At 43.1% G+C, this 72,089-nt stretch overlaps 1 protein-coding gene across 6 annotated transcripts; it reads right to left on the reverse strand.

Moving 5' to 3' along the window:
- Nucleotides 1–2,685: 2,685 nt before the first annotated feature.
- soga1 (suppressor of glucose, autophagy associated 1) lies at nt 2,686–60,006 on the reverse strand. 6 transcript variants are annotated; one of them, XM_020051825.2, is made up of 14 exons: nt 58,844–60,006; nt 52,781–53,005; nt 45,934–46,092; nt 19,807–19,866; nt 17,499–18,818; nt 16,366–16,464; nt 13,987–14,100; nt 12,854–13,084; nt 12,556–12,711; nt 12,300–12,467; nt 8,676–8,930; nt 7,214–7,287; nt 5,584–7,117; nt 2,686–5,473 (listed from the first exon to the last, which is right to left on the reverse strand). In XM_020051825.2, exons 1-14 carry the CDS (start codon nt 59,744–59,746, stop codon nt 5,321–5,323), a joined length of 5,451 nt encoding a protein of 1,816 aa, XP_019907384.2. In that variant the 5' UTR covers nt 59,747–60,006; the 3' UTR covers nt 2,686–5,320. The 6 variants fall into 6 exon arrangements, with proteins under 6 accessions (XP_019907384.2, XP_010901863.2, XP_019907383.2 ...); XM_010903561.3 differs by having other exon boundaries at nt 17,499–18,815; nt 19,798–19,866; XM_020051824.2 differs by having other exon boundaries at nt 16,366–16,461; nt 19,798–19,866.
- Between the last annotated feature and the right edge of the window lie 12,083 nt (nt 60,007–72,089).

The raw sequence follows: 72,089 nt of genomic DNA on the forward strand, positions 1-72,089 counted from the left end.
CCTATTCTAAAAAATTAGAACGCTAGAGGACACGTGACCCTGTGTGAACAACACATCCAAGAACTAAGTTGCAGATTTCCTTTAAAATAATAATTCAAAACTACAACTGTAATAAAAACTCCTCTCTTTATCTATTCGCTCACTTCTAACCCCCACTGTATACCCCCACCTTTCTTCTACACCAGCCTCTCTTTTTTCTCCCTCAATCTCTGCCTGTATGTGTTGCTCAGTGTTTCATCATTTCTCTCTGCAGCTGTCCAGTCAGCCCAGAGTGTGTATTTGGAGACAGCTGTGCTACAGAAACGAACTAGCGAATAAAATAAATGAAGAGAAATAATTATTATATGGAACACACGTTTATTTGTGAACTATATGACAAACAGGAGGCAATGACATTGCAGCTGAACAGGCTACATGGTTGGAATACCCCCCAACAACCCCTCACCCCTCCTAAAAATTATTTCTCCCCTTTCATTTCCTTTTTCAAAATTGGTCTATATACAAATGAATGTTCATGTGTTTCTAGAAAGGGAGAAAGCTACATACTTCAACAGTCAGCTGTAAGCTACTGTAGACATTCAGCTTTATTCTCTATGCAATGATAGAAATAGTACAAATAACACGCTCATGTATTCTTTTCAAGTTACAATACATGTGAAATTTTTTTCCTCATAATTTTCAGTCATTGCATTCAAAATGTCACAATGTTTTAAAAAAAGAAAGGAAATATATAAAGCAAATATACAAGCAATATTTTCAGTAATAATTTAGCTAATATTATTAACAGAGTAAGCTAAGACTTCATGTACATATTGCTAGGCATTGTGATGGGCCAAGTGAGGATAAGGAGGTGAAGGAATACAGTTTGCTTCAGTACAAAAAAAAAAGTGGTGTGGAACAGTGCCATTGCCCTCTATAGCCTAGCAGAAAATGTCCTTCTCTGATTGGACTGTTGCTTTAGACTAAACCAAGGCTATCTGCTGTCCCTGGCTACCTGCTGTCTATCCTGCTACTTTTACCTGAGGGGGAATAGCCTGACAGCCTTACCTAACAGACAGATAGATAGAAGGTATATATTAGACCAGAATGACATAAAAAACTGAAGGTGAAAGATCTTTACATTAAACTTTAAAACCTGATGTTATTAGGAATAATATTATCAGTTCCCTTTAATAAATCTAGACTTCCATGGACAAGAGCAAAGTGGTTTTGGATACTCTGTACCACGTAACTGTGTAAAAGGTAGATTCAGTGTTGTTGGATACTTCATATCATTTTAGTTTGCTTTAAAGGGATAGTTCTCCAAAATGTTGTATTTGATTGAAATTCCCCTTACCTTGAGTTGTGTCCTATTGTGTTATAATCCAAAATAAGCAACTACATTCTTCTTCCCCAGCCCAAAGTTATCTTACTTTTTAATGAATTGAAACGTGGGAGTGTTTTTGCAAAAGCTACATTGCAGCCAAAAACATTGAAAACACTATGAATTTACGTTGGTACTGTCTCTTACCTCAAAGAACCTTTTGATAGAATTTGTATTTTCAACTGCACTGGTACTTCCTATGTTCACCTGTCAGATTTGTTCACTAATGGTATAAATCTGTGTCGATTCCTTGCCCCAAGGGAAAGTGTCTACTTGCTTCATTTTGTAAACACCAGCCCAGCTGGAGGCCTAAGTTAGGGAAATATTGCCAGTTCTAAAAAGTCTAATTCCAGTGTCAATTCTTTTGTAAATTACTATACTTAATTTAAAGTGTTTACGAGATAGCTTCCATTTTCAATGCAGCTTTTTCGATAGTGGTCACATGGTTCACAATGTAAATGAAATGTTCACATTGTTAATTAAGTTAGCTCCGGGCTATGATAGAAAACAAGCGAACAATAGCATATTGTGGATTATGACACCATGAACCTTCAGACACAACTCAAGTTAAGGGGATATACACCCCAAAAATTTTTTTCTCTGCGAGCTGTCACTTTAAAGTTAGTTGTGGAAATTGACCCATTATACTGTTTACTTTATGCCATGTACGTCAGTTCACTGAGTCAACCTTTAATGACGAGATGGCAGAGCCTTCAAGATGAAGTAACACTAACTTATCTCTACACTGTAAGTATCTCTCTGGACTGTGGACTGTAGTTAAACAGTAGGTAAAGGCAGTTGTCTTGGGAGCTGCTGCTCACCAATACATCTTTATTTGACAAAGGCACTCCAGTAACCTAACTGACAACACAATAAAATGGATGAACCTCAGGTAGGTAGGGATGTAGGTATTTACAAGAGACAGCTTTGCATTTTGTTTGTTTTTTCCAGGTCTAGAGGCTTCCTGAGTGGAGGCCAGGGAGGTAGCGGAGGATGGGTATGGCAACAGCTTCTATCAAAGGCATGAGGAACCAGACCAGTTACTCTGTCTGTGTGGACTGGAATCCTCCTCATCGCTGGTAGGAGGGCTGGGCCAGGGAGAGGCCTGTGGGTTTGAACCACAAGGTCATTTACAGATGCATCACTAAAGCCTAGTACTGTAATCTGCTATTTAAAGAGGAGTCATCCCTTTTTGCAACAAGAAGGGAAGAACACACAAAAGCCTGCTAAGTCAGCTTCTGTAGAGAAAATGAGAGATGCTGTGTGTGTGTATCGACATGCTACATGTTCATTGAGGCTCTAAGAGGTGGTGGCCAAATTTGTTTTTTTGTAGGACATTGACATGCTTATCATTAAGGCACCTGCCAGGGACTGACCACAACAGCAATTTGTAGAATTCTATATGTATGCCACAGCTAATACAGCAACAGCTGAACCCATTCTCATAACGAAAAGCCTTGTAAAAAGCACTTTTTAAAATGGGGCAGAATATGCACCAGTGCATCAGTCCAGCACCATGGCAATCTGAGAGAAAAACAAATACAAACATTTATTTTAAAAAAAAGGAAAACAAATAAAAATGATTTTAAAAAAAGGTCCTTGGTATCAAAAGAACATAAAGCATTTGATCATTCTCCATGCTATTAAGATGATGTTTTACTTTTGAGTGATGTTCATAATATACTGTGCATCCCTTATAGACAGAATGTAGCATTCTATTTCAGTCCTACCGTAATCGTGTTTAAAAGAACAATTCATTGTTTCCATTGAAGAGGCCTGGGGTTTCAGTTGGGACATGCGGTTTGGTGCAAGCTGATCTAATCTAACAGGCACTTCAAAGTCAACGCTACCACTGTCCCCATAGTAACAGACTGATTGACAGCTGTCAAACCTTAAAGGTACAATTCAAATTGGAAGGAGTCAATTAAATCTACTAGGGGTAGGCAACCTTTATGACTAGAAGAACACATTTTCCACCCCACAAAATTACAATTCATTTTAATGAAGAGGCACAAGAAAGTAGACCCCGGCACCATATTATATGCAGCACCAATGATAGCAGTCAGAAATCACCACAAATCGGACATTCAGGTTCACAGAGCAGGGACCTGGATGTAGCGGCTGTCTGATGAAATAGGAGGGACAGTCTTACTTTTTTTATATACCTATCCACAAAGGAAATATTTTTCTCCTGTCATTAATTAAAACTACCCATATGAAGTCCCACAAGTAATTGAGTAATTATTAAGCATTAGCCTTTGTAATCAATGCTGTTTTACTGAAACAAAGTGATCTTTCTTTCTTGACTTGATGTTTACAATAAAGAAAAAAAAGATATTGATAATTCTGGCCATTATCTTGGCTGCTATAACAATAGACCCCAGTCAATAGCTATATGCTTCCAAAACCAGTCTTATGGGGTTAATTCATTGGGGCCAGTACATCAAGTAAGCATACTGCTGTAAGTTACTTTGGATAAAAACATTTGCTACATGTCTTAAATGTAAATGTATAGCAATGGGACTCTAGTAAAGTTTAATGTAAAATGAAAATCTCACATTAACTCACTATCTTCCAGCTCTAAACGGAGTTGTGCTGTTCACTTACTGCAGTGGCCTTAATGATGTACATATCCATCAGCAAGCCAGACAATCAGACTTTGGTCCTGCTCTAAGGCGTGTACATGGTCCTGCCTTCCAATTAGTACTGAGAAACAGCATATATTTGCCTTTTGTTATGGTTTTAGTTGGTTTTGAGCAAGATGAATATTCCTAACAAAAGGTTTGTTTGTGTTTTGGAACAGATTGTTGTATTTGATCTACTATTATTTCTGATTGAACATTTTATATTTAAATATAAAAATCCATAAATTGTTGGGAGCTGAAGGTTGGATGGTTAAAGAGCTGGGGGTTGCCCTGAACTAGACAATTCCTCAGTCTCTTTCATCTTGGGTACAAATAACTTTCTTCATAACTGCTTTATTTGTTTATCCCATTGTTAAGATAATGGTGTTGTTTTTATAAAATATAATACACATACAGTATCTCAAAAAAGTAAGGAGCTAACTGTCTGTAGAGGACATTGTGCCTACATTTAAAGCAGGAGAAGAGAGGTCATGAAACAGTCCTGACAGTCATCAATGAAGTAGAAACACAGTGCAACAACTACCTTTGTTACATAGGAATGCAGGAAACACACTCTAGATTTTTCTCATTCGCACATACACGCACATAACCACACACACACACATTTACACACGCATCAACAACTTAACCAGTGTGTCATTGGAATTGTAACTTAACAAAGGAATGTACTGTGTCTCAAAATGGGACAAGACGTTGTTGTTATTTCTTCGGGCAGGAGGTTATCTTTCCAGCTGGGTTTAGGTTATATGTAAATCCTTCTATACATACAGTACACATGACTGACATCATGAGTCCTGACCACCATACTAGCAACTGCAGGTAGATTACAAGCCTTTAACCACCTTTAGCAAATACAGGATTGTGTCATACATAAATGACATGTCACATAGGGTTAAGTAGGGAATGGAAATATTCCCAAGAGGTCATTATCCAAGAATGTGTGAAGTGGGGGTGTTCTCCTGGCAGTGGTTTTGGTGGACAAATCCTAGGTGATGCTGCTCTTCCTCCATGACATTATAAAATGTGCTGCTTGGGTTGACTTCCAATTCTAGAAACCTGTGTATGTGTGTGTATGAGAGACACAATGGTCCTGTGTTGAAGTCTGTGAGGGACTGCGAGAACACACAGTATCTATGTAACAGTGCATTATGTGGCAGTTTTCAGGCGTGTATGCACATGAGTGTGTGGCCAAGATGTTTGTTTGTACATTTCATGACAGTACTGTAGACCACGTGGCAGTGGGTTGATGAGGCAGTATGCTTGTGTGTTTGTATGTGTGTGTGTGTTGCAGCTCCAGGTCCTAACTGATCCATCAGTCATTGCCTGCTTCTACTCTCTCATCCATGTTGTTGGGAGATTCCTGGGGGCGGTGCATGCAGTTGCCCAGCGAATGGCGCGTAGTTGAGCGGGAAGGTCGGGCGAAGCAGGAGGTCAGAGCCTGTGAGGTGCAATCGCATGCTGAGTCCTGGGACAGGGAATGAGACGTAAAGAGTTATGTTCTTAAATGACAGAGCTGCTAGAATAAGACACTAGTCTGGATAAGATGTCCTGTATGTGTGTTTATATGTTATCTACCTCTATGCCGGAATTCATGGTCCCAAGATCCCTGGCGGTGGGATCCCTGATGGCGGGGTCTCTGGAGGTGGGGTCTCTGGAGGTGGGGTCCCTGGTGGTAGGGTCTCTGGAGGTGGACCCAAGCTCCTCCTTGGGCATCTGTCTCATGAACCTCTTGTTGACGATCTTGGTGACGCTGTCGTTCCCCACCAGTGAGGGAATGACTGACAGGCATTCAGGCTTGGGCTCATCAATAGCCGCCACCTCTCTCTGTCCTCCAGATAAAGGTGTCCCTGTCCGGCTGCACACATTTCTGAAGAACTCCTGGAAGGGGCCATATTTCTGGGCTCCGGTATCTGGTCCAGGCCCAGAAGGCTTCCCTGCGGCCTGTCGGGCAGGGCTGGCCCCTGGCTCACTCTTCCACAGGGACTCCACGCTGCCTGAGTGCTCCACAACGCTGAACAGGCTGGACAGTCCGTCGTTGAGGCCGCTGAGCACGGGGCTGTCTCTGGTGGTAGTGGAACGGGCCCAGGCCGAACCGCTAGAGGTCGAGGAGCGCTGGTGCAGATTCCACAAGCTGCGGTCCCGGGAGGAGGCCGAGGAAGACCCGCCTCCGTCCAGCTTGGAGGAGGAGGCCGAGACGCGGCGCTGCAGCTTGGGGGAGCCATACTTGGGCGAGCAGCAGGGCCTGTCGATGCGGCCGTGCACCTTGTCCAGCGATGAAGAGATGTGGCGTGAACGGGCGGACGCCAGCGAGGACGAGGCCCGGGGGGACCAGGAAGACTTGGTGTGGAGACCCCGGTGACCGTCTGTCTGCAGCCCCACGCTCACGAACTGGGCCGTCTGGGTGGAGCGGCTGGATGACCCGGCCGTCTGGCTGCCCACGTCCCTGCTGCACTTCCTCTCCAGAGAGCTGGAGCGGATGGCCTGGCGGACGCAGTTGGTCATCTCCTTCATGTCGTCTGAGAGGTTGGCCGATATCTCAAGGCCGTGGAAGGGGACCACTCCGGCTCCCCCACTGCCGTTCTCCAGGAGGCCCCTATGCCGCTTGGACAGAGAGCTCAGCCACTGGTCGTAGGACAAAGGTGAGGATGCGGAGGAGGAGGGAGGCTGCCCCTCCCTGGGCCCAGCGTCTGACGGGGTTGAGTCCCAGGAAAGGTGACCTTGCTGGGCTTGAGGTTTGTCCTGATTCTCCTTGGCAAGCCTGCTCTCCAAGCGGCGCATGGTTGGGGGGCTGTAGTAGATACGGATGCCAGTCTTATCGGGGGCCGTATAGCTCCTCTGGATGCTCTCAAGGCCCAAGAAACTATTGGGGGTATTGGGACAGTCCCACGTCTTGAAAGGGGTGTCAGCCTGCTCCGTTAGAGCCATCTCATTGGTCAAGTACTTCCAGTTCTTCCTGGTTAGATCACCCAAGTCTGTATGGGCAAGAAGGGGAAAGGCCTGGGTGTTGGTCTGGTTCTCATTGGCTGAACCATTGACTTCCTGACCCGGAAGGAAAGGACAGGCCTCCATCAGACCCTCCAACTCTGACATGGATTGGATAGATTTGGTCCTGGGAGAATAACAATTATATCAGTAAACCTACAGCAATTGTTTTATTTTTCAGATGCAACTATAAAAACATTTAAATGGTTCACACATCTGTTACCTTGGTAAATTAGTTCCATTTGTCATTTGTAACGTTGAGGTTTCCCTTTCTGAGGCGGTTATGTCATGTAGAGACTGTAAGAGAGGGTAAAACAATGAGATGATGTCTTCTAGTTGGCTACCCAAGCAGGTCGGTAGGTTTTATAGGCTGTGTTTAATGGAAGGCATGATGAGGATGTGGACATTATGACAGACAGACATTATCCCTCCCTGACAGAGACCTCGCTGTCCCTGTAATGACATTGACTCAGGACCAGCTCTTAGAGGGATTACACATTCCCATATAAACTACACACACACCACCAAAACCACTTCCTGTTAGAGGAAGGAACGAGGACAAGGGAGGAGAAGGAAAGGAGAGTAAGGATGGGGAGATTCATTAACATTTTACAGTACATGACTATTGCCTACATTATCAGGAAAAGGAAACAACTTGTTTTAATTGTTTTTGTTTTTAAGAGCAATAATACAATGCAAAAGAACCAGAATTTGTGCTACAACACTAAAAAACCAGTGACACAAGACAAATAGAACCAACAGCCATGATAGAAAACTAACAGGACCAACATCCGTGACTGAACATGAACAGAACCAAAGTCAGAGATACAACACTAACAGAACCAACATCGGTGATTCAACATTACCAGAACCAACAGCGCCAATACAACCCTAACAGAACCAACTGCAGTCATGCGACAATAACAGAATCAACAGTAATGACACAACCCACTGGAGAAAATAGTACAGAGACAGAGACGTCTGCCTGAAATAATGACATCCTCATGTGTGCTATGGGCCATGTTTGCTGTGCAGTTTTCTGCCAAAGACAAGAGAGTAAGACTGTAATTTGGGACAGACTGGATGACAGCCAGATAGACACAGGTAACGAAGATACGTTGGTTAAAGGGCCTGACAAATTCTAACACACACACACACACATACCCACACATTTAAATACACACACACAAACCCACACATTTAAATACACACACACAAACACAGCCACAGTCTCCAGTGTGGTTAGACATGTTCAGCTGTATGGATTCTCTCCATGCATTCCTCTATTGGCCAGTAATTCTTTGTACAGTGAAAGCTCTATGGAAAATACTAAACTAGTCACTGAGAACAGTAATGCATACAAGCCCACAATGTTCCACCAGTGACACTCCCATTCCAAAACGGCCCACAGAGGACGAACAGAAGCCACTGGCGTGAAGGAAACAGAGGATAATGACAAGATACGAGGAAAGTCAGTGTCACCCTCAATCCTCATGTTTAAACCAGAGTAGAACATGCAGATCAGGACAGGATAGTGTCATAGAGTTTATTGGAGTATATTAGGGTAGATTCGAATAGTGTAGACTAGAGAGATACATTGTAGTAGTGTGTAGAGAACCATAGAGTATAGTGGTGTACAGTACAATGAAACCTTATCAGTTGTGAGGTGTAAATAATTAAGTTACCATTTTGCTCTCTAGTCTCTGCTCCCACTGTCCCCTCTCCTGACTGAAGTGGTCCAGGAGCTCCATCTTCTCACGACTCCAGTTCCTCTCTCCCATCTGCAGCTGCTTGGTCAGGTCCATGACGGCGGCGTACGATTCAGCCAGGAGGTGCTGGTGCTCCTCACACTCCCTCTTCATTGCCACCTTCAGGTCAGGAGGTCCTTGGAGGTCCTTCTCCCCCCCGGCCAGCACAGCCTTGCCCAACTTACTTTCCAGCTGGAAGGTGAGGGAGACAGGAGGGGACAGGGAGCGGGAGGTAGGTGAAGTCAGTATTCCCGTTCTTGTTCCATGCGTTTCTGGACAGCAAAACTAGTGTGACATTTTTAATAAATCAGGTTTCGGAGAATAAACGAATCAGGCATCAAAAAATAAAACAGAATCAGGAAAGGTACATTAAATGAAAAGAAATGAAGACAGCCCACAACATTTTCTGCCCCTTTCTCAGCCCCCCCCCACACTCCTCATTAGGCCCCTCTTTCCTCTCTCAGCCCCCCCACTCCCCTCTCTGCCCTCAGCCTGCCATTGAAATGAATCAAGCAGTGCTTCAAGGAGGCAATTGTTCTTTCTTTCTTTTTTTATGAGTCTGTCTCTTTTCTTCTCCGCATTAAAACTCACAGCGCCATCAATCGCTATGGGGCCTGAACAGGGTGCTAATGGAGGTGTCTGGACGTCCTACTGGACGACAACATCGTTTGTCTCCCATGGTGACAGAGCGTTGATCTCATCTGATGATGAATATCCCTAATGAGTTTTATTGGTGAGGCATTGCGGGGAGGTGACTTAATGGTTGTCTGGAGGTTTATAGCTAAGAAAAAATAACAATGTTGCTTTGAATGCACCAAATTCAGGCCAAATTCCAACCGAAACCACTGTAGACAGACTTCCTTAGAGGGCGGCCTGGCATCTGTAAGCATTAGGCCCTAAACTTGGTTCCAAAGCGCAACAGCTGCTGGTACCAAGCCACAATGCCAGTATGAGTCTTACTGATGTGGTTGGCAGAGCACATCACGGAGAGAATTGCTCCAGCTGTGCCATCCAGTTCCTGGACACCAGCCCAGTAGGTCTACACAAGACAAGGGCACCACAACGTTATCGTTTGTAGGGTGAAGGTGAAACTGCATTAGGTGTGGGAAACCATGTGTGTATGTGGGTATGTGTGCTTACAAGCATGCATAACTCAAAGGGTGGGGCAACAGATGATGAAAGAAATAGGAGAGAAACAAAATCATTCAAGCTCTGATGGTGCCATAAAGGTTAGTCAATAAATGTAATCTAATAAATTCACTGCACTGCACATTTGGGGAAAGGGCAAGCTGTAATCTTTGGTGGCGGTGGAGGTTTTCATTTCCTATTTGGTGAAGTTACCTGTCAGCCCTTTCAGATTAAACATTTTACCAGTCAGGAAGGAGAGCCAATGCTTTGATTAGGGATGCTTGATTTACAGAGAAGTGGGCCTTTTGGTGTTTCAGCTGAAATATAATGTTCTCATCTAGCTCTTGTGGTGGTTTATAAACAGAAAACATATATAGCATAATACTGGCTTCACCCAAGTCTACAGACTAGGCCGGGCATTCTCCTAGAGTCAATGTATAGAGCTGTGTTTCATCAGGAAATACCCATAAAAACCTGCCAGTTGTATGGGGGGAAAAGTCACAGAGTGAAACGAAGACGCAGATTTTCCAAGTGATTTTTCTAATGTGTTTTCTCAAATGTTAAATGGACATTCTGAAAGGTAGTCCTTGTTCAGAGTGTTGCATGATTCAATCGTTTTATTTTGTTTGGCATTCATTTTAAAGTGTCTGTTTTTATAAACCGTGGAAGAGCCCTGGCAGTAATGGTCTAGAAACATAGTAGAATAAGTCCCTTTCCCTGTCCCTGTCAGCAACAAAACCCACCACTACTGCCAGGAGGACAGAGACAAGAGTTAGAAGGAAGGAGCGAGGTGGGAGGAAGGAAAAGGCCTGGCCAACTCCATGGTTGTAAATTGTGACCCAGTTGTGAGTGGTTGTGGTGGTGCCGCCAGGGCAGAGATCCCCACTGCACAGTGCTGCTTCCAGGGCATGAAACTATTCCACCATCCCCCTGTTGGACCATGACTGACGGAGTGCAGAGGGAGGGATCCGTCTCACAAAACGGAACAATGTCTAACTCTCTCACGGTCTGCTGTATTGTACCTAGCTTTCTACTCACAAGCGCTCAAGCCCCACTTCTCTCTCCCTTCCTCTGTTTACACGCACCCTGTCTCTTCCTCTATTTATTTACTCTCTCTCCATCCCTCCCTGTTAATATGCATTGTCTTGCAGCAATGCAGGGACCAGTTCTAAAACGTGTTCATTTAAGTCTCGGCGGAGGCTGTTGTTATGAGAACGTCTCAGGCTGGTAGTCGCCTGGATATTAAACAATATCTCACTACCAGTTACCCACTTCTTCATCACATTTCAACACCAGTCAGATGGACTGACACAAATACATCACATTTGAACACCAGTCAGATGGACTGACACAAATACATCACATTTCCACACCAGTCAGATGGACTGACACAAATACATCACATTTCAATACCAGTCAGATGGACTGACACAAATACATCACATTTGAACACCAGTCAGATGGACTGACACAAATACATCACATTTCAATACCAGTCAGATGGACTGACACAAATACATCACATTTGAACACCAGTCAGATGGACTGACACAAATACACCACATTTCAATACCAGTCAGATGGACTGACACAAATACATCACATTTCAATACCAGTCAGATGGACTGACACAAATACATCACATTTGAACACCAGTCAGATGGACTGACACAAATACATCACATTTGAACACCAGTCAGATGGACTGACACAAATACATCACATTTCAATACCAGTCAGATGGACTGACACAAATACATCACATTTGTCACTGGTGATGAAATGAAGACCCAGTGACAGATTCTGAACTTCTGGAACATACTGGTTCACAGCTCAGCAGGGTTTTTCACTTTTAAATTGTAAAGAATGTCAGGGCATGTCAGCCTTTATAAATCGATAAATTGATCTTCATACAGCTCCAGGGTTTGCTCTCCTGCATTCTATATTGGATTAGGGATCCAATATAGCTACAAAATCGCTCTTAATGGCCATATAATCAATAACTTTGCCCGAGACAGCTAGCTAGCCAAAAACCAAAACTACAGGTACCCATAAATCTACACTAAAGTAATTACTCAACCTCCAAACTGGGAGATATTGTAATTACTCAACCTCTAAGAAGAGAGATATTTTAACGCTGGTGGTTAGAGTCCTATTGCCTATCTTCTCTCATGCTAAGCCTGCTTGATAATGTCTGTAAGCTACAAATTAAGCCTCTAAACTATCAAAACAGCAATAGATTTTGAGAGTTTTTAGTTGTTTTAAGTTACACTATAGGTCAAAAATGTATATAACGGCCCAGCAGAGCATCTTTACTGCCTGGTTAGCACCAAGCCAAGTCAGCCATGTTGAGTTTACGATTGAGGACGCATTCAAATTCATGACCGAATCATTATATTTCTCAGTTGCTTCAAGTAGGAGGCCTGGTTTTACCTGGATTATGAGGCCCTTGAGTTCGGTCCTCTCCATCTCCCAGGAGGCCTTGGCGCGGGCAAACTGCTGGGTGAGTTCCTGGGAGCTCTGACGCTCCTCTCGTAGCTCCCCGCTCAGGTCCTGAAGTGCTCCCTTCAGGTCTGCCAGGGTGCTGCTCACGCAACCCGTCTAGGCCACAGACAGAATTTAATATTGGTGAATGGTGAAAATTGAATATATGCCACACTCACTCTTCTCCTGTGTGAATAGCCCGTACCTGTTTGTAGTTTTTCTCCAGCATGCAGAGCTCCTTGGAGATGCTAGGGCTAATGGGATGCTCCTCTGCGGCAGCCATCTTGTTATCTCCCTGATGGGGGTGGGACGCCAGACTCTCCTCTTCCAACAGCAGGTACAGGTCCTTCAGACTGTTCACCTTTAGGGACCCGCAGTCAGCCAGTCAGTAGATCAGTCGGTAGATCAAACAGACATCCATTCAGTCTGTTTGTCTGTCAGACAACCAGCCAATGAAAATATTCTGCTAAACAGCATTTTAATCATAAGGTGTGGTCACGTACCTCCAGGACATCCTTGGCCTCAGTGTCCAGCTTGCGTCCCAGTCGCCACTGTTTCAGGAAGCAGCGTAGCTTGAGGCTGAGCAGCAGCAGGGTCTGCTTGAGCTGCTGGGACTCCTGCACCATCAGGTTCCTCTCCTGGCTCCAGAACTTCTGCTGCAGCCGTGTCTGCAGACTTAGGCTCTGCAGTTGGAAGTCCTTCCGCGTTAGGGCCTTCTGGTGCTCTTCCTGCAGCTGGAGAAACAAGGAGACACGTGTGTGCACTCACATTAACACACACAAACAAACACACACGACAGATAGTAAAGGGCTACCGACGGTGTTGTTGTGATAAGGGATTAGCTACAGAGCAGTTAGTCATTTAACATGTTTGCTTTGTCTGTTTGCTTTGCTCAATGCTTGCATGTTGAACATATAATAGTTCAAAGCATTGACACAGTTTTACAGTAACAACGCTCTGTGCCTAGGAGGGTTTGGCTGCTGGGCTGTTGTCCATGTTGGTGTTGGGCTGTAGTCAGTGTTGTTGTTGGGCTGTAGTCAGTGTTGCTGGTCTGTAGTCAGTGTAGCTGAGCTGTAGTCAGTGTTGTTGTAGGGCTGTAGTCAGTGTTGTTGTAGGGCTGTAGTCAGTGTTGTTGTAGGGCTGTAGTCAGTGTTGCTGAGCTGTAGTCAGTGTTGTTGTTGGGCTGCAGTCAGTGTTGTTGTTGGGCTGCAGTCAGTGTTGTTGTAGGGCTGTAGTCATGGTTGTTGTTGGGCTGTAGTCAGTGTTGCTGGGCTGTAGTCAGTGTTGCTGGGCTGTAGTCAGGTTTGTTGGGCTGTAGTCAGGTTTGTTGGGCTGTAGTCAGGTTTGTTGGGCAGTAGTCATGGTTGTTGTTGGGCTGTAGTCAGTGTTGCTGGGCTGTAGTCAGTGTAGCTGAGCTGTAGTCAGTGTTGTTGTTGGGCTGTAGTCAGTGTTGTTGGGCTGTAGTCAGTGTTGTTGGGCTGTAGTCATGGTTGTTGTTGGGCTGTAGTCAGGTTTGTTGGGCTGTAGTCATGGTTGTTGGGCTGTAGTCAGGTTTGTTGGGCTGTAGTCATGGTTGTTGGGCTATAGTCAGGGTTGTGTATTCAGATATAGAACAGTGTTATCCCTGGAAGTGTACCTGTGTTATGATCTGAGAGTTGTTGTGGGTGTGGTCTCTGTGGGCCTGTCTCTCCATAGTCAGTTCCTCTTCTGTCCCGCATACAGTCTCCTGTGCCTGCATCTCGCTGATCTGCTGAAGTAGTGAGACAGGGAGGCAGACAGAAGTTCAAATACAAGGATGGTCCTCTGTACTGAGGGGTAGCAGGATAGTTTAGTAGTCAAGAGGGTTAAACAAAAGATATCTGGTTTTAATCAATAAGCCAACAAGGTGAAAAGCCCCAGGTTATTTTTAATAAGATTCGGTTTTTGAGATACTTAGCTGGATAAATAACGATTCAAATATAAAAATGTGTGATACTATCATGGTTCTTCCCCATGTTAAATGTGGCCACACCAGATGACCACAAGCTGACTGTATAACACAACAAACACCTCTGATTTGCTGATTATAATTCCAAACAAGAATAACCCCAGCATGTCCCACAAGCTGACTGTAAAAGACATTCCGCACACACCCACAGCGGTCCCTGTTGTGGAACATCTCATCTTAAATACCATCTCACGCTTCATTTGACCTCTGAGTTAAAGGACTGAGAGGCATCGACCATTACCCCTTAATGTTCTTCTTCTTCACCCTCTGCTAACCCGGGGTGTGGGCCACCTTACTGCTAACTTAAATGGCCTCCTTTATTACAACAGACACAAGAGCTTTTCATTATCACTCTGTGCTTTTTTCCTCATCAATTACAAGAAGTGTGTAGAATTTGATAGGCTAGGACATTAGCGATTGGATGTTCCAATGAAGACTGAAATATTCTGACAGCATTCCATTAGTCGAAAAACCTGTGAGGTTTCAAAATGAAAATATCCAATAGCCACCGAGTACATAATATTCCATGGATACATGTTTTAAATGGTGCTAAGCCACTAGTTGCTGCTGTGTTTGGAAGTAGAAAGGCAACGACCAGTATCCTTTGTCTTCCGATTCTCTGAGGGCTTTGACAGGTAAGTGAAAATACTGTCATTCATTTTATGTTATCTTGACGCTGCATCTCTGGAATCGTTTTTGGTTGTTGATGCAGAATGTCACAAACCATTGTGTATCCATTGTGATTTAAACCTTCATGTCCCCACAGTGCTAAAAGCATTGTAGTTCACTGTTGCTCAGCTAGTTACATAATTGATTTTCAGCTGATTTACAAATTCAGTTAAACCATTACCAGCGTCTTTGTGTTTTTCCCTTACTCCATCTTTTCTGCAGCCTTTGCCACCCTCCATTTCTCAAAGGAATCGGGAAGTGAGAATGAGGGGAGCTGATTTTCATTTTCAGACAATTAAAAAATCCTAACAGCTCTAGAAGGCAGTTGCGCGTTGGCTCACAAACCGATCAATTACTCCCAATGCAAAATTATTTGCCCAATAAGAAAGACTCGCATTCATTTCCCATTGCACAATATTCCCCCTAATGAACAGGACAGTCACCCTGACAGAACCCAGCGACACTTTCACGTCCATACATCAGCCCTGTCAGGCTGCTATCGACCGACCCCAGTCTCTACCGACAGACAGAGCACTCAGGCAGCCTGCGTGATGATAACAGCGCCTGGCATGCGACCAAGGTGTGACTGGCTGTCTGTTCTGTCCCCTGTCCTTCCCTCCCCGGTCCTGGAATTCCCCGTCCCGGCAGCCTAATCACTTTGAGAGAGAGAGAGGACTAGGGCTGATGAATGAGGTGTAGAAACCAACAGAAGTCTGAGGGAGACACAGGGAAAATGAATTGGCCTACTGGTCTCCAAAACAATGTATTGGGGCCCGCTAAATGTTGTCATATTTAATCGCCTAAAATGCTTCAAAATTTGATTTCAGGGACATTTAATACATTCCGCAGACTCAGAGGAATCAGCTGAGTTATGGCTATTTTAAAAAACAGCCCACTGACATCAACAACGACGTGATCCGAGTATATACTGAGGTATATGGTGTGTTTAGATTACTTACTGATTATTTGTACTAGAACAGTATAGCCCGGGGGGCAAATTACTTCCACATAAAAACCAATACTGTAATATCCTGTAACGGGAGAACAGGCTGGGGCACCATTGTGTTTCTCTCTGGCCTATTCATCACTTCTGCTGATTCCCCCTCACAGCCCAGTTTCCAGGGAGACCTGATATGGAAAGGTCAAAAACCAAGTAGCAGGCACTTCCTCTTTGCACTTCAAGAGTTGATGTTGTTGTGTTTACAGTGGCAGCAGAGTGATTCCAGTCTGATTCACTTACATCACATGGAAGAATGACGGAAGCGAGCCTAAAGAACCACCTTAACCATATGTTGGAGTCATCAAAGTGCACAATTTGTGTGTGTGTGTACATTGACTGTAGTGAAGAAGCCAACCTACCGTTGTTTCGTGGTTCTTGTTGCAGTCAGTGTGGCAGTTTCCCTCCTCCTCCTCCTGACCTTTCACATCACGCTCTGATTGGTCCCTAAATTCGGGCTGCTGCATGCATGCATGGGCAAGTTAATGAAAAAATAAAATAAAAACATAAAGAAGGGAAAAGGAACAGAGGAGGGGGGAGGAAGAGGATGATGGGAGACAGTGGCAGTGGACAATAAAACCAAAATGGACGATCCGTAAGACGAAAAAAAACACCCTCACAGGACAAAAAAAAGTATGTAAAGGAAAAACAGCTTTGTCAGAGTGGCGTAGGACAGAGTGGAGAACAGAACCAAAACAATGGTGAGAAGTGCCAGCGACGGCTGAAGGGTTGTGGGAGGGGAGTAAGAGGAGACGCGTAGGAGAGGGGATTAAAATAATCAAAAAGGAGAGAGAAGAGAGAGGAAAAAGAAGAAAGGGAAACAAGTGCAGAAAGCAGCGGTCATGGTGCCCATGCAGAGATGGGGGAGGGTGGTGAGGGAGGTATGGGGGAGAGGGGGCACTCAGTAGGCCTCTAATGGAGCTTAACTCTAAGCATAGAACCAACTTCTCCAGACTGACAAAACTACATACGAACATTAGACATTACTTAGGCCTGGGTCCTTTCTTAAGCTATATGATGCCACGTGGAGCGCTACTGAATGCTGACCAATGAGCTGCTGACACTGTTTGCTTCTCTGTTTATTACAGCTTGCCTCACCCTTCAAAACACTCACTATCGTAAGATGAGGGTACTCGAGAAGTCAAATTCAATGTGCTGTTTTCCCGGATGTCACGTATAGTCAACAACTGCCCTTTGATTATGTTTCTTTATGACTTCTTCGTCACTAGATGTGTGCAGCACAGCGGTGGCTCCATTCGAGGCCCGAGCTCTACGTAGCATCTATAACAGGTTATAACAGGTTGTAGGGCGTCAAAGCCGGCAGCATTTTCTGTGGCAGTAGGAAACTATAGCGGGAGCTGGGATGGTGAGGAGAGTAGTAAGCCGTACAATGGTTAAAGAGCAAACGGAACAGAAAAATAGACTTGCTAAAAATAAGGAGGGTATAAGATAATAGCAGAGGGATGATGAGGAGGACGAGGGTGTTCCTTCTTACCTTCTGCTCGTCAGTGATCTCCCACGCCTGGTCCTCTGGAGGGCACGGATGAGAGGCTGAGTCTGCATCCACCACAGAATTCTTAGCCTCGGACAGTAGAGGCAGCGGTGATGCACCCTCCACCTGAGCCCTCCGTGGGGGGGTGGTTCCGAGGCTCTCAACCCGCTCAACAAAGTCCTGGAGCTGGGTGTGCAATGCCCGCAGCCTGCCCGTCAAAGCCTCCACCAGGGGCAGGTCCTGGAGCTCAGAGGGCTGGGCCTGCTGGCTCTTCTCTGGGACACAGGGATCCGCAGCCTCTCCAGAGGAGGAAGAGATCTTACGGTAGAGAAAGAGGGAGGGGCAGTTGGAGTCAGAAGCGGTCAGCAACTGGATGGCCGTAGAGATGAGACGGGCCTGGTCCCTCATGGCCAGCAGGGCTTTCAGCCCCAGAGGGACGTCAACATCCAAGGGGATGGACGTCTTCTTCTCCCTCTCCTCTAGGGGCTCGTTCTCCCCTCCGATGGGTCCCTCACGGTGTGCCTGGCTGGGAAGGCACTCAGCTGAGTCCCCTGCCTCCGCGTCGGTCTCCAGGGTGGGCCTGGTGGAGCCATGGTAGGAGGCCAGGTCACAGCGCTGAAGGTTGGACAGCAACACACGGTTCTCGTACTGGAGCTTCTTCACTTTGCCACTCAGCTCCCCGATCTGCATCCTGGCAGCCTGGAGCATATCCTCCTGGGAGGCTTCAGTGCTGATCAGAACCCCACCGCCAGTAACGTCCTCCAGGAGAGAGATGGAGGAGGCATCGTCCTGGTCTGGATCTGACGACAGCGGCAGCTCTGACTTGTAGCGGTTAATCTCATTCATCAGCAGTTTGTTCTGCTCCTCCATCTCCAGCAGCGAGCGACGCAGGAGCTCTGCCTCCTCCTCCACAAACTGCAGGTGCCTCTGGAGCTCCGTCACGTTTTCCAGACCTCCTCCTCCAAGACCAACAGCACCAACCCCCAGGCCTTGAGGCAGTTCCTGGCCTTTCATGTCGTCCATCTCGGCCCGCAGGCCGCGGTTCTCCACCTCCAGCTCCACAATGCGCCGGCTCAGCAGGTTGGCCTCCTCTTCCACCAGCTTCAGGTGAACTCTGACTTCAGCCTCACGGGTGTGGGGTGAGTCATTGACTTCCTCCACTGTAAGCGAGGCATCAACGTCGCCATATACTGACCGGTACTTGGCCAGTTCCTCCCGCATGGCCTCACTGTCCTTGGCCATCTTGGTCAATTTCTTGCACATGAGTGCTGACTCCTCCTTGGCAAAGTGGAGCTGGCACTTCAGATCAGAGCTGTCCTCCTGCTGGCCACAGTGACAGTTTGTTAGAGATAATTATAAAACACATAATAATTCAAAACACAGGTATAGCATATAAAAGGGACAGAGAAAGAGCATTAATGTAAAAAGTGAGTTTATTTCTGTGATCCAATCTGTCCTATGCTGTGGCCTAGGGTGGGCCAGCGGTGCCTCTGATGTATGTGTACTGTTGCAGTGTGGGTTTAAAACACCAGTTTCCTGAAAAAACACAGAAACGCCAGAAATATATTCCTAAAAAAACAGCAGATAGCTAAGCAGTTAGTGTTGGGCCAGTAACTGAAAGGTGAAGAATCTGTCGTCGTGCCTTTTGAACACAGCACTTATCCCTAATTGCTTTTGTAAGTTGCCACGGGTAAGGGTGTCTGCGAAATGACGTAAATGTTATAATAGCTTGAAACTATATCATCTGACATTGTCATGGTAACCCCATCAAAGAGTTACAACAATTAAAATGTACAGATATTTTGAGGGCCAAGCGGAATAGCTGGATACAGCCCTGCATGGTCGCACACTATATGAATGCACACTGTAACATTGGAGTATTCATAACTGACAGAACCCATTTTGAATATTAAACTCACAATTATTTTGCAGAGGGTATTACTCAGATTCCATTTCCTTTATTATTTTACCACGTAACTCTAAAAATCCCAGTCCAATTCCATACCGCCTTATGTGGTGTTCTTGGTAATGAAATGTCCCAAACATTAACCACAGTAAGGAGAAAGTCTACAGTCAATCATTTTTTATATGTGGCACACCAATAGCTTAAAGTTAAACATTAACCTTATCTACACTAGAATATATGAGGGGAGACTGAAGAAAATGCAGATATTCAATTGAATGCACAAGTGTGTGCATACTTTAGACTGATACTGTATGCAGTGGGCTGATTCATTGGGAAGTCTCTAGGAGGTTATCATTGCTTTAATGTAGAATCAATCACATGGAAAGCCTTGGTTACCTGTGTTACCTGGGCCGACGGCTTCTTCTCTGGCTTGTTTGGCCGAGTAGCTCTCTTCTTCAGAGAGTTCTGGAAATAGTGGGAAACACAATAACATTAATTAGGATCAACCTATCAGTCCAATCTACAAGTCATACCAGGATATCATAGCCACAATCAACCACGTGTTCTTGGTCCTTCAACCACACAGTGCAAAGCAGAGTTATCCTTAGCTCTGTGGAATGGCATCTCTGAAGTGGCATCAAATTTGAGAAGTACAATATTCTCAATATGCAGAATGCAGAAAATACATACAGTCATACAGTTGACATGAATAAAATCAGTTTCTCACATTTTTTAAGTTAAGTAAAAACATAAAAATAACCCAACATGTTTTAAAAAAATATATATAAGGTTATCTTCCCAAGGACACACTTCTATAGCTCTGTGGACCTCCAGTTGAATACCCCTGGCCTGGAAATCCCCAAAGGGAAAGGAGCAGAACGTTAGCTAAGGTGTTACACAACATTATAGTAATACACAATAATGAAACTGCAGATTCTCTCCTCTAACACCCCCTTATCTAACTCCCCACTGTCCTCTTCCTCATCTGTCTTCTCCTTCACCATTGTCATCTCCCTCACCCCCTGTCATCTCCCTCACCCCTGTCATCTTCGTAACCACCAACTTCTCCCTCACCACTGTCTTCTCCCTCACCCCCATCTTCTCCTTCACAACTCACCAATGTCTTCTCCCTCATCACCATCTTCTCATTCACCACCATCTTCTCCCTCACCACCATCTTCCCCCTCACCAACGTCTTCTCCCTCACCACCATCTTCTCCTTCACCACTCACCAATGTCTTCTCCCTCACCACCATCTTTCCCCTCACCACCATCTTCCCCGTCACCATTGTTTTCTCCCTCACCACCGTCTTCCCCCTCACCACCATCTTCCCCATCACCACCATCTTCCCCATCACCACCATCTTCCCCCTCACCACCATCTTCCCCATCACCACCATCTTCCCCATCACCACCATCTTCCCCCTCACCACCGTCTTCCCCCTAACCACCATCTTCCCCGTCACCATTGTTTTCTCCCTCACCACCATCTTCTCCCTCACCACCATCTTCTCCCTCACCACCATCTTCTCCCTCACCACCATCTTCTCCCTCACCACCGTCTTCTCCCTCACCACCATCTTCTCCTTCACCACTCACCAATGTCTTCTCCCTCACCACCATCTTCCCCATCACCACCATCTTCCCCGTCGCCATTGTTTTCTCCCTCACTACCATCTTCTCCCTCACCACCGTCTTCCCCCTCACCACCGTCTTCCCCCTCACCACCGTCTTCCCCGTCACCACCATCTTCCCCGTCACCATTGTTTTCTCCCTCACCACCGTCTTCCCCGTCACCACCATCTTCCCCGTCACCATTGTTTTCTCCCTCACCACCGTCTTCCCCGTCACCACCACCTTCCCCGTCACCATTGTTTTCCCCCTCACCACCGTCTTCCCCGTCACCTCCATCTTCCCCGTCACCATTGTTTTCTCCCTCACCACCATCTTCTCCCTCACCTCCGTCTTCTCCTTGACCACCATCTTCTCCCTCACCACCATCTTCTCCCTCACCACCGTCTTCTCCCTCACCACCGTCTTCTCCCTCACCACCATCATCCCCATCACCACCATCTTCCCCGTCACCATTGTTTTCTCCCTCACCACCGTCTTCCCCCTCACCATCGTCTTCCCCCTCACCACCATCTTCCCCGTCACCATTGTTTTCCCCCTCACCACCGTCTTCCCCGTCACCACCATCTTCCCCGTCACCATTGTTTTCTCCCTCACCACCATCTTCTCCCTCACCACCATCTTCTCCCTCACCACCGTCTTCTCCCTGACCACCGTCTTCTCCCTCACCACTGTCTTCTCCCCCACCACCGTCTTCTCCCTCACCACCGTGGTTGTATTGATTATACTTGTATTTGTTGTATTGTATTCTGAAACATTTTATGTTACGACTTACGGCTGCCTATTCTTGGCCAGGACACTCTTAGAAAATTGATTTTTAATCTCAATGAGCCTATCCTGGTTAAATAAAGGTTTAATAATGATAATTGTAACTTCTCCCTCACCATTGTTTTCTCCCTCACCACTGTTTTCTCTCAAACGCCTCCCCCTTTACCAGGTTACCATTAGTTTTTTTCTTATCTCCACAGTGACATCAATAGGGTGGTAGAGTCACAGTTGACTGTATTTATACTATGTAAACAGAGAGTAAGGGAGAGATGTGGAGGGGCGGAGATAGAGCGAAAGAAAGAAAAAAAATTGTGTAAACAGATGAGACAAGCAAGACAGAACATGAGCAGCGCTGCTAATGACAGACAGCCCCTCCCCCAGGTCACATGGGCTTCAGTAGACTGACTTAGATCCTAATAAATCATAATTCCAACCAGTCTAGAGAGATAACACACACACAATCGTGTTGCAGTACAAGCTTATCTTGCCAAGGCGTTTCCATGGGAACTGACTACTTCCTCTGCACAGCACTGGCTGGTGTAAAAAAAGAGGATATCCAGCCTCTGCTGTGTTTTATTCAATAAAAATAAAAACAAACAAGACCCCGCAAGCACAGGACAGCTATACAGTCTTTAACACAACGCACACACATACACAGACCAATTCAACCAATCTATAAGGGATTAAAACTATTAGAATTAAAGCAGTGCTAGTACAACATAAAGAACTGCATCCAATCCCGACCACCCATTTTGTGTTTGCGGATGTCATGGCGTTTAGCTGGTGACTGGGAACATTTTAATGGTCCTAAACTTCATAATGGAATCAATGGGCTTGTGCCAATAGATTGTGGAACTATTGATCCTTGACACATTAGGACAGGGGCAGTAACAGCATTGGGACACCACTGGAACATTACCAGCATTGCAAAACATTTTTCCTATTGTTGCAAGAAAACAAAACATTAAATTAAAAGGGGATTTAACTCCTTCAGAAACACAGCCCCAATATTAAAAACATACATCTTTATGCTGTCATCCAGAATCACATTTACTTTAGTCAACCTATAGAATACCTTCTAATGGCCTCAGACAAAGGCTCCGCATCCGTCCTGTTGCTTCTCGATCTTACTGCTGCCTTTGACACTATTGATCACTTCTCTTAGAGAGACTGGAAACCCATATTGGGCTACGTGGACATGTTCTAGCCTTATTTATCTGAAAACTATCAGTTCGTATGTGTGGATGGCATATTCTCTGACAAACCTTGTTCCTCAAGGTTCAGTTTTGGGCCCATTATTGTTTTCATTATATATGCTGCCTCTGGGTTATTTCAATGAAGCTACTTTGGAAGCAAGCGTTTCAGATATTAGGAAGTGGATCACAGAGAACTTCTTGCTTTTAAACTCAAGAAAAACAGAAATGCTCATTTTAGGACCTAAGAAACAAAGAGCGTTGTTAGCAGATCTCACTGTGAACCTCGACGGCTGCATGGTCGTATTCCAAAAAACTGTAAGAAACCTCTGCGTTACCCTCGATCCTGACCTCTCCTTTGATGACAGCTGGAGGCAGAGCTTTCTCTCATAGAGCTCCACTACTGTGGCATGATCTGCCAACTAAGGTTCAATGTGCAGGCTCGGTGAAAACTTTCAAGTGTCTACTAAAGCCTCATCTCTTCAGCATGGTCTACGAGTAAGTGAAGTCTGGCCCAAGAGTGTGAAGGTGACCGGAGTGGCTTGATACTGTCCACCCTTGCTGTCTTTCCAGGTGGGCTCTCATCGCCACTGGGATGCCCTCCTTCCAATGCCATTCGGGGGCAGAGTCACTCTCCATTGCGCCCATCGTGCAATTGGTATGAACTCTGCTGGCAATACTTGGCCCTCATTCAGGGTGGTTGCGGTTGGTGGGTGTCCCTTTGGTTGATGCTTGGCAATGTGTGTGTATTGACTTCACAACAGGTTGTTTAATTACATCATATTTTACTCTGCTTCACGTTTCAATTTTTTGCTACTGGTATCGCCAGAGCCCTACTGGATATTGGCCTGCATTGGAAATCGTTTGTGTTTTGTTTCCCAATTTAGTTTTGACAAGCCATCTGTTACAGGCACTAAGACTCATCCCCCCATCGTACAGTAAAGGAGTACGCTTATGGGCTTTCATTAAAAGGAGTGTTCTAGGCAGAGGTTAGGGTTCCATTCGGGCCGCAGCCTCTCTGGTCAATGATCTCACGCCCCCTCCCCCCCAAACAGAACCAGACAACGTTCCACCAGCTCTGCCAAGTTGATGTAATCGCCTGGCCGCCTCTGTGCAACAGCCCTGTATCATCCAGGAGACAGCATCACCCACACAATACAGCACTGAATCAACGTCAGTGAAACCTCAAAGGGGCGATTCTAAAACAACATTAGGGAGATGAGGTTCCTGTATGTAAGAAGAAGCGCCACAGGCCTACACTCTCATACCCAGACACGCCTGCGACATGCACAGTGAAGCCTGACATACCCTGTTCCCGCTTTAAGACGCAGAGCATTCAAAGGTGCCTGCCATCGGATAGCATGTTCCCGTGGCTGTTTGTCGACAGGCTGTAATTCAAGGATTGCATCAATGATAACCTGAGGCCTGGAGGGGGTAGGTAACAGGGTAAGATGATCCCAGGCTGGAGGTTTCCCTCCTGGGAGAGGGAGGTAGAGATGTGAGGGCCTGTCCGTCAAGCCTGAACGCTTGGCTTAAAATCTGGCCTCATCCAGATTATGTGGAAATACTGTAATGCCTACTGCACAGGAAGTTGTAATTTCTTAGTCACAGATGAGGAATGATGATGAACCATGCCATCATTCTGTCCTGCACAGCCTCCGAGTCCAGGCCTGGGATGGAGGAACTCGCCTTGTGATGGGCTCCACATGTAAGAACAAGAACAGACATCAGGACAACACTCTGGGGTGCTGAATGTGGTTCACCTGGGGTGTTTTTTTGTGGGAAGGCAGGATTGAGATGTACACAAACACACTGAAAGAGGAAGATGCTCTGAAGAGCCAAACCCCACATCTATAGACCTGATACTGTGTGTGTTTTCTGTATACCTGTTTCACTAAAAGGAATACAGAAAATATAAATCAAATGTAAAATACTACTGCTACCAGTATGAGTGGCTCTGGATAAGTGTGTATGCTACATTACAATAAATGAATGTATACTTGTCGAGACCAAAAATCTCCTAAATGAAACTAAAAACTATTTGGGTTAGAATTAAGATTAAGGGTTAGGATAAATGGATTTAAATGTAAATAATGTTTAGGGTCTCCAGGCCTGGCACTAGAACAAATGTGTTGGACGGGCATTTGATTTCCATGGGCGGGCGCGTTTATCCTACTTACCAATGTAGGAACTTCAGTACGAGGACAGAAAGCAAATAATTTTTGCATGCATGAATTACTGAAGATATGTAATAGCACAATATACAGCTGACAATCAAATTCGAAAGTTTTTAGTCACTACAGTACATAGTAACATAGTTACACATTCTTTGTAGCTTAGTGAACACATCACTTAATAAAGCACATCTTCCATCACATTGGCAGATGAAGACAAGAGAGCTACATTCCTGACTGTAATTAGTTAGCCAGTAACAGTATTGGGAAGCATCTTACCCTAACTATTTTTGCGGGGCAATGCATTCTTGCTGCGTTGCTCCCCAATGTTCCCCCGTGCCGCCACGTCTGGTCCTCACAAGGATAAAACACGTGTGTGTGTCTTTTCTGTGTCTCTATGTGTGTGTGTGGTAGATAACTGACCATAGTGGGACACGTGTCTGAGCAAAGCAACTCCACCATCCTCCCAACTAACTTACCAATGTCCAAATACAGCAACTTCACAATCCACTTAACTGATGAGACACAGCAACTCCATAAATCCCCTCAGTTATCTGACCTAACATAGCAACTCCACTATCACCTCAGCAAACTGACCAAACAGCAGAAGCACAGCAATTTCGCTCTAACAGTCAATGTTATTCTAGTCTAAACATATATCATTATAGCAGTAGTGGCTGATGTGCTTTCTATAATTAATTATGTCTGCATACAATCTGCATTCCAAAGGGGAAGTATAGAATAGCCTATTTGCATGATGCTCTACAGACAGCCACTTGCAGAGCTGCAGGTGTTATGTGAGTGGAAATGACAACAAGAAAATACACTTCCCCAATCAATTCGCTTTCAGTCTAATCCACAGAACAATGAATGGTTCTTGGATCAACCCAACATTGACGTCCAGGGTGTGGATATACTGGTCTCTGGTTACTAAACTCTGCTGCTTAACTTCAGCACGAGTAGGAAGGCTGAGGGGAAAAGGCTGTGCAAGGTTGGTCTGACCCTGAGCATCAATTGGTTAATGTCTCTGAAAGGATTTTTATTGATTTGACGTGACAATTTCAAACAGAGCAGACATAAGACATAAATGTTAGTTTGAATTAGAGTGTGTGTGTGTGTGTTTTGAATGTGCTTATATAATTGTGTCAAAGTTTTAAAGTGAAAGGAAGAGGGATTCAAGAGAGGGAGGTGGAAGCCAGGGTGATAAAGTAGAAGGGATAAAGCCAACCGGCATAGTAAAGGAGAGAGACAAAGGGAAGGGAGACGTATAAGGAAAAAATACTTAATTGCTCAAAACAGAGATTTGGGGGGATGGATGTGTTATCTACTATCCCCCAACAGCCACCACAGACCATAATGACATACTGGTTCCCATGACAACCCCTTGTGCACTCCCTTATGCAGTTTCTGACAGTGGAAAGTAGGAAATGCAGACCCTTGAAATCCCTATTGACATTAGACAGCTCCGCTCACCAATAATCTATGGAAAATAACGACAAACGCAAGAGCGCCAACATCCGTCCCTCCTCTCTGCTTGACATCCTTACATGGATACATCCAACTGAAAACAGACACACACTCTTATTCCGGGTTTTATTTACAGGACACTGCACACACTGGCTGGATAATGTAGAGAATTACAGATTATAAATTATTTCAATATCCAAGAAAAATGCATTGAGGCAAGACCCGGGCATTCTTTAACCTGCCCTTCACCCTCCCCAACCTCCTACCCCCAACCGTCTATTCAGCCCATCTTGACTCTACTGTACATTTCCCTTTGTCTTCAAAGTAAGCTAGCTGATTGGCTAGCTCTTGAAAGCCTGACCATCTCTGCTGCAGGCTGCTCTCCCACACTGCCTCCCTTTCCCCCTCTCCACACCCCCAACCCCCCCCCCCCCACCCACCGGAGGACACCTGAGCTGATAGCAACTGTTACCATGGCACAGAGAGAGAGCCCATGTGTTAATGAGAAAACACGCTTTCCCCAGCATCCAGACCAGACCACAGCCCTTCCCACACGACCAGGCTCCGACCATCTGTGCACGGGTGATTCGCAGAGGGTGACCCTGTTGCAACCCTAAAAATAGCCCCCTGACTTTGACAACAAAGCCCCCACCACGACCCCATCCCCCCACACACCAGAGAGGAATAGGATCAGTCACACCTCCCACCACAGGCCTCTGTGACTGGGAGACTGGGAGGGAGAGAGCGAGAGGGAGGGGGGATCCTGGGTGTATGGGGGTTGGGTGACCAGAGTGGGGGGTGGGTCGTTTCAGAGCCTGAGGTTCTGCAGCATTTTAACTGGTTACATCAGTTTAGATAATGAGTCAACTCTGGACTTGACTTCTGGGAATGCAGAGGAGATGGCAACGACAGGGGTCAACCCTAGGTCGTTACGGAGGGATGTTTGGCGGCGGTCTGGACTCGGTCTCTTTTGTTCTCAGTTACCTGCTTATGCCCAAAATAACAACGCCCCATTAATTGGCCCATTACCACTCAAGCACCATGGAACACAGGTGGGGTAAAAGAAAGGGATGAAATGAAGACATTATCCCTCCATCTGACTGGCCTTAAGAGGAGTTTCACTGTTCAAATAGCCACACAAAGACTGAGATCAAACCCAGCTGAGCTCCCACTCTTGATCCTTTCATCTCTCCCTTTAATGTCTCTCCCCCAACGTCACTTCTAGACAACATCCTAAATCACACCCTATTTCCTATGGGCTGTTGTAAAGTGGTGCAATATAGTGAACAGCTTACCTTTTAGGATAAACCCCTAGGACTGAGCTGCCTGGGCTGTTCCCACTGTCATTTAACTAGCAGCACCTGCTCACACACCTACTTAAATGGAACCGTACAAAGTAGGCATTCAAATAAAAAAGATCCCCCACGTAACGGTTTTGCAGAGGAGGGAAAAATATCCCTGGGAGGTTCTCTTCTGCACTGTTCAACCAATCCAGTTCATTTGGAGGAGTTAAGATCTATGAAAAAGAGAATTTCCTGTTGTGGGCATGTTGTAGAACATGTTTGTCATTAGACATCAAGCAAATATCTGAAATCTCTTTTCATCAAACAGCTTCTCAGGGACATGACCAGGCAATGTCTCCATTCTGACAGGACGTTACTGTGGAAATGGGGAATTGAAACATAACGCAAGTGTGTCCCTGAGGGCACATTTCTGTAATGACCTTGTAATGGTGATCTAGTCTACACTGGCCTTTAATATGAGAGGTTTATATTATTGCCACATTAGAGTAGTCTGAGGGATGGACAGAGACAAGGACACACACACCCATACATAGGGAAGGAGACAGAAACAAAAGGAAAGTGCTAAAGATATTGAATGATTGAAACAATGCGTCATAAATAAGTTGGCCTAACAAAAGAAAAAGACCATTCGCATATGCTTTACCCAAGACACACCGGCCCCACCTGCAGTGAGCACATGCTTAATTACTCACAGGCGTGGGCCAATCATGTTTAATTACTACAACATGTTCCACATTATGCTAACCAAAATGGCCAAAATGATCTGTCCCACTGAATTTGAACTATGGAGAAATGGGGAAATCTGACACCAAGGTGAGGATGAGGTGGGTGCCAGGCCCAACATTACACAACCTCATTCTAGCAGAATATTAAGACAGAATTAATAATATCATCCCTTAACAACATTTAAATTGAATTGAAACAGTTTTATCAGCGTGATGTAAAGAATATACTTGCCAAAACGTACTCTGAGAATAATTAATAATTTATATTATATTAAAGTAATCAAAATGTTCAACAGAATAATAGGTAGAAATATATCAAGAAAAAAAACACTATACAATAAAAAATAAATAAACTATGGCATGAGGCAGGTTCTCTTGGTTTCTCTCTCTCTCTGTTTCTCTCAACTGGGATGAGAGGTCAAATAAGGCATTAAAGTCAAATCAGTGCTGGGAGGCCAGTTTGACCCAGTTAACAGCCCTCCTTCCCTTTTCACCTGGCATGCTTGGTGATGTGTGTTTTCATCGAGTTTCTGTCCACCTTAACTGTTTATTAAAGTAGTGGTGGGTCTTGGGCTGGAGGTTTTGAAGGGGTTGTGGGATTCTAAATACAAATGACAAATATATTTCTTATGTAAAAATAATTACTACAGTAAATAATGAACATACCTTTTTACAAATGTAAATTTTTTTGTGATAACTATTTTTCTTAGCATGAGGTTTTACTAAACAAAGTAACAACGCTGTCTAAACATTGTTACTTAGTAATCACAATCATCTTAACTATAATTAAAAATGAATTTATGTAAAATTAATTTTGTAACTGGTTAGATAGTTGGTTTTATATAGGTTCTTTCTAAAATGTTGGTTATCTTCTTGCTTAATTAGCTATTGAGGCTTGAAATTAGCAAGCTAGCTAGCTGTGTTCATAGCTACAGATTGAGTGATGCATTGCTAATGTAACTGGCATAGCAGGCTAGTTGGGTAGCAACCTTCCAAACTGATTTGTAACATTATATTCAAGGAGTATTTGCCAATACATTGACTGAAAATTTTAATAAAGATGGTACTTATGAGTACACATGATTCAGTTTAACACTGAAAATTTGGCATTTCTGACACATATACTTTTGCAAATTGGTAACATTAAGTTCTTGACCGAGGTTGCCATAAGTTGCTGCAAAAAAGTTCATAAGTGCAAATTGGATTCCATGAAAAAGGGAGGGGAGTAGGCAACTGGATTCAGCCATGGCTAATTTAATATTGAGAAACGATCACATAATGTTATTCATTGTAGCACTTGGGAACAGATTTACAGAATTATATTTTTTTTAGCTGAATCCCTAGTGATTTTAGTCAAGACAGTATACACTTCTCTCATTTCCTTTCCTCTTCTCCATTCTCCTCAACCTTTAACGGAATTAAGTCAAGGAGAATGTGCCTCCTTCTCTCCCTCTTTTGCTCGTTTGGAGAATCTGGAGCACCTGACGCTCATTAAGCAGTCAGTTAGCTCATCACTTATGAAGACAGACGCTCAGCCGAAGAAGAGGGGCACGGTCCCTTGAATTCCAGCCATAGCTTTAATTAGACCTGTCTACACAAACACAACAAGGACAACACTAAAATGAAAAACAACACTGGGACCAGTTTCAAATGATAGCATATCTCATTGCATCTCTGGGATGCTGTGCAAGAAGAGATTTTAGTTTTTCTTTTTTGGTCGAGTGGGTAGATGCACACTTCACACATGAAAACATGGAGGCGGACACACACACACACACACACACACACACACCAATCGTCATCTTTTGACTAAACCCTCACACCCTTAGCAGAGAGTGCCTGGCAGCCAATTTATTTTCCTTTCTCCCACAAAATGAGTTTGGAGAGCTCTCCACCCCCATGAGCTTAACTAACAAACCCCCCAAAAATTCCCCATAAGACCAAACGCTACACATCAAATTGCTGAGAGGAGATAAAAATACACATTTGGTATACACTGCGTCCAGTGTGATAGCTAGTAAGCTATCTACGTGCTCTCGTGACCCTGCAGGACACAGATAACCACAGAACTGACACTCCTTAGGCCACCAGAGCTGTAGAGCAGGTGATGGAGGAGAAAGAGTAGGATGAGGAGGATGGAGGAAAATTCTGCTGCTCAACGGAGGAATGAGATGAATAAACAGCTGATATGGACACACTTACAGACATCACAATCCAGAGCACTGATCCATTCATATGTACTGATGCTACAGAATAAAGAATTACCTAACATATACACAAATGTCACTAAAAACACTGTGCAAGAGCACGGCACTTGTAATTCAAGGGTTGCCGGTTCAATACCCAGGGGGGAAGGGGGATCAGTGTACAGAAATGTATGGATGCACTGTGAGTCGCGCTGGATAAGGGTGTCTGATGAATACAAAAAATAAAAATGGTTTTACAACTGTGCTTGATAATATACTTCATTCTGATGAGGCCACTGTAAACAGGGCTGATAGAGAATGTGTAATTATAACGTATTTAATGGCGGTCTTACTGCGCTGCTGTAAGCAGAGTCAGACATAGTCATCAATACGGAGTTGACGAAGGCTTTATTTCACCATGTGCATCCAGGCTCTCCTGTCTTGATAATAGTGTCTGCAGCTGCCTGGGAGTTAACTGATAATTGAAGAGGAGAGAGATGAGAGGAAAGTGTGTCACAGCACGGAGCGGGGCTGGGCTTTAGGAGAGAGGGTGCCGGGCTGGGTGTGGAAGTTATATCACGCCACTGCAGCTTGCCACTTCTGCACACACACACACACACACACACACACACACGATGCAAGGAAACATGCTTAGTTGGTCAAACCCAGCTTATACCTTGTTGTAACGATGAACGGTTTAGTGGTTTTGATCATTTTACCACATTGTCTAAACAACAGTTTTTCTGCCTGGTGATTTCTTTTGAATGTGGTACCTTCCGTCATGCAGCCCCCTCTTCACTCACCCTTCTCCACCACCTCTCTCTCCCTCTATCTTGCTCCCTCCAACTCTATCTTCACTCCCCCTTCTCCACCACCTCTCTCTCCCTCTATCTTGCTCCCTCCAACTCCCTCTTCACTCACCCTTCTCCACCACCTCTCTCTCCCTCTATCTTGCTCCCTCCAACTCCCTCTTCACTCACCCTTCTCCACCACCTCTCTCTCCCTCTATCTTGCTCCCTCCAACTCCCTCTAACCCTTATCTCTTTCTCTCATCCCCCTCCAACGCTCAGGGACTGACAGGACAGTGTACGGACAACTAGTAATGTAATCCCCCACGCGGGGACCAATGAAGACCCCATCTTCCTCATCCAACTGAGCAATCAATCTCACTTTTCATTCACCCCACGCAGTCCCATGATTGCCACTGTGATCTGGGAGACTGTGCCTTGGGCACCTATCCCTGGCCAGACCAGCACGGGAGCAGGGGGGCCTTGAAAACGGATCACATTGGAAATGGATGAAAACTGTATAGGACATGCATGAAAACTATTGAAGTATATCCACTGAGCCCTCAGCCATGGGTTATGTAAGGCTGATGGTGATCTCCCATATATCTGTGAGGTACAGGACACTAAATACACAGAGACCAGTTACAAACACACACTAACCAATTACACACAGTCAAAACCAGCCACCGTACAAAAAGAAATACCATGAACAATGTCATGAATTTCCATCAGATTAATTCATTTCGGTTCAATTCAGACCTACTGTTTGTAATTGGTTCAAACTCAAATTCTTCCGCAGTCGTTGTCATTGTTTAATTTCATATACATTAGCGAGATAGCAAAGATCAACCAACACAGAGGGATGGACATAAACTGATCAAATAGAGTGATAGAGAATAGGAGACAGATAGAGACAAAGAGAAAGAAAGAAAGACAGAGATGAGACAGAAAGTGACAAAGAGAGATGGACAGATAAATAGAGACGGATCCAGTTCAAGTGGAGCTCAGATCCATCTCATCCTCCTAATGAAGGCAGACATGTCTGTTTCTTATATAACAGGGCTTTTGACACACACGCACACCAGAGCAACAGGAGACTCTGGGAGAGTCAGGACAATCTCTTGGTCCTCTGTCAGTTACAGTCAGGAAGGTTCTTATAGGACACAATGAGAACAGGAAACTGAAATCTGGATGCCACATTCTATATCAAATGCACCCCCACTGTCCTATTCTAACTGCTGAACATTTGAAACGTTTCATGTCTGCGTGGTATTCAATGTCAGTGATTTATCAAAGGCTAATTACAAGTTTCACCTATAATCATATCAGCAAGTTTGGGTCGCCATGGCAACCATGACTCAAAGGGACAGCGCAGCCATCGTAACGTGTCATTGGCCAAATCCCATTAACTTGTTTATCCTGTTAATGCAGGAGCAACTGGCAGCACGTTGATGATGTCACAGCCTTTGTCTGGCAGGAAGACGGAGATAGTGGTGTCTGGACCTCATCTGAGTCGCAACAGGAGCCAAGGCAACGGCTTCATGAAGGATGCGTGACGCAGACAGGACTTTACAAATCACCTGCCAGGATAGGCCGCCTATCACACAGTCCAACCAAATCAATGCTATCGGTCTGATAGGTCTGCTCCTCCTGGTGACGCCATAAAAATGGAAGTAGATCTAACTTTCACCACGGCCAAAGGGGTAAATTTCGGGTAGATATGAAAAGGACCTGCATGGGATATAACTCGGTAACAATTCCCTTTGGTTGTTTGTTTTGCTGATAGCAGCGTGTTGAGGGAAGTGATGGATGAAAAGCAGGGCACGGTCTAGTGAGCAAATTACTCTGACATAAGGATGTATATTTCATATGTACATATTGGAGCAGCCCAAGACTCTTAGTAATGAACACCTACGCATGAAAAAGCACAAACACACTGTACTCGTGAAAACAATTATTCATCAGCACTAGGCTTCAGTGAAGAAAGCTAGGCCTATTGATAAAACTGGCTGCCTCTAAAGCCCCTTTCACATATACCATCTAACCTCAACTCCACCTCCACTGTTTTTACCACGTCGTTTCTCCAGACAACAAAGGCTCCCAGAAGGCCATGTGGTTCAAGCTGAACCTTCTAGCAGACCTCTCTTCCACACACCTAACGGCTGCTACAGTGCAAGATAATCAGCCTCTTTAAAAGCTTTTTAATGGCTATTAAACAAAAGACAGGGAGGGCCATGAACAGCGAAAAGATGTTGAGTAAATGCCTGACCCAGGGGGGAGGTAAACAGAGGGTTTTAGAAGGGTCTGCACTGCCTCTCTCCTCCTTTGCAGGTTGGCTCAGGTGTCGAGAGCCTGTCTGGGGAGGGTTGAGACTAGCAGGAGATGGATATAACGCGCCTTTCATCTAACCTGCCGGGGCTCCGGCGCTCAGTATTCACCTGCTGCTCAGGTTTCCATGTCTACAGTGTTTTCACTGTAATGAAGAGGAGTTTGTGGGCTACACAGCCTCTAGACCTTGTCTCGGGATCTAGCCCTGCCACAGTTGACCTGGCTCTTCTACATTTTAGTGTGTTTTTCAATTGGAGCATGAAATTACCTTGTGATTCCTTAGGGGGGATTCAACCCAGGGTGTGCCTGTCTCATACATGATGAAATGGTGCGGGCAGACCCATGATGTGTTACACTGATACATGGATACATGTGTATGTGTGTTTTGTGATGATTTTATAATGAGTGTGTGTGTGTGTGTGTGTGTGTGTGTGTGTCTGTCTGTGTGTGTTTACTGTGTGGTCCACTATGAAAACTCTGGTCCCCCTTCACACATGTATACTGTTTGTCCCACATGACTCACTGTGTGAAGCTCCTTCCCATCGACCCAGAAATGCTGCTGGGAACACTCTGTCTTCAATAGTTACTCTCTTCCCCATCTCTCTCTCTCTCTCTCCCATTTCTATCCTCTCTTTCTCTGATCTCTTTGTTTTTCTATGTCTTCTTTGTTGGCTCTCCAGATCTCCTGCTTTGTCTGTATGTCTGTCCATCAGTCATTCTCTTACTCTCAGCCACTAGGATAACAAAGGTGTGTCCTATTAGGCCTTTTCACACTGCATTGTTCTTAGGCCCAGGCTATCTTAGCCCCAGACTAAGACTGGCCTTGGGCTATCTTAACCTGTGTTCACATGAGAGTTTGTTAACCCTGGACTAAGGTTTAATCAAGGCAAAGGATTCACAATTGTATTCCTAAACCCTGGGCTACCACATAAATACGTAAAAAGCTACAACTGTTACGTTCTCTCTGGCATGCGAATAATGTTATATGTACATCACTGACATGCTATCAATGTTACGCACCCATGATTAAATTAACGACTTTATGACATCGGTTCATTAAGTTGTCCACCCTGAAAACGGTGATATGAAAATATGAACATGAGGCAGAGAATGTGACCTTTTGTCTTTCAACATATTTCCTAGGTTAACTTCAAAAGCTAGCTACAGCAGCTACTCTAGTCAGATAAGGACAGTACACTGAAAGAAAAATATTTGATGAAAGAAAAGACTGAAACAGAGCCACAGTGTAACTGTTGGTGAAGGAGCGTGTTATGAGCATGTAAATCAAGTGAAAGTGCATATTTTGTAATTGGAGCATAAATGTTCTAGGCTTTTGTTTCTGGACCTTGTTTCACATTATTTGTTTTGTCACCGTGTTTCGGCTCGGAGCAGGTCCAGCTAGCCCTGGGCTAAGCTTGGTGCTAGTCCACTTCAAAATGTGCTTAGGCCTGGGCTAAAATCTCCCTTGGCTAAGGAGGCTCATAGCCCTGGGCTAAGGTGCAGTATGAACACGGTTATTGTCTAGTATAGTACTGCAAGTTACTGAAATTGGTGTATTCCAAGGTGACTTCCTGATCACAAATCACAATGACCCAGAAAAAAAAACATCCATCCAGTGCCTCCATAACTCTGCTTTGACCCTGTCATAGCCCCTAACGGGTTTGTTTGCTCGTACTAGCAAGAGCCCAGGAACACCACCTAGCTAGGGCACTCCTGGTCAGAGACAGACAACTAGCCAGCAAAATTTCCATTACAGTGGTAGAGGTGTAGACCAGGGGGAAGACCAGGGGGGAGGCCACTATGTTTTTATTTGGGAAGCAAAGTCATTTTTAGACAAGGTGCTATCACAACCTGGATGTTTGGAGGACTAGCTGTCTGCAGGTTTAGTGGTCGGCAGGTTAAGTGGTCGGCAGGTTAAGTGGTCTGCAGGTTTAGTGGTCTGCAGGTTTAGTGGTCTCCATGTTAAGTGGTCTGCAGGTTTAGCGGTCGGCAGGTTAAGTGGTCGGCAGGTTAAGTGGTCTGCAGGTTTAGTGGTCTGCAGGTTTAGTGGTCTGCAGGTTTAGTGGTCTCCATGTTAAGTGGTCTGAAGGTTTAGCGGTCAGCAGGTTAAGTGGTCTGCAGGTTTAGCGTTCTGCAGGTCTAGTGGGACTAAATTCACTGTGGATGTGAGCTCGCATGGGAGTGTAATATAATAAAGAGTATAATAAAACACATACAAAAAAACAGCAGCCTGTCTGGGAAATCTGACTTCCCACAGTGATCTGATTGGCTGGCAGGCGCAGAGCAGAGCAGAGAATTTAACCTGCTAGCTTGGCCTAAGCAGGAGATACTTTCATGACCCACCTAATGCAGAAGACAACCATTGTGGGCATGTGTGTAAAACTAAACTATTTGTTGTTGTTGTTGTTGTTATTACAGCATCTATGGTCATTTAACTAGCTACTGACCATCACAACCATAACATATGTGTATAGAATGTGTGTGTGCAGGCGGTAAATATCTGATTAATTTCACTGTAACCTAGTTTCATAACGCTAAAGTGAACTAAAGAGGTGAACAGTTGCACTCTGCATGTTGTAAAGCATTGAATGATCATTGGCATACGCCCAGTGGTCATATGAGAAACAAGCATGTAAATGTAAGTAGTTGCTCATGGTTACATGTTCTCCAACTCCAATTACCTTCCTTTATCCCCTCCCTCTATTTCTACTCAGGGCCATGCTTCCCCTGGCCCCCTACTAACAGAGGACAACAGCACTTCCTGAAAGTCATAAATAAAATGGGTGCAGGCTCGGTGTAGTATTTCCTGGATAAGTAATGGCAAAATGAGTGGTAGTTGCATTACAAAGGAACTGTATTAGGCCTTGCGATTGACCGCTGAAGAAATGGGTGTCCTTAATCAGGCCCTGACTGCGACCCCACTAAATCACACCATTCTGGGGGCAATGAAAGGCCAGAAATACATGCAAGTGAAACATGGGCAAATCTGTTCACAACCCCCAAGGGAGAGGAAGAAAGAGAATCTGTTTGTTTATTTTTCCTTGTACCCAAGTAATAAAAAACATTGAAAATGTTTTTATACTTTTCAACATTTTGTGTGTGTAATGTTTACTTAGAATTCCTGATTGGTCATTTTTATTTACAGGATTCATTAATTTCATTGTAATTCAACCAGAAAGGTAGTTTGAGAATGAAAACAAATATTCAATGATGACCTTTCACCTTTGTTCATTATGATTTAAATTTTGTTATAAAAAATTTTTTTTGCTTTGGCCATGATAAAAAATTTATTCCATGCCACCAAAGCCCCTTTGAATTGTATCCAAAAACTCAGAGAGTTGGAGCAAGCATTAGCAGGGGAGTTATGGAATTAAAGTTGGAACGGAGTTGCGAGAAAAACAGAAAACAAGCATGAAAAAGTAAGACAGGGAGGGTGTGAAGTTGTGCAGTGTTTGTCTTCGCCAGTGAGGTTTCCCATTGAGGGTGTTATCTTTCCTGACTGCCTGCCTTCTCACCAGGACCCCACAGACCACTGGCTCCATCTCCACCTATAGCTGCTGCAGACCCAACCCCCCCAATCCCCTTCTCCTCCCCACTCCCTTCCTCCCCCAACCCACCTCCATCACTCCACCAACCATCCAATCTAGCCTCATCACCTCCAGAGGGTCAAAACAGCTTGAATGGGAATCAATGTGCTTGGAAGTAGAGAAACCCAAGGTTAGGAGGAGTAGAGTGGAGGGATAAAGAAGTGCCTTAATCAGCAGTGTTCTGTGTCTCCGTTGGAGAAGGGAGGGGTAGAAAGCATTCCGTGTTCCTTTGTCCATTTGAGCTATTACCAAACATGTGGCCTGCTATAAATAAAGGGTAATGTGCTGGACAGAGACAGGCAGACAAAGCCACTGAACTGAGGTTATGAACAATGAAATAGAAAGGAAGGTGGAGAAGAGAAAAAAATTCAGAATACATTGCAAGAACTGCTGATTATCTTTGTCTTTTTTCCCTTCCCTCTCTTGGACTCTCTCGACCTTGCTGGCATCAAATCAGTTTGAAATATTTTGTAATACACAGGTGTGGACCATCAGAGAAATGTTTTTGGCACTTTTCCATCAATGCAGAGTTAAAAAAGAGAAAGAGATTAGACAACAAGATAGATAATAATCCGCAGCAACAGTGTATCTGATGAGTTTTCAAGTGTATGTGCAGCATTCGTATGTTTGTAAACGTTATGTGAGAATGAACATGTGTGAGAGCAGAGTTTAATACAATGTGTGTTTAAAGTCTGGGAAGCCATTGATTAATCATTTTGCCGTGTACATGATGTATTTGTACTGCTTGCTATGTCTTCCATCCAGTAGATTAGGGAACCTCCTATGGCTGGAGTCTTTTACTTTTTTAGTCTTCCTCTCACGCTGCCTGGTGTGGAGGTCGTGGATGAGTTGGGATGGCAGAGAGTTTGATGAACTCCCACCACCCTCTGAAGCTTCTCGCAATCTAGGGTTGGCCAGTCAGTTGCCATATCAAGCGGATATGGAGCCAGTCAAGATGAACTGAACTGTGCAGCTGTAGAATTTGTCAGCATTGCAAGGCCAAAGCCAAATCTTTTCAACCTCCTGAGAGGGAAGAGGCACTGATGTGCCCTCTACAACTGTGACTGTGTGTGGGTAGCATTCATTTCTCAGTGATGTGTATACACCCACTCTTACTCTGACACATACAGTGAAACAGTAAAGCGTCAAACAGGCACATCAACTATAAATCCATTTAGATTATATACTCACCTATTATAGCTCATCGTGTAATATGCTCACCATCCAACGCATATTACCATATGTCAACACTACCTAGATGTTGTGTATTCTGTCTCCATATGTTGTCTGCTAGCAGCACCATCACACCTAGTTCAATTATGGATATGTGGAAGTGTACTTAGCAAATGTACTTAGTAATTCTGATTTATCCTCAGCCACTCCTCTATCCCAGGAGACAGACTGTCTAGAGCAGAACCCAATGGGCAAGCTGGACCCTTAAACCTGTCTACCTTAATACTGCAGCAGAAGCCTCACTTCCACTCCCAGACAGGAGCCACAGAATACCAATGAATTATTTACAAGCCAACTTTAATTCACCTTTATACACATACTCTATGTCTGTGATTCTCTGAATCTTTCACCTCATTGTCTGACCCTCAACTCTCCCTCCCAACCCCTCACAACAACCACTGTCTCACTACTTTAACAACCTCCTTCTCTCCCTCAACTACCTCCTTTTCTACCTCTCAACTCGAAGTTGACCAATTGAATGGCCTGGCTGATTAATTAGGCCCAATTTGAGTGTTTCAAAACAATTGCCAGTTGTCATTAAACAATTGGGGGGGACTGAGGGGTTTCCCCCCCTTTTCACAACTTTTACATTAGGCTATAAACAATATGTAATGTTTATGGACCATCATGAACTTGGCATCAAATCATGCTAAATAACATCAACTAATATAAACATGCATGAAAATGTACTTATAAAGGTAGTATTTGAGTGATTATGCACAATAAACTAAAAATGTCATAAGCAAAATCTGATTTTTTCTATATATCATTGAAATCTGACCACAACACAAACACTTTTCTTATTCGAATATGCATTGTATCACAATAAATGTGAACAGAACAATGAAATAATTCACCTTTTGTGCAAACTGTCCAATATGCTTTTGACACCCATTCTTCTATTTATCATTGATTACCAGGTGATACCAGGTGATACCAGGCCACAAACACCCATGTGGTACAGTTCTCCCATTCCAAATACGCAATGCAGACAATATCTATATTGAACACATTTGTAGTACATTATTTCATGATAAATATGTTACTTGATGTTACTTACCAGGTAATTTTGGAACCCTGCTGTGCGTTAGCATCTTGTTAGTATTATCATTGAATTCCGACCACATAACCATGTGGAACATTTGAGTTGATTCCAAATACCCAAAGCAGACAATATCTATAATGATCACATTTGTAGTACATTATTTCATGGTATATAGGTAACCTTATGTTATTTACCAGACTCTGTTCTTCGGCTCCGGAGTTAGTACGTTGGGTTCTCATTCGTCCTTTGTGTTCTGGTAACTCAGCTATCCACGGTTTGAAAATCGTAATGGACTATTGCAACATTTAGTAAAAGTGTTTTTACGTTTTGCCATTTTATAATATTAATAATATTTGTGTGGGAGTCGGTGACTGTGCCAAAGAAGTGGCGGACCGGGGAGGTGGTTCCCCTGTTCAAAAAGGGGGACCAGAGGGTGTGTGCCAATTACAGGGGTATCACACTTCTCAGCCTCCCTGGGAAAGTCTACTCAAATGTACTGGAAAGGAGGGTTCGGCAGATATTCAAACCTCAGATTGAAGAGGAACAATGCAGATTCCGTCCTGGTCGCGGAACACCCGACCAGCTCTTTACTCTTGTAAGGATCCTGGAGGGGGCCTGGGAATATGCCCATCCAGTCTACATGTGTTTTGTGGATCTGGAGAAGGCGAATGACCGGGTCCCCCGGGGGATACTGTGGGAGATGCTGCGGGAGTATGGGGTGAGGAGGTCCCTTCTGAGGGCTATCCAATCCCTGTACGTCCAAAGTGAGAGCTGTGTTCGGGTTCTCGGTAGTAAGTCGGACTCGTTCCAGGTGGGGGTTGGCCTCCGCCAGGGCTGCGCTTTGTCACCAATCCTGTTTGTAACTTTTATGGACAGGATATCGAGGCGTAGTCGGGGTGGGGAGGGGTTGCAGTTCGGTGGGCTGGGGATTTCATCGCTGCTTTTTGCAGATGATGTGGTCCTGATGGAATCATCGGCCACTGGACTGGTTCGCAGCCGAGTGCAAAGCGGTTGGGATGAGGATTAGCATCTCTAAATCTGAGGCCATGGTTCTCAGCAGGAAACCAATGGATTGCCTCCTCCGGGTAGGGAATGAGGCATTACCCCAAGTAAAGGAGTTCAAGTATCTCGGGGTCTTGTTCGCGAGTGAGGGGACAATGGAGCGGGACATTGGCCGGAGAATCGGAACAGCGGGGATGGTATTGCATTTGCTTTACCGCACCGTTGTGACAAAAAGAGAGCTGAGCCGGAAGGCAAAGCTCTCGATATACTGGTAAATTTTCCTTCCTACCCTCACCTATGGTCATGAAGGCTGGGTCATGACCAAAAGAACTAGATTGCGAGTACAAGTGGCTGAAATGGGTTTTCTCAGAAGGGTGGCTGGCTTCTCCCTTAGAGATATTGTGAGAAGCTCAGTCATCCGTGAGGAACTCGGAGTAGAGCTGCTGCTCCTTTGCATCAAAAGGAGACAGTTGAGGTAGTTCGGGCATCTGGTAAGGATGCCCCCAGGACGTCTCCCTAGGGAGGTGTTCCAGGCACGTCCAGCTGGGAGGAGACCTCGGGGTAGGCCCAGGACTAGGTGGAGAGATTATATTTAGACTCCGGCCTGGGAACGCCTCAGGATCCCCCAGTCAGAGCTGGCAAATGTGGCTTGGGAAAGGGAAGTTTGGGTTCCCCTGCTGGAGCTGCTGTCCCCGCGACCCGATACCAGATAAGCAGATGAAGATGAGAGTGAGAGATAATACTTATAAAACTGTTGAAAACATATCCTTTCTTTGTCTGTTCGACACGTTATTGTTGCGCAAGGACAAAATGCTAAAACGTTAGCATCCAAGCTATTAAAACCAAACTTTGACTTTCCATACTGAATTTTGGTCTAGTAAACAAACTCATTAAGTCCCACCCCGCAACCTAATGATTTGCTCGAATACGTAACAGAACCCTTCCCCTGATTGGGTAAAATAAACTATTTTGCCTAGCAACAGCCTTCCATTGGTCGATTCTGCGTTGATGCTGTCACCCATCAGCCCATCCATTGGTCAGGTGCATAAGGGTAAAGCTTGTATTAGGATAGATGTCCACGACCAGGAAAGACATGATTTTTTACTGCTCGACGTCAGGAAAACGGTGATGTTAACCAATTCTAGCTGTCATTAACTGTTTTAAAGATATTTCATATTTCGTGGATTCGGGACATCCATGTCCCGATAGTCCGAGAAGGGTTAAGCCTTAGCCTATAGGCTAAACTATAGGCTTAGCTATAGGCTAAGCAAACCCAGAGGCAACCAATACTATGAAATATGATATTGAATGTTGATTTCTAAAGCGTATTTGCAATGGAATATAAAGTTTTGCCTACTCTGTTTTGGTCAAAACCAAAAGGCGGGAACTGCCCTTCATGTCACAAAAACCGATTGGTCATTAATTGCTCAACTTCTTAACACTTGTTATATTAAGAAGTTACATTAAGTGTTCAACATTTGTTCAGTCCAGGCACAGAGATTAGCCTTCTCTCCCATGGGTGCAAGCCCGAGCCGTGCTGCACACCCATCATGCCCACCAAAGCTCCGTTCCTGGCGTGTTACCTGGCTTATGTTTTATATGGATTTTTTTGTTCAAGAAGTTCTTATCTTTTCCTTTAAATCAAAAGAAGAGAGAGAGTGGCTGCTGAACAAGTGATGCCAGGGATTGGCATGCACACATTCCTGAAACAGTCCTGGATAAGAATTGCAAAGAATTCTCCCTCTCAAGCAAAACAAAGCAGTAGTGCCCACTTAGCATAGCTCACCAAACACATAGCTTACCAAAAAACCACCCACTCAGTGAGGGAGTTAGCATTGCAGCTAACCAAACACCCATCTGCCAAGCCAGCAAGCCAGCCCTGCCCCCATTCTAAGAGTTGGGCCAAGGCCATGGTCTGCCATCAGTCCCCCTCACTGCTATCCTATCCACTCCTCCATAAAGTGACAGCAGGAGAGTGTGGCCTCCTTTTGTCCAGACCAGATTAGTCAACACAGGGGGAGGGCAAAGGCTAAGACAAGAGGACATCTGATTTCTCCTGAGAGTATAACGACCATAACACACTTTCTATACAGAGCAAAGTGCATTAATCAGCAGCATTTATGAGGTTAGAAAGACTTGCACTAAGAAACTTCACCACATGGTTTTCTATTTACCATACAGCCAGACCAAATTAAGAAAACACAAATGTCAACATTTGGCTTAAAGGTGAGTAGTTCATACTTGGATACAAAGAAAAACACCCATAAACCATTGAAAACAGGTACAGTGAATTTTCTGAATGTGATTACAATAGAACAAAATAACTGAATTCAATGATGTGGAAATCATTTAAACCTTAAATTCAATAAAAACTAAAAACCTGACAAGCCTAGTTCAGCCGGCCTGCAATAAAATGTAATAATCATGGCTGCGCTCTCAAGAATCAAACCCTGGTAGCTCACGTGAAAGGCATTGTCGTTAACCACTACGCCACAGAATTGCACACATGCCAGGCATTAGTATAGCCTCTTTGCATTATATTATTTTCTCTCATTAACATCACGCCAAGTTTGAATATTTTGTTAGACACCATTAACTAGCATTGAACTGAGTAACGTTTCTTATTAAGTTTACCTCCACCACAAATGGAATCTATGAACTGTATGACTTTTGCCACTGACTGTTTTTATAAGCTTATTAGCAAGTAATATGTCACTAGACGCCATTATACTGTGTTAAACTGAGTAACATTTCTTATTAAGTTTACCTCCACCACAAATAGCATCTATGAACTTTATGGCTTTTGCCACTGGCCGTTTTAACAGCATATTAGCCATTCGTGAATGACCTTGATACAATAACTACTGTATCAATATAGGTAACGATACCTGACTTTTTTGTCAAGTAAAAAGACGAGAGAATCGTGTAGCCAGCGAAGTGTTTGTCTATCCTGAACAAATCCTGAGACATAATTTTAAACCAGAAATAGTTGCAATAGTGAACAGTTTCATTTTAGGCTTCCCATAATGTATCTACTAAAGGTTGTAGCCAGCAAGGTTTTTGTCTATCCTGAACAAATGCTCTTGTGCCACTGGCTGTTTTAACAGCTAATTCGCCATTTGTGAATGACATAGATACAGTATCTATCAATATACAGTATCTCACAAAAGTGAGTACACCCCTCACATTTTTGTAAATATTTGATTATATCTCTTCATGTGACAACACTGAAGAAATGACACTTTGCTACAATGGAAAGTAGTAAGTGTACAGCTTCTATAAAAGTGTAAATTTGCTGTCCCCTCAAAACAACTCAACACACAGCCATTAATATCTGAACCGCTGGCAACAAAAGTGAGTACACCCCTAAGTAAAAATGTCCAAATTGGGCCCAAAGTGTCAATATTTTGTGCCATTATTTTCCAGCGAAGTGTTTGTCTATCCTGAACAAATCCTAATATCAAACAGAAACAATTTATTTTAGGCTTCCTATTACATAAAGTTGTAGCCAGTTAAGTTTTTTCTGTGCTGCAATATTGGATGGCTGTGACCTTCCGGCCCTCAGGCAGCACTACATTAAAAACAGACATGATTCTGTAGTGGAAATCACTGCATGGGCTCAGGAACATTTCCAAAAACCATTGTCTGTGAACACAGTACATTGCTGCATCCACAAATGCAAAGAAGAAACAATATATAAACAATATTCAGAACTGCTGCAGCCTTTTCTGGGCCTGAGCTCATTAAAGATGGACTGAGGTGAAGTGGAAAATTGTCCTGTGGTCTGATGAATCAACATTTCTAATTATTTTTGGGAATCATGGACGTCCCGTCCTCCGGACTAAAAAGGAGAGGGACCATTCGGCTTCTTATCAACACACAAATCAAAAACCAGCATCTGTGATGGTATGGGGGTGCATTAGTGTACATGGCATGGGTGACTTGCACATCTATGAAGGCACCATTAATGCTGAACAATGTATACAGGTTTTGGAGCAACATGGGGATGTATCTTTCCAAAAACAATAACATTTCTCAGTTTCAACATTTGATTTGTTGTCTCTGGACTATTTTCAATTAAATACTATTTTCAATAAATAATTTGCACATTATTGCATCCTGTTTTTATTTGCGTTTTACGCAGCTTTCCAAGTTTTTTGCAAATGGAGTATCAATTATAAAATTATATCTGTGATTGGAAAAACTATAAACTATATTTAAAGAAATCATTGGGGTGTACAATGAACCGACTGCCAGGATTCAAGAAAAATAATCTTGGTGGCCATGCCTCTCCCTCCTTCCCTCTCTCATTCTCCCAAAACATTGCTCCAGTCTCTGTTCACCTCTTAAAAGGCACAACTTCCCTTCTCTGTCCAAAAAAGTTGTGTGAATCAGTATCCCTCGTTGGCTAGTTGTTGTTGTTCTAGCTATCAATCTAGGTGTATTTATATTTTTTGTCAAATTTGCTGTGGCAATATTGTTGTTTTGTCTGTGAAGTAGTCAGTATTCTACTACTTTGTATTCTAAATTCAAAATTTTGGAGATGCACCTGTAAGTACGGGAGCGAAGTTCGCTTACTGTAAAATAGAGACCAGGATTACAAACTGTCAGTTCCTCCCTTGTCTACTACAGCATACTTTGACTAGCTCTCTATAGCTCGCAACCAGGAACCCTAAGCTAACGTTATCAAGGCTAACAATAACAATGAACTCTGAGTTAGCACCTTTTTTTTTGGAACAGGTTATTCTATTTTTCATATTATTTTTCAGAACTTCATTCTCTATCGGGCATTGGCGTGGATCAGCTTTCTGACTGGTAAGTAATTGCAAAATGCTGTAATAGTTTTTTTGCTCAAAAATCCTTCCTAGTGCAGCTTACAGATTTTGACTCCGTAATGCACATTAGTAATATGCTTCACTGACATAAGAAGCACATTTCCAGGTCCATTAGAAATCCATCCAACATAACCAAGTTAGACACAGCCGAAGTCAACCCAAATGAGTCCAGCACAGCCAAACCACAAAGTTCTCTCCCCCTCTCAACAGGGACAAATCCAGCTCTGCTACTCCCTACCCAGCCCGTTTGCATATCATGGTTTACCTCTCGTTGCTTCTCCATCTCCGTCTGCAGGACCTGCTTGGCTACCTCCAGGTCCTGGAGCCTAACCCTCAGCTCCTCGTTCTCATGTTCAAGGCGACCCCTCTTCTTCTCCACGGAGTCCAACTCGTTGTGCAGCCGGATAGAGACGTCTTTAGCCACCTGATCACCAAAAGACGAGAGTAGAGAAAGGTCATGAGGGACTTCTGATATTCAGCAATTGGTCCTCAGCGTGACTTCATGGAGGCTCTGTAAAACTTTATAAGCTGTCATGTGTCTCAGTTACACATTTGTGTGGTATTAACAGCCACACTAGCTGATCATGTAGTATGTGTTACAGTATTATCACAAATATGTGTAGGAGGGGAGGGCAGCAGAGACCAGCCGTATTACAGCGTCAAGCATTGACATATGAATGCAGATAAAGACTATTGAATATAGCTTCCCCCTAGGGACTGGAACACGCAAACATAGACACCAGATGAGTGAACACTGTTCTGTTAGCCCAACACCAACACGAAGAAGGACTGATAACCAAGAAGTGTGTGCATATCTATTTTCTCCTTCATTCAAACATTGAAGTGTTTAGGTACATTGTACGTGGGGTCACTGATGATCTCATTGAAGAAGGAAGGAGTAAGAGTGTGTGTGTGTGTGTGTCAGCATTGGGGGATTCTCTCTGGCCCTGATCCAGAGCTAATGTGCAGCTGGGAACCACAATGCCCCACTGTGCTACCCATTCTGAGTTGGACCAACTGCCTATTTCACCACCACGCTCCAATTCATCTCTCTCTCCCTCTGTCTCTCTCCCATCTCTGTCTTTCCTTCCCTCTCTCCCTTCTCCACTGTTTCCTGCTGAAGGGAGAAAGAGACAGCCAGAGACATGGACTGTATGGTCAAATTAATGCTCTCCTTCATTAGCGTTCTGTGTAGTTTCCAGGCTATGATTGTTATTTGGTGCTTCATGATGATTGGGCCCTTTCACTGTAAACACTGTTATTAATGGGCCTGCTAAAAATGCATTTACAAGACCTTCGCCTTCCTCTCACCGTTCAATCCATACACTGCTTGGTCTGCTTGTGACTTCAAATCAAAGATGATGCTTTGATATGGAAAGGGCTAATACGTTGAGTAGGTTTACCTAGGTACAGTCCAGGATCAGCTCCCCTCCCTAACCCCTAATCTACTATTATTAGGAAAAATGAAACATTGACCCAGGATCAGGGTGTAGGATCACTCTACTAGCAGTTTAAACGGTTTGTTGAGAGGGGCCCCAGCTGGGGAGCTTAAGGACGTGACTAGCATACCATCAGTTTTGGTGGGGGAAGTGGAATGGGAGGGCCTGCATGACTGGTACATTATAGTCAAGTCCCCAGCCATCAGACTCCTAACGTCCAACAGCCTCCCTGCTACCCACTCAATGCACTCTATTCTCAAAGGCCCATCAGCAAAACAGACCAAATCAAAAGGAGTCATTTAACCTTCAAATATGTCTCTTTCAGATGTGTATGTCGGAGGGTGTGTTTGTGCACATGTGCAGTAGCAGTCAAAGGTTTGAACGTAACAACTCATTCAATAGTTTGTCTTTAGTGCTACCATTTTCCAGATTGTAGAATAATAGAAAAGACATCAAAACTATGAAATAACACATGGAATCATGTAACAACCAAAAAACTTGTTAAACAGATCAACATACATTTCATATTGCAGATTCTTCAAAGTAGCCAACCTTTACCTTGATACAGCTTTGCAAACTATTTGCATTCTCTCAACCAGCTTCATGTGGTAGTCACCTGGAATACATTTGACCAGTAGGAAGAGATATGGTGCTTCATCAGATGACCTATCCACCCGACCTGAACCTAACTGAGTTGGTGTGAGATGAATTAGACCACAGAGTGAAGTAAAAGCAGCCAACATGTTCAGTAAATGTGGGTACTCCTTCATGCTTGTTTGAAAAGCATTCCAGGTGACTACCTAATGAAGCTTGTTAGGAGAATGTCAAGAGTCTGCAAAGCTGTCATTAAGGCAAATAGTGGCTACTTCAAAGAATATAACATAGAAATACATTTTTATTTGTTTAACACTTTAACACTATGTGATACCATATAGGTATGATGTCTTCAGTATTATTCTACAATACAGAAAATAATAAAAGTAAAGATATACCCTTGAATAAGCAGGCGTGTCCAAGCTTTTGACGGTAACTATATATGCTTGCATGGAAGTTTGTATGTGTGTGTGGGCTTTGTTACTCCTCTGATCCTGCCTGTCAGCACTGTTACAGTTGGTCATCCAGCTCCTCCTCTAACTGACTTCCTTGTCGATGTTATCACTGGGGTTTAACATTTTGGCAGCACAGGAGAGGCAGGTTTATAACACGACAACTATAAGTAGCGCACTACTTTTGAGCAGGTCTAAGCTCTTGTCCACCCTCACCATATTTTTTTTATTTGTTATTTTAAAATAATGACACTCAAAACCAATTATTGTATGGTGATATTGTTTTTGTATTTTTAAAAGAAATTAAAAAAGAAATGAAACCGCTATAATTGTGGACCTCCCGGTTTACACAGATGAAAGAAATTAGAGAAGAAAATACAATAAAATTGTCATTTTCCTCCTCCTTTGAACACTTAAAGATACTGTCATATATTCTGGAAGCAAAAAACTCTGTTGAGGGATCATTGGTCAGGCTGTGAATATAGGATAGAAAAGAGGAAAAAACTTTCCGGCCAAAACTCAAAGTGAAATGTGTAGCATAACAGTAACTTTGCTCAGGCTTCAACACACACCATACAGTGAAGAATGTTGGTGGCAGCTTCTCATCAGCAGGGAATGACCAAAAAAGACAATGATCCCAAGCAGTAGGCCTAAGAAACATTGAAGTGGCTCAAATCAAAGAGTTCTCTATCTCTTACTGTGGCCTAGTCGAAGTCCTGTTCTCAATCCTTTGGCGCTATATAAAAATGCGGCACATAACCGTTGTCCAGACAACCTGATCAACGTGGAGTAAGTCTGATAAAAACAAAGCACCAAAGTCACTCTGACATATATAATTACCAAAATATTTTATTACATTATTTACTACACTCACCTAAAGGATTATTAGGAACATCATACTAATACTGTGTTTGACCCCCTTTCGCCTTCAGAACTGCCTTAATTCTATGTGGCATTGATTCAAGGTGCTGAAAGCATTCTTTAAAATGTTGGCCCATATTGATAGGATAGCATCTTGCAGTTGATGGAGATTTGTGGGATGCACATCCAGGGCACGAAGCTCCCGTTCCACCACATCCGTAAGATGCTCTATTGGGTTGAGATCTGGTGACTGTGGGGGCCATTTCAGTACAGTGAACTCATTGTCATGTTCAAGAAACCAATTTGAAATGATTCGAGCTTTGTGACATGGTGCATTATCCTGCTGGAAGTAGCCATCAGAGGATGGGTACATGGTGGTCATAAAGGGATGGAGATGGTCAGAAACAATGCTCAGGTAGGCCATGGCATTTAAATGATGCCCAATTGGCAATAAGGGGCCTAAAGTGTGCCAAGAAAACATCCCCCACACCATTACACCACCACCACCAGCCTGCACAGTGGTAACAAGGCATGATGGATCCATGTTCTCATTCTGTTTACGCCAAATTCTGACTCTACCATCTGAATGTCTCAACAGAAATCCAGACTCATCAGACCAGGCAACATTCTTCCAGTCTTCAACTGTCCAATATTGGTGAGCTCGTGCAAATTGTAGCCTCTTTTTCCTATTTGTAGTGGAGATGAGTGGTACCCGGTGGGGTCTTCTGCTGTTGTAGCCCATCCGCCTCAAGTTTGTGAGTGTTGTGGCTTCACAAATGCTTTGCTGCATACCTCGGTTGTAACGAGTGGTTATTTCAGTCAAAGTTGCTCTTCTATCAGCTTGAATCAGTCGGCCCATTCTCCTCTGACCTCTAGCATCAACAAGGCATTTTCGTCCACAGGACTGACGCATACTGGATGTTTTTCCCTTTTCACAACATTCTTTGTAAACCCTAGACATGGTTGTGCGTGAAAATCCCAGTAACTGAGCAGATTGTGAAATACTCAGACTGGCCCGTCTGGCACCAACAACCATGCCATGCTCAAAATTGCTTAAATCACCTTTCTTTCCCATTCTGACATTCAGTTTGGAGTTCAGGAGATTGTCTTGACCAGGACCACACCACTAAATGCATTGAAGCAACTGCCATGTGATTGGTTGATTAGATAATTGCATTAATGAGAAATTGAACAGGTGTCCCTAATAATCCTTTAGGTGAGTGTATGTTAATGCAGCAATACATGGCTCTACCACTTAATGGGTGGGGACTGATTATGTAAAAAAAGAAACATTTATTTTGTTTCCTTACAATTACTTCCCAACAATAAGCCAATGTTACCTTACAAATACTGTGTCAATGTTTAAAAAGGAAACATCAAATTCTTACACTTTTGCAAGGCACTGAATATAGCATTTTCTTTGTTTTAATGAGCTAAGAAAGTGCTCACAAATTAGAGCTCACTCTATGAAAGAAATAACCATCTAGCTTTTCCCTCAAAACATGATCAGCTCCAGTATTGCAATATCAGCTAACAGACTCAGAAACTGGTGCACTTTTATGTAACTATTATCTAGTTGTTATTCTTCCTGTGGTATAAAGAGTACATAGTAATCTTCTTCCCTCATGTCTATCTATAAAACATTCTTAAGTGGTAAAAAACAAACACTACCACCACATGTTTAGTGGTAACAGCATAATCCACGTGCTGTCTGGAATCCGCGTTGAGCAGTCACAGGAATCGACAACACTTCCTGGAACTCCCTGATCCAGCCAATCAGCTCTCTGAACCAGACATGCCTGGATGATACATGAAGATGGTTTCTATCTCCAGGAAGCTGCTGCTAAGACAGGGATGGAGTGGGAGAGAGAGAGGGGACTCACCACTTCTATGTCTCTGTCGGTCTATTTATCTGTCTCTTCACTATCTGTCTTCCTCTGTATCCATGCCTCTTTCTCTCCCACTCCTTCTCCCTTTGTCACCAACCCCTCCTTTCCCTCCTATATCCTATACTGGCTGTTGCTATGGAGGAGTGCAAAGAGACTCAACCCCCTCACCCACTATGTGAAGCTTGGGGGGAGGGGTGTGGTATCCTTCACACCTGAGCCAAGTCAACACAGTTGATCACAGATTACGGTTTCCCGAGCAAACAACCACTTTAAATAAAAAACCAGGCATTATACTGTTTTATTGAATATATTAAGTGCACAAAAAACACAGACCCAGACAGTGTAAGACAATACTAATTATATGTTCTACTAGCTATTCTTTGATCATATAATGTGATACCCCTTAATACCTATTGTCGCATCACGGGAAACTTCCCTGTTTTCCATTTCCTGTGTCAGATCCAAATGTTTCCTAGTTCCGGAAGAAGGACATTCTTGCGTGCATACGCATGCACACAAGCACACACACACACACACACCCCTCCCCTTGATAACTGCTGCAGGGCAAGATGCAACAGGACGTGGGAACAGCTCACTGTGTGTGTGCACATGACTCAGGGAACAAGGATTAAGTGAGTGAGCAACCATTAAGTTAAGCCAATTTACGTGTAGCACCACTATTACAGCCTACAGTATGTTATTTTATGTGATCATGTTGGCTGAGTGCTATGTGACTAATAAACTCTGACCATAGTTGTTTTTCAGTCCAAGGAACCTTCCCAAATGTGTTGAAATTAAAGGTATTTACTAAATGTAACAGTCATACTCTATATACATACTGCTGTTTCATATCTCATTGAGTGTTTAAAACAGGTGGCTCATCTCAATAACCCTCTAAACCAAGTCAGACTCATTTCTTTCTCTCATCGATTAGTTTGTGCTTAAATAGCCCCGGCTCTCTGAAAGCACAACTGGCCTCACGGATCAACTAAGGTTGAAGGAAGATGGAAAGGCATGGGAGAGTTTAAATCAAGTTTATGGAAAGTTGGTGTAATTTGACCTGGTTTAGAGGATAGCCTATGGAGACTGTTCAGCATGTGTTGAGAGACTGGCTCTGCCTGTTTAAGAATACAGTGGGGAAAGACCTGGGTCACATCCCTGTGGCTTGTTTTTGGTTTCCTGTGTTAATGACCTTCTTTGAGTGGCTTCCCCCAGCCCAGAAAGCCCTGCTCCCACTCTCTGTGACCCGATTGGCTGCTGAGGACTTAACTCGTAGCGAGACCAATTCCTTATCCCCCAGAGTCAGCACAAACAGCCCTAACAGAAGCACAATATTAGTTAGAGAAAAAGAAGAGGGGCTTCTCTTCCTGAATCTTTATTTCTCTTTTTTTAAGATAAACAACTGCCCTGTTTTAGTGAGGGACAGCGGCAACAGGGCCTGCCTTCATGGGGTGACATCATTACCCCCCACCCCCACCCCACCCCGCAGTCCCTCCTTCTGTGATTCCACAGAAAGACACATTGTGCTTCTGTCACATGGGAATGGATCCCAGACGGCTGTAAACTTGGGAACTTGTAACAATAGCTTCAGGTCAAAAGGAAGACCAAATACTAGGAATGTTTCTACTAACATAAAATCCCATTAAGTGTATGATTGGATGCATTTAAACCAAATTATAACCTTTGCCTTTTGACCAATACCTTTCTTTTAAGCCTTGCTAGGACCTAGCAAACACCCAATCTCACTCTCTTCAAGTTTCGGTTGGTCTGAATAATGCACAAGCCTCAAGCCCTCTTGGCTGCCCATCAAAGTCCATGAAGGTGAACACATACACACACCAACAAAACACAAATACACGCTCTCCTTCCAGGATTACCTTGACATCCTGCTCCAGGGTACGGATAAGCTCCCCATCTACCTGTCCCGTCTGGGCCACACGGAGGCTGCGTCTCTCGGCCTTGCGAAGGCGGTACTGTAGGATGCGGCAGGTCTTGTTGGCCTGCTCAAACTGTTGCCTCAGCTCCTGCAGTTGGTACATGTCCTCCTCCATGAACATGTCCCTCATCTCCAACATCTCTGAGCGGAGCTCCTCCATCTCATCCTGGACGAGGGTGGGGGAGAGTAGAGGAGAATGGGTGAGAATGTCTGCTTACCGTAACACACGTGTGGAGGAGCTAGCCTAATGCCATCATCATACTCAGTGTATTGTATGCCCACATACACGTTTAGATCATCAGTCCTCAATCCCCTCGTCATTAGTAATGTGTTTCGGTTCCCTGCTATTGAAAATATAGCAATGCCGACTGTCTTGAGAACAAGCTAGGAACCAGTATCTCTATTCATGTGCTGATTAGAAAAAGAAGGAATCGAGCGCATGCAAATTCTGAAGTAAACCTGTTTAATCTGTTAACTGTAACACATTAACCTACTAGTCCAGGAACCCCTATCTCTATCAAGCTGGCTTTACTTAATATCAGATCACTCGCCCAAAAAAAAAAATTGGTTAATTACATTATAATATCCTACAACCTAGATTTTATGTTACTCACTGAAACGTGGCTAACAGAAGATTGTAGTGCTACTGTTCTCAATGAGTACCTGAAAGATTTGGTTATATGAATACGTGTCAAATGGTAGGAAAGGAGGAGGAGTGGCTGCCCTATTCAAAGAATAATTCCAGTGCAAAGAAAATACACTTGGTAATTATTATTTTTTTCAGTACCTCTGATATACATTGAAGGGTCCTCCCAAAATTTTTTTTTAACCATTAACACACTTCCATGATATTGTGTACATTTTACAGATGATTTTGCTGAAATACTCTTTGTTATATCTGTTGATTGTAACTTGTTTATTATAACAGGGGATTTTAACATACACATAGATAATAATATGGACAATAATGCCAAAGATCTTTTTGCACTACTTGACACTTTTGATCTCACTCAACATGTGAATGAGAGTACATACACTTAAGGCCACATTCTAGATCTGATTATCTCTTGATATTTCCTCTGTCATGTTTAAAGACTTGGCCCTGTCTGATCATTTCTGTCTTTTTTGAATCACTGATCACCCTGGATGTTCAAGTAAACTCTGTTAAGTTTCTATTAAGAAAAGGTACATTAATGAGAGTACCAATGCTCAATTTATGGACGCCATAGCTATCTCTCCAACAATAAGTGCTGAGTCAGTTGATGCAGACCAGGAAAATCTTTACGCAAAAATATGGAATGTCATGGATCATGTTGCACTGGTAAAGGTAAAGAAAACTATGAGAAAACAGAAAGCACCATGGAGAACCACCATGATGGTAAGCGCTCTGAAAAGAGAGTGTAGGAAAAGGAACGTAAGTGAGGGAAAACTAAAATTCAAATCCACAATGACATTTATAAACAAAGCCTTTGCAGCTTCAACTATGAGTTACACAGGGCAAACTACAGTATGAGTTACAGAGGGCTAGTTACATTTATCGTGAATGATCAACAAGAATATCAACAATACCCGCACACTATTTGCCATGGTCGACAAGCTTACAAACCCCCAAAAGCAGATGGCATAAGAACTCGTGTCCACTGTGAAATGTAATGTGTGTTTCTTTAGTGAAAAAATTTAAAGTATAAGATGAACCATCAGAACTACACAGCCAAACACTGACATTGTACTGTCATTATGACCACCAAGACATAACTCGGTTATTATGTCACAATTGAATACAATTGACCAAAAATCCCTAGAAGAAACAGTTTGACATATAGCATACAGAAGGTTGTCTTCAATCAACTCAATCAACAGATTTTGTGAACTCAAGCGGTCTCTAAGACAAATTTCAGTCAGGCTTCCGACCTCACCAGAGTACTGAAACGGCTCTGATAAAAGTTCTAAATACTGATTTGGATAAACAGTTCTGGTTCTATTAGATCTCAGTGCTGCATTTGACACCGCAGAACATAGAACACATCTGGACAGGCTGGAAAATTGGGTAGGACAATCTGGGACAGTCCTTAATTGGTTCAAGTCTTATTTAGTTACTTTGAGTTCCCCAGGGATCAGTTCTCGGACCGCTTCTGATTAATCTCTATATCCTAAAAAAAATACATTAACTACCATAGCTATGCAGATGATACTCAAATATACAGCTCTGAAAAAATTAAGAGACCACTCCTAATTTTTCTTAAATCTGCATTGCATTTCCATGTATGGCGGCCATTCCATTCCTGTGTCTGTTAAATTCCAACACAGGCACACCTCATTTTACTTAATGAGGTACTGATCAGGTGATTACCTGAACCAAATCGAATTTAACGACCACTGCTGTGGTCATCACTATCCTCTTGCAATAGGACCAGCTGGATGGCAAAAACAGTGCCAGTAGTACCTTAAAGGTAATTTGAATAAAAAAATTACTATTCAGCATGACAAAAGAGTTAAAAAAAGAAAAGCTTTGAGTGAGGATAAGAAGGGTTCAATTCTGGTTTTAGTAGCAGAGGAATACAGTGAGTGTCAGGCTGCTTCCATCCTGAAAATGTCAACGATTGCAGTTCATAAGAACAAGGTCAAGCAACAGACAATAGGGAAAACAAAGCTACAGACTGGCAGAAGGCAAAAACGACTGTCCACTGACCGAAATGACGTCAACTCATTCGAATGTCACTCAACAACCGTAGGATGACCTACGAAAAGAATGGCAAAGTGCAGCTGGGGTAGAGTGCACGGCGAGGATGGTTCGAAACAGGCTCGTAGGGGCAGGGCTGAAGTCGTGCAAAGCTAGAAAAAAGCCCTTTATCAATGAGAAGCAAAGAAGAGCCAGGCTGAAGTTTCCAAAAGACCATAAGGATTGGACCATAGAGGGATGGAGTAAGATCATCTCTGACGAGTCAAATTTTCATCTTTGCCCAACACGTAGTCATCTAAATGTTTGACGGAGACCTGGAGAGACCTACAAGCCACAGTGTCTTGCACCCACTGTGAAATTTGGTGGAGGATCGGTGATGATCTGGGGACGCTTCAGCAAGATCTCCCAACCTAAACCCCATTTGAAAACCTTTTGAATTTGATCAAGAGAAAGATGAATGGTCACAAGCCATCAAACAAAGCCGAGCTACTTGAATTTTTATACCAGGATTGGCATAAAGTCACCCAGCAATGTGACACACTGGTGGAGAGCATGCCAAGACGCATTAAAGCGGTTATTAAAGATCAGGGTTATTCCACCAAATATTGATTTCTGAAATCTTTCTAACTTAAAACAGTAGTATTTTATTGTTGAAAAATGAATATGAATTTGTTTTCTTTGCATTATTTGAGGCCTGAAAACAATGCATCTTTTTCTGTTTTTTTGACCAGATGTTATTTTCTACAAATAAATACTCTAAATGAAAATATTTTTATTTGGAATTTGGAAATAATGTTTTCAGTAGTTTATAGAATAAAACAAAACTGTTCATTCTACTCAAACACATACCTATGAATAGTAAACCAGAGAAACTGATAATTTTGCAGTGGTCTCTTAATTTTTTCCAGTGCAGTGCATAAATACCTGGATGAACCACAATTGTCTACAATAAACCAAGATAAAACAGAGATTATTGTGTTTGGCAAAAAAGGTAAGAGAAATACTATTAGTAAATAGCTGGATTCTCTGGCCCTAAAAACCAGGGACCAAGTTCTGATAGATTCAGACCTCACATTCAACAGTCACATTAAGGTGGTCACCAAAACAGCTTGTCAGTTTTCTCTAGTAGGGTTGACTACTGTAATGGCCTCTTAACTGGACTGCCCAAAAGACTGTAAAACAGCTGAGGCTCAATCAGAATTCTGCTGCTAGAATGTTAACCAGGACCAAAAGAACAGAGCACATCACTCCGGTTCTCAATCTTTACACTGGCTTCCAGTCAGTTGCAGAATAGATTTTATAGTGGTGCTTTTAGTCTGTAAATTACTGAATGGTTTAGGCCCCAAATACAGTTCTGATATGTTTGAAGATTAATGCAACGTGCTATCAAAGGAATAACTTCTATGTAAATGTATTTTTATTTTCATTGTAAAGCACACTGAATTGCTTCTATGCATAAATTGAGCTGTATAAATAAAATTGCTTGCTTGCTAGTGTATCCCTGGTATCTTTATTCTAGACTTCTTGACAATGCATTATTAACAACCCCATCAGACTAGCCTTACCAGCGTAGAGGAAATCACTGCAGAACACTCAGATGAATACAGAACTCAACTAAGTCCCTCTGATTATGGTGGACAATAACAAAGTCAGGGTGATTGCAAAAACGAAACATCAAACGAAAACATTTTAGTTTTAAGTATCAGAAACGTAAGTAGATCCACCACCTAAGATGCGGCTGTGTTTATGGGATAGCAACAACAAAAATACATTTAATCAGTAAGTACAAAATCAACACTGCTTTTCGATTTTTTTCCATAATTAATGTGTGGCAATTATGGAAATAAAATTATCAGTATTTCAGAAACACGTTTTCGAGGTATTGGAGGTATATTTCGTGGGAATATTTTCGCCTCATAAATGTTTTCTGTCTGTGGTGATCACGCATGGATTGCGGACAATATGCTAAATGTACGCAGCAGCAATGTATCCATGCAGTCGGTGTGTTATCGGCCTGTGTTTTGCTCTGGCGTTCCCGATATTAGGCTATTACTTACATAACTACACCGTGTATAGTTGAAGGAACCCTACAGCCCCACTGACAGAGGCATAGTAGTAATAAGGCAGATCAAGTATTTATAAGGGCGGCAGTTGTAGAAGAGCGTAGTAGTAAACAGAAGCCTTTTATCGCAGGGCTAATATGAAGGACGCGCGATCATACCAGGCAAGGAATGTGGGTCACGCACTGCAGAGCGTGTCACGTGGTGCGGCCCCGGTATAAACAATGGTGTGTGAAGTGAGAGGACAGTGGGTTCTCTACACTGCAGCATCTGCACGATGCATGCTACTCCCAGAAAACAGCTGCAGACAGACAAACGTGCCAAAGACAGGAGAGGAAGCTTGGTATAAATTAATAAGGTGCTCTGGTACTACGGCAGCATGACTGACCTGTGTTCTATGCTTATGTAGACTACGAAAAATGATATTTAGGGAAGTCAGTTGGATGTGATGATTACTGACAGAAATAAAATAAAACCTCAATGAACCAGGAATCTCAAATTAGTCATGTGTACTTGAACCTTACGCATTCATTCTGTCTTTCTTGATTGGAATATCTTAAATGAACCAAACCTCAAAGTAGCTCAGTAGGCCTATGTAGCCTACATATACAATAATATTTAATATTTAGTCTAGCAAAAGGAAAATAGACTAAAAACAATCTAGACGTTGTGTGGATAAACCGCTGTTATGGTGAGCCCTTCGCAGAGGCCTGTGGTATAATTCAATTAATTATTTAGCTCGCTCACTAATCCACAGTCTCTGTGACGCGTGTCAATGATAATATTGGATGTCAAAATCCAATTAGTCAAGCTTTCTTAACCATGCCAGTGGAATCCTTTCCTGCGTAATAGTTCGGTACCATGCAATCTGCTGCATGTCTGTCCTCTGATGTTTTGGGCCATCTGAACAGGATAAGCAGCCGATGCATCATTGAGTTTGTACTCTGAGATAACACTGACCAGCAGTCTCTACGCAATCAAAGGGTGGAGTTGTTGTTTTTGACCACAGGGAGAGGGGAGTAAAAAATTATGCACTCAAGGTGTTGTTGTTTAATGTGGGTTTGTATAGATGACCCTGGTTTTAACCTAAAGTGTAGGACAATGATTATGCATAAATATCTAGTGGTTTGTTTTGATGAGTCAATGAAAATAGGTCGGTCTCCATCTCTTAAAATAACCTGTGAGAGATGTTTGTGCTCATCGTGCATAAATTAAAGAACCTGAGTTAGGCATTTCTGTAGTAATCTGCAAAAAACATGCTTACTTTCAGGTAATCGTTTTCTGATCTCAACTCCTCGATTTCCCGGACAAATTCTTCATGCATGCCGTCCATTAACTCTTCTGTCAGGTCGGAGAAAGCCAGGGATGTGCTGGCAGGCACTCGGCTGTCGAACGAGGTGAGAGACCTTTCATCCGCCGGAGATATGCTCCCCTCCCCGGTCTCCACTCCCAGTGATAGTCGGTCCTTATCCACGGGGGTCTTGACTTCGCGAGTACCCTTATTTGGTGGCCCATATCCGCAGTCCCTGATTAGTTTATCGCCCTCTTGCCCCCCAACTCGGCTGCTGGATTCGGTGTCACTGCTCAGAGCGTCCGGGGACAGTTTATTCTCATCCGAGGCGCAATCAGAGAGCTCTGAGCTGCTATCAGTTGGCGACAGCTTGCCTGCTGCGCATCCAGAGTCTTTGCTCAGGTCGTCGGAAGCGTTGCTCGTATCCGACACCTTCCTACGGCCACCTTTCATCGATTTACTGCCGCTTTTCTGAGCACTGGTAACCGATAGTGTGGATTTTCCAGCCAGTTTGCCTTTTTCTGATTTGGTCTCTTTCCCGCTACCAGGACTGCGCCTGGACACCCGGCTGCCTAAATGTATGGATCCGGGTTTAACGCTCAGTGTTGGTGTACCGATGCCTCCTCGGATCTTCGTGAGGGACCATCCAGGCACATCCTTGGGTCTGGCGGGTGACGGAGCCCGGTTTATCTTTTTCTTCTCGCACACTTGGATGGGCTGCACTACCGACTGTTGCTCGAAGTGGTGCTGTAATTTGGGCTGCGCCTGCCCGCTGTCGGCGCTTTCCGTCCCGCTTTCCATTTTGTGCCTGTGTCTCCTATCCTTTGGCGAGACAAAGTGAGATGGCGAATTAACTTCAGCCTTTGTCTTTGTCATTCATTCCGCTTTGACAACTACATAAAACAGAAACGACACCCCTATCATAAGAGGCAGAAGTTTGTTTTAATTTAAAAACTGCAAACACATTGCAGGAATCTCGAAAAAGCCAGATGCTACAGCGAGCACAGATATAGCAACTGCAAAATACACAAATAAACGCTGTAATTGTATATTTATAAATTTGGTTAGAATCCGTTTAGGTGTAATTCCGTTTAGGGTTTATTATACTGTTCTTGCATTATGCGACTTCCTCTCGCCGGCGCGTTTCAAAGTGGTAGGAACAGTGGCAGGATACTCGAGATGTTTTTATCTCCGCCCTTCGATTTTGTCTGCAACGAATCGCAGTCTGGAAAATCAGTCAGCATCACTTGATGCTCTCTGCTGCCACCCAGACTTGTAGATTGTTTTAAGAAGCGCATGTGAGCCCACAATCCATATAGGATTCATGGCCTTACAACAAAGGATATAGGCTAGATACCGGTATTTTATTCTAAATTTAACTGTTTGGACTAATTATATCCCAGACTACATGGGCAATTAAATTGTATCCTGGCCTACACTAACCCTAATATAAAGATAACCTTGGCAGGAAAAGGAAGACAGAATATAAATAATTCTTCCTTAACTTAAAGGAAATATTTAACAATTGTTTCACAGCGCCTTTAATATCTGGCTTTACCTTGCTGGCCGATAAATTATAAAACAAGTTGGTGCCGTGTTATTAACATATTTAACATATTTTCCAGTTAGTACATACTATATGACTCCATATGCCTCTCTTTTCTCTCATCTGGTTCTGTGGTTGATCCTGGGTTTCCAGTCTCTGTACAGTGAAAGTGAAAATATCCTTCATACCTACAAAGGGGACGGGGTTGACAGCAGCCCAAACAACACGTAATGTCCTGCTTCCATTTCACATAAACACACCTGTGTTTATACTCAGCTACTTTCTTTTTCAATATAAATGTGCATTGAGGCTCCATTGTTCTCTCGCTCTCTCTCTCTCTCTCTCTCTCTCTCTCTCTCTCTCTCACACACACACATACACACCCCTATACACATCCACATATACACACACATACACACACACTTTTATATTATCTTATATATATCTTAATGTGTAATCATGTAATTGTATAGGCAGTTATTACGATACTTAAAAACGGTACATTAGCCAACACTATTGAGATTGAAACTATTGAGAAGTTTCAATCTCAATGCTCTAATACTAACACTTCCATGTGTTTTTCCCTATCCTACCTTGTTTTGTCAGTAAATAGTCCAGAATGTGAGTCCAATACTCCAACTGATATAATCTATGCTTCAATTTAGCAGGAGAGTGTTGTTTTCTGAATAATGTAGCAAGAATCACATAGGAGAACAAAGCCTAATAACCTTCCAACTAACCTTGTGATGATTGGGTCATTCTGTACTGTTAATTCTGTACTGTACACACACTTAATTCCAGCGTCTCTGGGGATATATACAGCCTGATAATTACCCCAAATCTTCAAAAGCACATCAGTGCAGATATATAAACTGTGATGGCAATCTTATTGGACCTACCATGGATTAATCTAATTTATGATTAGCTCTTAGCTTTAATGTTTCTCATAACAAGAAAATCTATCAATGGAAATTTGCACAAAAGTAGTCTTCTATCTATCAATCCATCCATCCATGTATCCATCCATCCATCTATCCATCTAGTACTGTAAGTAGGACATGGGCATTTCTGAAAGACATGCCATCTGCTAGTTTGGCCATATAATGGAAACAAAGCACTTTTTTGGTGCCAGATCTGACTTATTGGCACCACCAAGATATGGCATGCAATCATAGCTGGCATCAAGCCCAGGGCTTCACCGATCAGAGAGCTGAAACTGGAAGGTAGAGACAGCTAACACTCATTAACAGTGGACAAAGTCCTTTATTATTATAACACCTTCTCTAGTCCTTCTGTTCACATATTATAGTCAGGTATACTGTATATGAATTACATCCACTAAGAACATATAACAGTAAGTGAATACCCATAAAGACAAACTGCTGTCAAAGCAGGTCTTTACCATACAGTCATTTAAACCCAGTCATCCTCAACATTTGTTTTAAGAAGTTGTGATTATTTGCTATCAGCCATGCTATTGCTTGAGTAACCCTGTGTCAGCATTCTCAGAGACAGATTTAAGCCACCATTTTACCAGCCCAACTGCTTTCAATACCATGAATATCAAGCATTTCATCAGCTTTTCACCCTAGATCCCCAATAATTAGCACACACTACTACCCTGTTTTCCCCCCCAGGGGTCAAAATGAACACAGTGGGGGCTTCTCCAGGGGGCCTAGGTGAACACTGTATGGGGGCTTCTCCAGGGGCCTAGGTGAACACTGTATGGGGGCTTCTCCAGGGGCCTAGGTGAACACTGTAAGGGGGCTTCTCCAGGGGCCTAGGTAAACACTGTATGGGGGCTTCTCCAAGGGCCTAGGTAAACACTGTAATGGGGGCTTCTCCAGGGGCCTAGGTAAACACTGTAATGGGGGCTTCTCCACTGGTGTGTAGCCAAGTCTCCAGGAATGGTTGGGATTAATTGATGTGACACATAGGAGGCTCTTTATATCCTTAGATTTAAATATGGCAGCAAACATTTTCTCACAACATTTGGATTGCCTTCAATACATGTGAAAAAATTACAGATTTAACTCTTTGACAGAATTCCTATAGGATTTGTGAGCTCGCCTCTCTGCTCTCTTCCCAATGCTCGATCCCCGCCATCGGTACAAGCACCAATTGCCACTCATTCCGAATGCAGCATGTCCTCACAATCCCAATCACAGGAATTCTAAACACCTGTCTTCCTTGTTACTTGTATATTTAAGCCTGTCTGTTTTCATGCTGCCTTGTGAGGACATGCTACGTTTGTATCGTTACGACATACTGAGTCTGTGGTTCTCATTGATTCTGATCATTGTTTAATGTACCGACCCGTTTAGCCTTTTCCGACTCTGTATCCAGCCTCTGATTTAGTACTGTTGCCATTCTGATTTCTTGTGTAACGAACTTCGCCTGTCTGCACACTGATTTTTGCCCTTTGGATTAAACTATGGTTTTCGGCATCTACATTCCTGGGTCTGAGTTGTGTTTGTTACAGGCTGAGAGAGCATATTGAAAAAGAATGGTTTAAACATAATTGTCAAATCAACTTGTTTACAGTGTGACTCTTACAATTTCAGGGTTGTTTATTTTATTCCAACGGGGACCAGTAAAATATATGCACTCATTAACTTCTGTGGCTCTAGATAAGTGTTTTGTAAACTAAGTCAATGATAATGAAAAATCACAGTTCTCTTCCTCCATCTAGTGGATGTATGGGGAATAGCCCATAAGGACACTGTAGGGGCAACTGTCAAAGGAGTTACAGTAGCAATTATCATCTTAAGCCTACTTCTGGACTAAACAAGGGCTAAAAACAAATCTGTGATTATTTATGGAAATGCCTATGTACTGAAAAAAAATCTATTGCTTTATTAATAATATTTCCTACCCTCAAAGCCATATTCCACAAAAAATAACATTGTTTTTTACCTAAAATATGCCAAGAGAGTGTGGATTAATTTCCAGACTAGGGCTGCACATTTAATGGAAATATAGGGGAATGAAATTTGCTAGACCCGAGGCGGCAGGCATGCATCGTACATCCGTAATAGTTTTTCTTGCTGTAGGTATTTTTGTGGAGTAGGGGAGACCGGGGCAATGTAAACCTTTTTACCCTTTCCCACTCCTCCCTGTGTTTAAAACCATTGCTTAGACAAATGCCACATCTTCAACAACCTTGTCCTTTATTTCCACAGAGCACAGAATATACTCAGTGATGTGCTTTGGGTCCCTGCTATTGTGAAAATAGCAATGCCGACTGTTTTGAGTACAAGCTAGGACCCAGTATCTCTATTCCTGTGTTGATTAGAAATAGAAGGAATTGTGAACATGCAACCTATAAAGTAAACTTGTCTAATCTGTTACAGTTTTTTTTTCAGTTGCTTTGGTGCAATTCTTGATACAACTTGTACAAATAAAAAATCATCTAGTCACTTGTGCACATCATTAAAGCAATTTCTTATTCCTGTTGGCTTATGGCTCTTATGCTGAATAATAAAGGACCCAAGTCAGGGGGGAGAAGCGTTCCTTGTTGTTTATTCACAAAATATAGTACATGTCTGTCTTAGATGTTCTGCCTTCTTCCGATCTCTCTCCTCGTGGTCTTTCCAGATGTCTCTGTGCTTCTCCAAATGTCATGGTCTTAAACAGCATATATATACTAAACCAAAGACCAGCACATCCTACTTTCTGGACGTCTGCCAATCATATAGGTGTGTTTTACATATGCATCCTAACCTTGTTTGGTATAGTGTCCCTTCTTGAGTCCTGGGGCCCTTCTAATAATAGACAGCAGCTGATAACTATGTGCACCTCATATAGCACCTACTCAAACATTCTTCCTCTGTGTTGTGTGTTGTGTTCATTTAACAAGAGTATAGGACTATCATACATTCAAGACATTAGGAAAAGACATGCTTTCTCACATTCCTTTGAACAAATTGCAATTGCGTTTGTACATATTGCAATTGATAATGTACAATTGTCAGCTTTTTTCCACATTTTCAATTGCTCATGTTGATCAAAATATAGTAGATGGTTCTCTGTTGAATAGTCTTACGCCTCAAAACATCTAGGCATCAGTTCCTTGCATATGCAATTACATGCAAAATTGTTAAACTATTTCTCATAAACTGTCAAGCATAGTTTTACACATTTCTATTGGACATTTGGCTACGGTACCAGTATGTACAGGTAAAACATATCTATGTAACTACTTTACAGCAACATTGTATAGTGATACATAGTACAGTAAGCATAAACTGCATACATTTCCATTGCTGTGGAAGGTGTTTAAATATCCCTATGTGTGCTGCTATTTCGGAGCATGGTGTCCTAACCAATATTCCCCTTATAGGGCCATACAACACCCAGCATCTACTCAACTTTTTAGAGACTCTCTACAGGGCTCTCATCCCTGATGATGAGAGGGGTCTGTTTAGAGAGGATTTGCCAAAGTATGTGGTCATTTGTGATAATGTGATCAAACATCATAAGGCAATGGTTTTTGACCCACCTGAGGATGCTCATAGAATTCCTCCCACCTTATTCACCATTCCTTTACCCAATTGAGGAGTTCTTTTCAGCATGGAGGTGGAAGATGATCGGCAGCCACACACACTGATGACCCTGCTGGCTGCAATGGATGTAGCATGGGACAGGAGAGGGCGACGGAGGCCGGGACCTCGGTGGACATCACAGTAGACGCCTGCAGAGGATGGATAAGGCATTCCAAAAGATTCTTTCCACGTTGCATTGCAAGGGAAAATATCCGGTGTGATGTGGATGAGAATATGTGGGCCGACAGACAGAAACGTCTGGATGTGTAGAGATAGCACTAGAACAGTGCTGTGGGCAAAGTTGTGGCTTAGGGGTGTTTCCTGTGTTTCTTTCAAAAAAAAATCTTGTCTTTTTCTTACTGTAATTTCTTCCCCCAGAAAGTAGCTATAGTAAAAGCTGTGAAAAACAAAATCCTGTCCAGTCTCTTTCAATCAATAACCCACATACAGTAATATGTAAATAGTACTGTTGAAATTGATAAATGCCATAGAAGTGCAGCCTTGTGCATTTTCAATACAGTAACTGTCATCCAAACTGTAGCCTAAGTTTACATCTGGTAATACTGTCAAAGTACACAGTTACATTGACAACATGCCTAAACATTTTGATGACCTTGTTCGTGAACAATGACTCCATGACTTATCATTCTGATGACACTGACATGATCATTGGCATGAATATTTACTTTTGAGAGATGGATTTTTAGTGACTGACTAGCTTTAGAAACATATCTATTGTATATTGCAGTTTGTACAAATTGTTCTGAGAAATGCACTTATTATTTTGCACATGTTAGGGATGATGTGAAAAATGCACCAAAGCAACTGAGAAAAACTGTAACTGTAACACGTCAACCTACTAATCCACGAACCCCTATCATATCTATTAAGCTGGCTTTACTTAATATCAGTTCTCTCGCCAACAAATCATTCTTGTTAAATGACATTACAATATCCTACAACCTAGATTTTATGTTTCTCACTGAAACATGGCTAACAGAAAACTATAGTGCTGCTGCTTTACAGACCTCCACAATATTCTGCACATTTTATTGATGATTTTGCTGAACTGCTCTCTGTTATATCAGTTGATTATAACTTGTTTATTATTACATGGGATATTAACATCCACATAATAGTACAGACAATAATGCCAAATAACTTTTTGCACTACTTGACACTTTTGAGCTCACTCAACATGTGAAAGAGCGTACACACACTCAAGGCCACATTCTAGATCTAGATCTCTAAAGGTCTAAATATTGCCTCTGTCATGGTTAAAGACTTGGCCCTGTCTGATCATTTGTGTGTCTTTTTGGAATCACTTATCGCCTCGAATGTTCCAGTAAACTCTGTTTCTGTTAAGAAAAGGTACATTAATGAGAGTACCAACGCTCAGTTTATGGAAGCCATAGCTATCTCTCCAACAATAGGTGCTGAGTCAGTTGTACTCCTGGATAATTTTAATGCCCAAATATTGAATGTCATGGATCATGTTGCACCAGTAAAGGTAAAGAAAACGATGAGGAAACAGAAAACACCATGATGGTAAGCGCTCTAAAAAGAGAATGTAGGAAAGCGGAACGTAAGTGGAGGAAAACTTAACTTCAAATTCACTATGACATCTATAAACAAAGCCTTGGTAGCTTCAACAATGAGTTACGCAGGGCCAGACAGCAACATTTAATGATCAACAAGAATATCAACAATACCCACACTCTATTTTTCATGGTCAACAAGCTTACAAACCCAATAAAGCAAAAAGGATCATGTCCACTGTGAAAAGTAAAGAATTTGCGTGTTTCTGTAGTGAAATAATTAGTATTGGGTCCTGGAGTGGCCTAGCCAGTCTCCAGACCTGAACCCAATAGAAAATCTTTGGAGGGAGCTGAAAGTTTGTATTGCCCAGCGACAGCCTCGAAACCTGAAGGATCCGGAGAAGGTCTGTATGGAGGAGTGGGCCAAAATCCCTGCTGTAGTGTGTGCAAACCTAGTCAAAAACTACAGGAAACGTATGATCTCTGTAATTGCAAACAAAGGTTTCTGTACCAAATATTAAGTTCTGCTTTTCTGATGTATAAAATACTTATGTCATGCAATAAAATGCAAATTAATTACTTAAAAATCATACATTGTGATTTTCTGGATTTTTGTTTTAGTTTCCGTCATTCACAGTAAGTATGCTGGTTTTAGTTTTTTTCTATTCAAATGGTGCCCAATTGAAACTTATAACAACCAGGTGAGCTGTCACGTCCTGGCTGTGCCCCTAGCCATCTCTGCGCTGGGCTCGGGGCATAGCCAGGACAGGACAGGAGGTGGCATCTAGCTACCTCTAATCCTTTTTGGTCTCCCCAATTGGAGGCAGGTGTTGGTCATTGCCTCCAACTGGGGACCCTATTTAAGTTCATTGTGTTGGTTCATTTTGGTTTTTCCCTGTTGTAGATAACCCACGTCACTGGTTGCTGTGTTTTGTTTTGTTTTGTTTTGTTTTGTTTTGTTTTGTTTTGTTTTGTTTTGTTTGACTCTTTCTGTTATTAAACATGGATTATTTGAACAACTTCAACTCTGCGCCTGTGTCCTACCACAACCTCGTACGTGACATGAACTAACATCCTAACAAATTAGTGACCTCATTAATCAATAAATTACAAGGTGAGAATGAAAACCTGCAGGCACTCTGCCCTCTGTGGAACCGGTTTGACACCTGTGCCATAGGTCATCCAGCATTTGGTCTTCTAACCCATCCCAGCTAATAAAGACAAAGGTTGGAGAGGCAGCGTTTTGTTATTATACTGCACAGAGCTGGAATAAACTGCCAGAAAATCTTAGTCTTGCTACGACTTTGACGATTTTTAAATCTAGGCTAAAAATGGTTAGATAAAAGGAAGTTTTCAACTAGATTTGTTATCTAAATGTGCTGTTTTCTTTTTATTCTTGGTACTTTATGCTACATTTATTTTTAGAATGACTGAGGTTTGTTTTTTATTTCATGGCCTGATAATATAAGGCAGTTTGAATTGCCCCTGTGTATGAACTTTGCTTGCCTTTCTGCTGATCTGAAGATAGATTGGTGTATCAGTGACTACTGTTTTCATTATTGATGAGCAGAAAAAAACTTCTCTCTCATAAATAATGCACTGTTGGGTATGCTGATTACTTCTAAAGATCCACTCCTATCCCTCCAGTTTATCTTTGGTGCAGGACATGCTGGAGAAGCATAGACTGAGCAGGGTTCAACATTAACCATAGGCCGCTGGCTCCAGGCCAGTAAGACGTAACGTCAGGCCAGTACAAGACACACTGGCCAGTATGGGCGATTGCTCAATTTCCACAGTCAAATTCTTAGTATGTTATTAAAACATTTGCCTGTCATCTTTGTCATTCTTCAATTCTCGCTCGTTTGCACACGAAAATGTGTCTGTGGTGTTTCTTCTCCCCCCTGGGTGTGCAATAATACTGATGTTATCTTTTTGACCAATAATATTTGATGGCTTGTCTGTTTTAACGAATCATAGCACAGCGCATTCTAGAGCTGGAACCAAACATGAGATTGTACCGGACAGTATGGGAAAAGCAAATGCGATAATTTTGGAAAGAACAGGCCGTAAGTACAAGAAATTATGGCAAGGGCTACATGTACACATGTTGTGCGTTGCCGATGAAACCCAGTGAGGCAGGGTAATTTTTCAAAGGAACAAATAACTACCGAAAATCTATCCCTGCAGCTTGTCGCGTGTATTGCGGCCAAAAGGGCTGCTAACAACCCTGCTGCTGCACCAATGAACATTTGCCTCATCAGAATGAAAGAGGCGCAGAGCCAAATTGAAAAACAAATTAGACCGCCTACTATGTTGTGAAGAGGGAGAAAGCATTCATGTGGCCATGACATAGTTTGTGAATACGGATAGAGAAATCACAAGGACATGGCTTGTCGACAGTGTCATGTTAACTATGCCTGCTTTAGCGCTTGCTAGCAGTGACAAACAAGAAGTCAGTCAACCAACTAGTGCAACTAGTATTGCGCCATATTTATGTAACCGTAAACATATTAACTCAATTATTATATTATCAAGCTATTATGTTACATCAAATAAGTATCTTCATGAAAACATGATAATGACATTTAGTAATATTTTAATAACAATTTATTAAAAAGTAATTATGTACATTGCATTGCAGCAGTGAGGTTCCCGAGGTAGATACCTGTAACTACTGTCCCCGATACCCGATACCGGATAAGCAGATGAAGATGAGATGAGACCCTGAGTCGTCAAGTTGACATGGTTGGGCACCCAAAGTTGGCAATGTGAATGAAAAAGGTGAAGACAATCTACCAAAACATTTGGAATTCATAGTCACCATTTTGGATATTGATTGGTCATTAGGGGCAGGTGGGGCACAGCCCCACCTGTAGTCAGCAGAAAGAACTGCAACAAAATTGTTATTTTTATTTCTCGAAGATTACTTCCTATAATTTATTATTTATGAATATAGCATCTTCCTAAATTGCATATTATTTGTGTTAGGAGTTTATTTCATGTTCATTGGTCCCTGCATTGCTTCTTCAGACTGTGTTCTGCCGATTTGAGTTCGCAGTAGTAAGCCATAGGCTAAGCGTGAATGTGGGGCTAGCCCCTCTCTCACAATGCAATGTATATTGTACGTGTGAAAATATTAATACGCATTCTCAGAATGTTAGTGTGATCAATGTAGATCACATGAATTTGATGCCAAGTGGGGCTGAAAACCGGTAGCCCCACTAGAGTGTAATTTCGTATTTAAGACCTGATTGGCTGTCTGTCTGTCCTGCGCCAACATTAGTCGGCAAGAAGAGCAAGGAGGGTAGATTGTCTTAGCTAGGTTTTTAGCTTCACAAACGCCAGATAACATGAGAAAATTAATGAAGTGGATTTCATACTCGAGCACCGGTTTGAAATCCTTAATATGGAGGAGAAACTTAAAGTAAAGCGACTTGGTGCCCATCAGCCCCGGGCTATTGTCATCACTCAAACTGCTGGTAAAAGTAATTGCAGGTTTAACGTGGAGTGGTTTTGGAAGAAAAAGTGGCTAACGATTAGCATACAAAAGAAGGTGCTCTTCTGTTTTCCATGTCTGCTATTTGGTGGAGATGGTACTTGGTCGAGGACGGGTTACAAAGATTTGAAACATCTTTCTGAGAGGATTGCAAAACATGAGAGCAGCGGGAGTCATCTGGACAATGCTGTGAAATTGGGCTAACTTGGAAGGGTAAATTTTGCAGCCCAAGTTAACAGTGCATACAGGCGCTCCATTGAGCAGCAAAACAAACAGGTGGAGGAAAACAAGTACGTTCTCAGTCGGATCATAACATGTATTAAACTGTGTGGAAAATGGGAAACCGCACTACAGGGACATGACGAGTCGGTTGTGAAGGCAATTTTATCGATCAGAACTCTTTAATGAGGAAGTACAGAGACGAAATTCTCTTGGCACAATGTAACAGTTTTATTAATTATTTGCAAATAAGAGAGACGCGCCAAACGCTTACAAACATAATCGTCAGAGGAGTCTCTAACTTAATACATGAACAGTCCGTATTTATTACAGTTAAGGGGTGTGGTAAGTTGTTGCCCAGCTGTCCTATGTCAATAAAACACATACCCTTTGTTCTATCACATGTCCTGGGCTTCAAACAAAGGGACAGGCTGTCCTCCCTCACATGGGTAACCTTCTCAACTCTTGAGGAGTCACAATGTCTGGACAAACAACAGATAGACACTAAAGGGTTATCACATTAAGCCTCAAGCTTTGTCAGCCATTGTTGGTGGATCAACCCGTACTGAATCTTTGTCACCGGATTGATGTTTGCTGAACAATGTCACTTTGGGTGACCGTGCAAGAAACAGCATAGACATTCATAGACTGTGTACACCCCATCGTGTTCAGCATATCCATCAACATTGTAGGCACCGATTTTCACTTCACCCCTGTTCAGGGCATGCTGTATTGATATACAGTGGGGCAAAAAAGTATTTAGTCAGCTACCAATTGTGCAAGTTCTCCCACTCAAAAAGATGAGAAAGGCCTGTAATTTTCATCATAGGTACACTTCAACTATGAGAGACAAAATTATAAAATAAAATCCAAAAAATCACATTGTAGGATTTTTATGAATTTATTGGTAAATTATGGTGGAAAATAAGTATTTGGTCAATAACAAAAGTTAATCTCAATAATTTGTTATATACCCTTTGTTGGCAATGACAGAGGTCAAACGTTTTCTGTCTTCACAAGATTTTCACACACAATGGGTATTTTGGCCCATTCCTCCATGCAGATCTCCTCTAGAGCAGTGATGTTTTGGGGCTGTTGCTGGGCAACGCAGACTTTCAACTCCCTCCAAAGATTTTCTACGGGGTTGAGATCTGGTGACTGGCTAGGCCACTCCAGGACTTGAAATGCTTCTTACGAAGCCACTCCTTCGTTGCCCGGGCAGTGTGTTTGGGATCACTGTCATGCTGAAAGACCCAGTCAGGTTTCATCTTCAATGCCCTTGCTGATGGATTTTCACTCAAAATCTCACGATACATGGCCCCATTCATTCTTTCCTTTACACGGATCAGTCGTCCTGGTACCTTTGCAGAAAAACAGCCCCAAAGCATGAGGTTTCCACCCCCATGCTTCACAGTACGTATGGTGTTCTTTGGATGCAACTCAGCATTCTTTCTCCTCCAAACACGACAAGTTGAGTTTTTACCAAAATTTTCTATTTTGGTTTCATCTGACCATATGACATTCTCCCAATCCTCTTCTGGACCATCCAAATGCTCTCTAGCAAACCTCAGACGGGCCTGGACATGTACTGACTTAAGCAGGGGGACACATCTTGCACTGCAGGATTTGAGACCTTGGCGGCATAGTGTGTTACTGATGGTAGCCTTTGTTACTTTGGTCCCAGCTCTCTGCAGGTCATTCACTAGGTCCCCCCGTGTGGTTCTGGGATTTTTGTTCACCGTTCTTGTGATCATTTTGACCCCACAGGGTGAGATCTTGCGTGGAGCCCCGGACCGAGGGAGATTATCAGTGGTCTTGTATGTCTTCCATTTTCTACACACCAAGCTGCTTACCTATTGCAGATTCAGTCTTCCCA

The sequence above is a fragment of the Esox lucius genome, chromosome 12 (genome assembly GCF_011004845.1).
Source record: "Esox lucius isolate fEsoLuc1 chromosome 12, fEsoLuc1.pri, whole genome shotgun sequence".
NCBI classification, from domain to species: Eukaryota; Metazoa; Chordata; class Actinopteri; order Esociformes; family Esocidae; genus Esox; species Esox lucius.

Bases quoted from the DNA above. Each gene is read 5' to 3' on its own strand.
- soga1 (XM_010903560.3), bottom strand. From the start codon at position 59,746: ATGACAAAGACAAAGGCTGAAGTTAATTCGCCATCTCACTTTGTCTCG. The intron at 46,093-52,780 runs GTAATCCTGGAA...TTTGGTGATCAG, and splicing joins CCCTGGAGCAGGATGTCAAG to GTGGCTAAAGACGTCTCTAT. The intron at 12,468-12,555 runs GTACGGGCTATT...TCTGTGGCCTAG, and splicing joins TGGAGAAAAACTACAAACAG to ACGGGTTGCGTGAGCAGCAC.